The sequence below is a fragment of the Varanus komodoensis genome, unplaced genomic scaffold (genome assembly GCF_004798865.1).
Source record: "Varanus komodoensis strain SLA01 unplaced genomic scaffold, ASM479886v1 scaffold39, whole genome shotgun sequence".
In the NCBI taxonomy this organism is placed as follows: Eukaryota; Metazoa; Chordata; class Lepidosauria; order Squamata; family Varanidae; genus Varanus; species Varanus komodoensis.
In genome coordinates, this window is record NW_025335922.1 from 3,071,703 (window position 1) to 3,133,115 (window position 61,413).

The following is a 61,413-nucleotide window of genomic DNA, read 5'->3' on the forward strand; positions in this document are numbered from 1 at the left end:
AAATTCCTGCATCATTTCCATTGCTGATCAAAACTGGGCCGATTCAGTCTTCCCTGGTGTATGAGCCATGGAGGCCCAGCTGCTTGCCTTGTTTTTCTCTTTGATTCTCTTCTGTAGCGTCTCGAATTTGGCTCCACAGAGTTGGGCAACTGGGACAGTGAGAAACTGCCAAGCCTGGTCCCCTTTTACTCCCTCAGCGTTTGACACGTAAGTGTGTCCATCAGCATAAAGAACTTCCAATATGGTAGGCACCAGGCTTCTATTACTGTGAAGTGTTATGGAATGCTTTCAGCACCTCCTGGCAGTCTATTAAGGGAGATTTCAGTGACAGTTGTCAGTAATGGCTCATCTTCCTTGTGTCAAAATGACTTGGATGCAAGTCCATTGGCCATTACCCTCTCTCACATTGTCTTGCACGGTCATATTTAATTTGCTCTCCAGTGCCACTGTCAAAAGGCGCTTCCAGCTTTCATCACATCCTGGGTGCCTTTTCACATTGACAGTGCTTCAAATGGCTTCCGAGATGAATCTCATTTCAATATTTTCTCACTGGCTCCCTTTGAATGCTGTATCTTTATCTTCCCTGGTATTTACAATGCCTATTACTTCCCCACCATCTGTGAAAGCAATTAAAGTGATGCTTGTTGTTTTAAGGGTTTCCCAGGTGTAGCCTTGGTGCAATTCTATTTAGAAATGCTTGGCTTTGTAGATATCATCTCCTGCTGAAGCATAGCAGTCAGTGCATTAAGGCCAGGCATGATCTAAAGCACACTCATTTCGGGGGTGGGTTCAACTGGCCCTTGAGACAGGTCAAGAGTCAACCGAACGAGGTGTCTGCTGAGGCACGATCACTATTGCAAGGAGGAGGCAAGGCCTCCGTTGGTCACAAGAGGAGTGTCCGTCTGTGTTGCCAAGAGGCAGCGGCTCTTTTCAGGATTCAAAATGCAATAAAAGGCTCGAATAGATAAAGGAAAGGTTTTATTAAGCAAAAGCTAATTAACAAAGCAGAAGATTAAAGCTGACTACTGCAATGGAATGACTGCAGTGAGCAACCACAGAGCAAGTTCATGAGCCTGCACTCCTTTAGCTGCGGAGATGAATAGTGCCCACTAGCCCTGGCACGCAGCACTTTCCGGAGCAGTCTCCGTCAAGGCTCCAGACTGGGAGGGTCCCTGGGAATCATACACTGTCCATTCATCCTCCCTGCTTATAGTCCAATGACTTGGAGGATGTTTGGTAGTCTCCCAGCATAGCTAACTCCCATCTCAGCTACTCTGCTAACAAGTCGCCTCACCCTGAGATCTTGCCAGAGGCTTATTTGAGCATTGAGCTGTACAGTCTTAAAAAGATAATTGATCCTGAGCACTAATAGGAAGAGAAGCTTAGCTAACCACTAGGCACAATAGAAGGAGGTCTAGGCATGAGAAGGAACTATCTGTTCACTACTAACTCCTTGAATTAATCATGGTGTCCCTCATTTCCACTACACCTTCAGCAGCTTCAGCTACTAAAACACCTTTTTTGTAAATGTACAATCTCATGTACAATATTCAGCATCTAATTAAAGAACTGGGGAGGATGTAGGACTTTGACAAGCTGCAGACAATCAAAATGAATCATACTGGACAGTTGGTATAAGTCAGCTACTCAGATCCTGTGAAATATATCACTTCAGATTAAAGATTGGCTTATTGCAAATTTTGACAAATTCTCCAGTCTAACCTAGGTTCACCCCCTTTTTAAAAAAGGTTGCAAGAAGTTCATAAGCACTTTTGTGCATATCTCCCCTAACAGGCACACAGTATGCAAGTAATGTTCCCAATATAATGTGTTTTTAAATGTTCTTTTTGTAGACTTTTGTATGCCCTTCTGATTAGAGAAGTCCACTGCAGAATGTGGAGAAGTGCCAATTTGAAAGATACATGAATTTTGGTTGAGGAGTTCATATTAAACTGTGAACATATGTTTCTCCCTCCCTTACACCTTATGAGAAAGTTGCCCTCTCAAGACATCCTACTCTGTGAGGGCAAGCGAGCTCTTAATGTTCTGATCTTTGTAGTCTTAAGGAACTTTCTCTTAACACATTTTCACACATTAAAATCAATGAGCCTTCTTCTCTTTAAAGCCAGACTTTACTACTGTAATTGAAAGTCTCAAACAAGTTTTGAAAGCCTGTGTTCTGACTGCCAGAAATTCTGCAGGCATTTTGGCATCACTGGACACAAGCTTTCTAATCCAAAAAGCTTTGCGTATGGATAGATCTTCTGGAAATATTTCCCACCACTGGTGCCTGCTCAGGACAAGGTTTTAAGAAGCTGAGGAACAGTTGGAGGAAGGGTTCAGTGGGGTTTCCTTTCACATTTTTTTCTTAGACCATTTCAAAGTGATTTATTTTTCAGCCCCAAATGTGATGTTCTTTCCTTCGAGGTTACCTAAGCTGCAAATCTCAGCTGCACCTCTGCTAATGTGAGTACATATATATATAAACATTTCAGCAATGACTGGTCCCCAAGGTCCTCTGACAACTGGACAAATAAAGCATTGCCTGAGCATATTTTGCCTTTGTTCTGCAAAAGATGCAGTAAGGCAAAGAAGGGAAAAATATAACAAGGCAAAGGAAAAGGACACAGCAGTACCTACAGTCTGAGTCTTGATGTGAGAATCATATTGGTAGAAAAAAAGGGGATAAAGGGAATACTTTGCCTGAAAAACAAACATGGTATATCTATTAGAGAAATAGAATGACAACCTTATTCACTGTTGTTTTTTCCTTTCATTTCACAGATCTCATGTGTTTCTTTTTGACAAAACCTTTGCTGTAACACCTCAGACCTGGGAAAATATTAGGCCCATTTAGGTCCACTAGACGGCCCCAACCCTTCCTTTGAATGTACCCATTTTCTTCTGACCACCAATTCTGAGGTGGTTTCTCAGCTTTTGTGTTGTTTTCTCTCCCACGCCCATTCTAAAAGCCTCTCCTAAAACTTTGTTCCTGGAAGCAAGAGTTTTGTCTTTTTATTTAGGGCACAATCCGTTTGTGATGATCGAAAGGTCCCAGACTTGGAGGCTTACCCACATCCTCCTTGTCCGTGCATCTTTCATCTTTGCAGGCTTTTTTGCCTGTTTACTAAAGCATCTCAGAGGGGAAGAAAAAGAGGCTGGAAAGACCCCAGCATAGTGTCTTCAGTCTCCTCTTCAGCCGGACCACCAAAACACTGTCTGACCTTGGAGAGGCCTCTGTCTACACACTGGATGCAATGGAGAGCAGGGATGGAAAGTGGATTCCCCCTCCAAGTTTGGAGTGTGGTCTCCCACCTCAGATTTGAGAAACTGAAGTATTGTTTTCATCCGCAGATGCTCTCTAGGGACCGCAGAATTATCACTTCTATAGTGATTCAATGTGTATCTGCCCTTCCACCAAGAAAAGCAGCACTCAGGATGACTTCCAATCATACACAGAACTCAGTTAAAATAATAATAGAACACATTCATTGAAACACAATTAAAACCTGTAGCAGAAGAAAAGCAACTAACTTAGTTGCTTACATGCCAAAGGCCTGCTTGAATGCAAAGGTCTCTGCCTGGTGGTGGAAGGGCAGCCAAGGGGAGGGGGCAGTGTAGCCTTTTGTTGTCTGTCCTGCTACTGAAAGTAGCACCAGCAACAAACATGGTGGCAGCGTGGTCTCCCTTTTGCATCTTTCACCGTGCCCCATACCTAGTATCATTCAAGGGTACTGGGATTTGCATGTTTCTTCTTTGAATTTCATTTCAATCGCATTGGATGAGGATGTTTCAGAAAAAAGGGGGAGATTTTTGTGGGGTGGCAAAGAGCTACCTATGCAACCCAATCGAATGGCATTAACCCATGAAATTGGACAGAGGTTCAGAGAGAGACTGAACTTGTCTTTGTAGGAATCTGTAGCTCTTTCCTGATTCATGGGGAAGAAGAACAGGTGGGTTCCGAGCAAATCCAACGTGACCCATGGGGAGGTTCTCTGTCTGCACCATATAAGCTTGCCGTGTAGACATGCCCTGTGAATGAACTGCTTCAGGAATCCACAAATGACTGTTGTGTGACTTAAGTGCTGGACGGACTCATCCGTCAGATTCAGGAGGACTATAAATCCAGCTGCAGCACAGATCCATAGCAACAACTCTCTCAAAATCCACAGCAGTGATGCACTCCATAAAGCAAACATTTCAGCAAATCCTCCCTGACCCTAAATAGATTATGTGGAAGTAAATTCACTTGATATCAATGGGGCTGACTTCTACATAATCTTGTTTAGGGTTGGACTGTAAAAAGGAGAGGTAGAGCAGACTGTACTTAATGCGCAATTTGGTTGGGGGTAAACATTTCGGGAGCAGAACAGACTCTTCCTAAGGGTGCCATAGAGAGAGATAATTGCCAACAGTTTCATTACTTGTATGTGCAATGCTTGCATATTGCCTTGTGGATGCAAGAGAGACTGACAACATTAGCCAGAGCTGGGCTACTGCAGGGAGGCATCCTGAAAGCTCTCTCTTTCCTGCCTCCTGCTCTGCCCCTTTCATCTCACTAAATGCAGCCCACTTGCATCAGAACTTCTTCCCCTATTCCTGGTCTGCTAATGCTCTCTTTGATCTTATCCTGCAACACTCCTGGCTATTAAAAACCCAGCACTGTACAAAAGCAGAGATCATGAAGACTTATTTGGCACTGCTGGAATCCATCCTTCCAAGCAACTGGAGGCCAATTCTAAACATAGCCACTAAACAATCCATTTAATAGTCCTATGTCCCAGAGCCTTATTGGGTGGCCAAGTATGTCCTACCAAGATCTAAAAGCAGTAGCGACAAAAGCTTGCATGATACTCATTCTAACTTCACAAGTTTATTTTCTTTTAATCCTTGCCCTCCATTTCCCTAAGTAATATTTTCCTTCCTCTTTAAAATGCCTAACAAGACGAACTCTTCCCCCACAGTTATCTTTCCTTCCCCGAACCAATATTCTTTCCTTTTTTGCTTTTCCAGCTCATACTTAGCCTTTTGACCTTTTCCCATAAATCAGTTTACATTGATCCGTTTATATTACTTGCTGTTCACCTCTTTTAATTACTGCCATGCCAAAAAAGAACGTTGTACTCCAGGTGTGGCAGTAGAAGCCATAAAAATAGATTTCAACTTCCGTATTGCATAATGTCCATGGTAGTTCAGTGTACACTGTATTACTTTGTCCCAGAATAAGTCAGTTTGCAAAAACTCTTGTACCTTCACTAAAATTCCTCTCTGTCTTCTAGAAAACGTTCTCTCTTTTCTAGTCTTGTAATCTAGTGAACACTCCACTGCTGCAGCTTCATGCCCTGCTCTTCCCACTCACAGATGCTGAATGCATTCACTGAAACTATGAAGCTATGTACGCGTCCCAAAGCCCCAGGGCTGGAAGCCTGTTCTTCTCCTGTCTGCCAGATATTTTAGATCACAGCTTCTAGCATTTGTGATCATTTTGAGTGGGACTGAGGAGAGTCAAAATCTGAAACTTCTGGAGCATCAAGAGTTTGGGAAAGCTACTCCATACATTCAGTAGCCATTTGTGTGTGGTGGATGGAACAAGTGAAAACCGTTGGAATGTAAAGGAAATCAGCTACTGAAGTTAGAATATCTTGCAACCTTTAAAACTTACCTCTGTTTTCTTGGAAGGATGGATTATAGGCCTGCCAATGCTAGATTTGCTGAAGCTCTGTAACCATATCTCCTGGCACATTTTAAAACTGCAAAATGGACAGTAAACTGGGGACTCTAGTTTTGGCTGGCAACTACTTCTTCCACCTGCTGTACTACCCTCCACAGTGAAATTATCTTGGGAGATGCTATTAGTCTTGCAATGCAAAAGAACAAGAGCAAGAACAGCTGCTGATGCCGCCTGTGTTTTCTCTCTTGCAGACCTGTTTCTGGTGCCAGAGGTGGGTAGAAGGAATTTGGATTGGGCAAAGGGCCAAAGAACATTTTCCTGAGAGCAGCTTGGCTGGTTCAGAGCAGAGACCTTCCTAGCGACTTCAGGGTCAAATGGGATCTTAGGAAATCCTAATTCTGGTGTCATCTGTATGCCCAAGATTGGTGCCAAATGTGGCTTCCTTTTGCAGCACATGCTAGAGCCCTGATGTTTGCTCCAGCTTGCTTTCTATATGACTGCAAACATGGATATATTATTTAGTTCCTGGCAGTAAGGATGGGCGAGAATTATGTTACAGTTCAGTTATTGATAAGAATTTACCCCCAAATTGTAAAGTTCTCTAGAACAAAAGAAACTTGAGGTTAAAATGAAAGATTGTGGGAGAAACTGAAACTGAGAGATTTGCCCATTCAGGGCCAGAATTTTGAGTCATCAAGCAATCTGGTGCAGAAACGGTTGCATTAACCTGTCTGAGCACATTGTCAATGCAACTTCTATCATCCACATGCCAGCAGGACCATTGGCCTTACTAGCTGAGAATGGTGGGAGCTGTAATCCAAGTCTGGGTTTGGGAAGCCTGTCCAATTCTCTTTGTGTTTGGGAGCAGAGATAATCCAACCCAATCCAAACAGCAGAGACCTGACAAAGAAGATGAAATACCCCCTCCCAAGGCAAACCCCCCCCCCCCCCAACTCATCATGCACAGCAATCATTGGTAACAATTCTATCCTCCAGTTTAGAGACTCCCACAAGTTAATGGTCCACAGCCTCCATTTTGTAGTATTCCCAGCCATCTAAGTGGCTCTTGAGGGGGTGGAGAGGTTGCTTAGAGAGGCAGTTGACAAATGTGCCTTGCACAACATATGTAAATGGCAACTATTTTTCCATTCTCTCTTCCCCCTCCCTGCTTCCTCTGAGTGCAAAGGGCCTATAAAACAATTAGAGCTTAAAATTGGACTCCTGGCAGAGAGTGAGAAAGGGAGTTTATGCCTTGTTAAGTGTAATCAGCTTGGTGATAAGGGGGCCGATTTCAGCTGTGTCTGATATAATTACATCATAAACTCCACACTATAACCAGGGCAGGCAGAGGTGAAAAGGTAAGGAGAGAGTAAGTAATTGGTTGCCCTTCAAGAGATGTGGCAAAGATAACTTACCAAAGAAAGTTTTCTTAATGGAAAGGAAAGGGGGGTTGCTGGGGGAGCACCCACATGTTTTGTGTGTGTGTGTTGTTGTTGTTGTTGTTGTTGTTGTTGTTGTTGTTGTTGTTTTTTAATGGAGGCTTCTTGGGTAAGGTGCAGGGCTGGATTTCAATTTAACTGTTAAACTGGGTGTGCTGTAATAAGGACCGGTGCAAGTAAAAAAATCCCACTAATAGCATGATTATAAGTCTGGGTCCAGTTCAGAAGGCTAGTATTAACATTCAAAACCCTAAATGGCTTTGGGTGAGGTTATCTGAAGCAACACCTGGACCATAAGTTCATCTCCAGGCGTCCTTCTCCAGGAACTGCCTCCAAAAGAAGTAAGGAGGTTGACTACTGAAGGGCCTTTTTGGTTGTGACACCCAAGCTATGGAATGAGCTCCCCAAAGAGGTGTGCCTGGCACCTACTCTATTCTTTTTGCTGCCAGGTGAAAACTTTTTTATTTGCTCAGTATTTTAATAGCTAGCCTTTTAACTTTTATGATAAAATATTGCATTTTATCCTGTACCACTGTTATACCTCTGTGCTGATCTGGTTGCAATTGCTGTGGTTTTATTGTTTTATGTCTTTCTTGTTTTTGCTATTTTAAACTTTTGTTAACCACCCAGAGAACTTTGGCTACTGGGCAGGATCAACATGAAATAAATAAATAAATAAATAAATAAATAAATAAATAAATAAATAAATGGGACCTGTAATGGGATGTTGTAATGTATCTTTACCTCCTGAGAGGACCAGCTCTTGTTTAGGGAACTGATCTTTAAAGGCACAATCCTATGTGTGTTTGCATAGTACTATTCTAGTACTTTTTCCTGTCTAAACATACATAGAATTGAACCCTAAAAGACTCCTTTTCATTTCCCCGTTCTGTCATCTCCTCCTTCTCCTCAACTGACAGCACTCTGTGGTTGCTAACTATACAACCTCCTTGAGGGCTACTGCATGTTCCCGCTCTCCCTGGCTGTTTGTTCCACTGGCAGATGTCCAGGTCAGAGCCTGTTCCAGATGCCAGTGGTCTTATGTCACCAATGGGACCCCACTTGTGCACCATTTGGGTGCCCCAGCAGTACCACTAGTTTTCCAGCCAGCATCTCCTCTTTCTTTTTTGTTTTTCGCACCTGGGGGAAGTGACTCCTCCTCTTCACCTGGCTGCCTTCACAGGCAAAAGCAAATGCTGATGTCTTTTTGGTACATAATTTTAAAGAAAACTTTTTAAAACTGAAATGTTGGGTAGCAGCAATCTGAAGTGATGACTGCATTCACATAACATGGCAAGCAACCATGTGTGGTTACCATGGTTCCTTTTTTAAAACCATGATCTACCTTATGGACAATCAGTGGTTTCTACTTTATCATGGTTTCTATCCTACCCACTCAGTCTTTCCTCTCTTGGCACATATCCTGTCAGTCCTGCCTATGTCACCTGTCTCTTCTTCATTGGTCTACACACAGAGGCTCTTGGAGTGATCACTCTTTCCAGAGGACTCTGTAGTAGTTGGATACAGCGGAAACCATTATCCTTGGTTCGCACAGCATGGCAAGCCATGGTGGCACAGAGAAACCCTAGAACAATGCATTGTTTCTTAGCATGGTTCCTAGGACCAAACTTACCACTGTGAAATACAATGACTGGGTTCAGACAACATGACAGACCAACTATGGTAAACCCCCCCCCCACCATGGCTTGTTGTGTAATTTGAACTCAGCCAATAAGGAACTGCCTTTGAGGGGGAATGCAGCCAATGTGGGCACAGAAGTGACATAAGGACCAGCTGGCTGCCCCAGTACCTCCTTCTTCCAGCTAGATGGGTCAGGAGGAAAAGGAAGGAAAGAAGAGGAACTGCTGCTGGCCTCCAACACTGCCACTGCGAGTGCCACTGTGGAGGGCAGCAGCTGTGGCAGGTTTAGGGGCAGGAGTGGCCCTTCTGATCCTCTGGGCCCTTGGCATCACCTGCTGCTGTTCACCCTCGATGCCAGGCCTGTTCTGCTTCCCCAGAGAATGCTGATTTTTCTGCTTCTTGCTTCTTAGTGTCTCCAGCTTGGCTACATTTTGTTTCTCCATTTCAGCTGCAACCTGTTGACCCTCGCTTCTTGAGTGTGCTGCTAGAGGAAATGATATGAGAGTGCCTCTTTGAAAAAGATGAGCATCTCGGTGTCTTCTAAAATTCCCCACAGCTCCAAAAACGTATCTCAAATGCTTCCTTGTAGCGTGACAGTGCGGCACGGTGCCAGCTGTGTAGCAGTGGCTAATAGTCCAGATGGCTGTGTGCTTCCTCCAGGACTGGGATCTGCATGCCCATGGGCACCACTTCCTGGGCAGGAGGAGGCTATTGCACTCATGCCCTGCTTGTGGGATCCTGTGGGCAGATGGTTGGCCACCTCATGAACAGAATGTGGGACCAGATGCTGCTTTGATTCAGCAGGGCTCTATTTATTTCTTAGATGCAGAAATGCACTTGCCAATAGCTTACACAGTATATAGATCATGTCTGTCTGTCTGTCTGTCTGTCTGTCGGTCATTATATTACATTTCTATACTGCCCATAGCTGAAACTCTCTGGGCAATTTCCTCATTCTTTCCTTCATTCTTCTTGCAGGAAGAATTTCTTCAACATCTTTGTGTGATGAAATCAAGTTGCCTCAACTTGGAATGCAAAGAATAGCTCACAACCACATCTGAAGGTAAAGCAAGCAGAAAGACCATTCCAACTTCTCCGTACCCCTACATACATGATATATGTGAGAGGAAGGAGGCCTGTGCCAGGCACCGCTCCCCCTCAAGTTCTGCTAAAGTAGGCTTCACACCTGTTCCTTATTTAGCATGCAAATATGATATTACTAAATAATGAACCATCCCTGGAAACAATGAACAGGTGGCAAGCCTATTTTTAATGCATGGATACAAGTGTGGGTGTGCACAGCCACTCTGGGTGCAGTTCAGTGAAACTGGTCATGTTCTTTCCTTGCAAGCATATCTTGTGTAAGCATGGAGGGAAAAAATAAGTGAACGGGGCTCTTGGTTTGACCACAGGAGTAACCTTGCTTGCAGGCCTTTGTCTGGACTCCTACCAGGCAGCTGTAGATAGCTATGTTTCATCAACAAACCTCTGTGTGGAGTCCGCATCAGAAGTCAAGTTTCAGCAGGGAGCATAGGGGAGAAATCGCCTCATGGTGACTTCTTATCAGATGTTTTTATGAAATCACAGACTTGGTTTCCTGGGAGATGTTTAAAGTACAACTCTGAAATGTACTGAGATTTGGGGAAAGTATCACTGAAATGTACATGAACATATAATTTATCTCAGTTCCTAATTCGCTATTGGATTTGCAGGTGATGGGAATTTTAAGAGCACTGCTGGCTGTAGTACATGAATTCCAGCTTTTCTCCAAAACAATTTGTAAAATGGCTGCTGGTGATGATTGCCGGGAGTGCACTACCTTCAAGCACCATCTGTGCGTCTGATGCGGTCTGAGGGCTTGTTTTGTTTTTTGCATTGTAGCTGCAATTGCTTTTGTAATGCCATTACCGAGGCAGCTGGAAGGTATGGCTCGGGAGGTGGCAGGCGAAAAAGCCGCCTTTGACTAAAGGGCATAGGCTGCGTCGCCTGCTAATGTGGTTTTATGCAGCCTTCCCCAGACTGGTGTCCCCCAAATGTTTGGACTGAGAGTCCCATCATTCCCAGCATGATGAGAGTTGCTCTCATCTGAAGGGCATGCAGAAGGGGGCCAGTTTACGGGTCAGGAAACTAAGCAAGAGAAACCTGGTGGTTGCAGGGAAGGAGGGGAAGCAGCAGCAGCAAAAAGATTTAATTCCTGAACTGGTGTGTGAAAGCAACAAAAAGGAGAAGCAGTGGCACACATTCAGGATCAATATATATGCCATCAACTCTTGGCAGAAAACAAGTGTCTGTGCACTTGAGATAAGTTCCTTGCTAAGATGAAGCACTATCACGGCAGCAACAAAGAGGGGAGCGAAGATTGGAGGAGAAACTAACAAATGTCGGAAAATAATTTGTCTGGAGTGTTGCTTTATAAGATCCTAGAGCAGGCCATGAATGTCCGGCCATTGTTGCTGTGAGGATTACATCGCATTCAGACAGAATGCATTAATAGAGTTTTATGTCTTTAAGGACAGGATGGGACCAGACCGTCTAGGAAGGTCCATGCAAAGTCACTGCACGCACGTGCTCTGAAAGAAGGAGCAAAAAGCAGTCAGGAGCTGCACAAGCTGACCTGTCCTGATGCGCTGGTCACTGTCACCCATGAATTCCTTCTCCAGCATTCATGCATTTTGATGGCATGAGCTCTTCACATGTGTGCAAAGCTTGTCCACCTAAAGATGGTCCCTTTCAGGACTATCCTTCTCAAAGAGGTTCATTTATGATTCACAGTTACATACAGTTCCCTCGTACAGCTCTGAACACAGGCCCGCTAGGATCAATATAGACCTTACCTTGATTGCTGGGTTACGGACAGCAATCTGGAACCAGGAATTTGTTTGTTTATTTCATGTTTATACTGCCCAGTAGCTGAGGCTCTCTGGGCAGTTAAAAAAATTAAAATTACACAAAAGTTAGGAAGGCACACACAACTTAAAAGAACGAAATCTTAATAGTCCATTGCTATGATCCAGTCTAGAAGCATAGCAGTGGTGCAGAATGAAACAGAATATACAACAACAAAGTTATAACCCTGGGAAAATAAAAAGGTCTTCACCTGGTGTGGAAATGAATACAAAGTGGGTGACAGGCGTACCTCTTTGCTGAGCTCATTCCAAATCAGACTCAGGACTGGAGCGCAACGCACAATGAGACAGGCCAGATTGCAGTAGGCCCTGTTGCGCTTGCAAAATGCTCCAGTGACAATTTTGCTGACCATTTCAAACTGGTACCCCCACACATTAGGAAACCTTCCCCCATTTGTTTCCCACCCCCACCCCCCCTCCCAACTATGGTATCAATGGAGGGTTTTTTCCCCTTTTGTTAGCTGCGCCCATACCTTGTGCTTTAGAAAGTAAGTCGTGTTTGTAGGTTAATCTCCTCTTGGTGTTTGGTGGTCTTGATCCAAATCGGGGTCACAAGGGCTTACATGAGAGAAGGCTAATCCTCAGCTACATGCTGAAAGATTGGTGTGATGTGTCCTGTGTGTGTGCGTATGTTTGAAACGCCCCTTTCTTTTTTCTTCCCTCTGTTTCGGTCTTCCTTCCCGTATGCCTGGCAGGGAGCAGACAGATGGCTCTTGCCAGATGTCTGAACTGGTAGTTTGCAGAAGCCTTTTGAAATTAAGCTGAAGGAGGCAGGTTGCCCACCACTGATCCAAATTGTAAAGATATTCACTGCTGCGCTACATAACCTGTTCCGTTCCCAGCTGGAAGTTTTCCTCGTGTCATCAAGGAGACCCTTTCCACTGAACTCATGCACCAGACTGTCTCATCCCTAGTTGACTCGAGCAGCACAGCTTATTATTCCCAGCCCATCAAGGCAGACTGGAGAAATGGCTACATGCATTTCTAGAGTAGTGGAAAGTGTACAAGCTGCTGGAATAAGGAGTGCATTGAAAATGATGCGGTGATTAGTAGAAGCCAACCTGGACTTACCAAGAATAAATCCTGCCAGACTAATCTGTTCTCATTTTTTTTGATCAGGTAGCCTTCCATGTGGATTGGAAGTTAAAAGTGGGCAAGATGGAACAACTATCAGAGGGGATCCACAGCTGGCTGCAGACTCAAAGAGTGCTCATCAATGGCATCTGCTCAAACCGGGAAGAGGTAATGAGTGGGGTTCAGTCCTGGACCCCAGTGCTCTTCAACATTTGTATGAATTGGGAGTGCTTATCAGATTTGCAGATGACACAAAATTGGGTGGAATAGCTAATATACTGGAAAACAGAAACAAATTTCAGAGTGATCTTGATATGTTGGAGATCAATGTAAAAATGTTGCCTGAAAGCAAGAATGAAATTTAATGGGGACAAATGGCAAGTTCTGTAGGAAAAAGAAACCAAATACATGGTTACAAGATGGGGGACACTTGGCTCAACAATACTGCAAGTGAAAGGATCTTGGAATTGTTGCAGACTGCAAGCGGAATAGGAATCAACAGTAGGAGAAATCCTTTAAGCAGCAATAACTTGCAGTGAGGAAACAAGCTGAAAAAAAGTTAGGATGGATGTGAAATTGACAGGAAGTGAAGCTGACACATTTTTGCTGCCACTGCTACCCCCGGGAACAATTCTGTGCAGCTAGCAAAGTCTCTGATACTCTCAGCGACATTCTGACAGTTGGTGTTATAGTTACATAAAGATCCTTCATTTGGTGTTTTTGTATTATAGATGCCAAAGCTGCCTTGACACTGCTCTACCAAAAAGCTGAGATCTTGGCTGGGGATGATGGGAATTGTAGGGCAATGTGTCCTAGTGGTGCTGGGAAAACTAGCTGGGGAAAACTAAAGGCTAGTAACTGCATTATATTTCTTGGGTGAGGAAAAGAAAAACTGTATAACACTCATCTTTTTTCCAATGTGGCCCCAATAGCATTTTGGTGTGAATTGCTTTTTGTGTCCCTTTGCTCACCCACCTTAATTCTACCTGCATGAAGAGACCTCCTCCTCCTCCTCCTCCATCATCATCATCTCAAAAACAGCCCTAGGAAATTTCAGTGCCCATGATAATTAAATGGAGGAAGTAATGGCAGTGTAAAGCTAGGATAGAATGGCTATTCCAATCAAATGGTGGGGATTAATTAATTAACATCACTTTAATGACTATGACATTCCCCCATGGCAGAATAACTGAGAGATCAGTTTCCTAAAGATGGTAAAATGGGTGTATGCCAGCAGTCAAACAGATGAGAAATTATGTTGTTAATAGCCTGAAAAGATGTTATACTGGAATGATAATGACACTTGCTTTTTAAACATGACACATATCTATTTGTATCTTCACTCTTACACTGAAAACTTTGGCAGAAAGTCTGTTGCAATTTTATCTGAGATGTGTTATCCTTTTCATCACATGTGAGTTGTGCAAAATCATGCCTATCTAAAGTTTTCTAATCCAAATGTCAGTCCCCATGCTCTGCATGTGGGTGGAAAGAGGAAAAGCTTGCCACATTTTAATCTCATCCTTGTTGCTCTGTGTTTAGCAGCAGCTGGGTCAGCAGCACTTTAATTAGCAGGTGATCCTGTCTCTGCAGACTAGGAAGTGCTTTCCCCAGTGATTTCTGCACAGGATGTTGTTGCTAAAGATGCATGTGTAAGCCAGGTCAGTTGGGTTTATTATTCCTGGCCATGGGACAGCAGAGGGAGAGGTGGTAAAATCTATGTATCCTGTATCCTGTATCAAATCACAGTTTCTTGAACTCTCTTGTGCTCAGGACAATCAGTGAAAATCTGAAAAGAGTTTTGGTTTAAATAAATCCCCGAATCGCAGGTCTTCCTGGTCACATGTTGCTGGTTGGAGCACTTAACTGTAAATTAGGGCAGGCAACTGGTGTCTTAAGGGCAGGACATTTAGCTTTCTCCTCCATGGCCTGCGTGGAAGCTGACCTCAAGCCCAACGATGACTCTTGGGATGTGCTCCTCAGGACGGCCACTTCTTTCCTCTGGTTCCTCTGGGTGAATAAAGGGTGAGTTTCACGGTGCTGATCCAAGACTTTTAGGTACCCGAGACTGCAAACAAACAGCAAAATATCTAAACAGCAACACCATCCCAAGGTGGAGGCAATGTATAATTCAGTGATCGATCAATTGCTGGCTGTTAATGCCACTACCAACTATGAAACTGGCTCACTTCCCCTGTTTAACAGTAGGAGCGGTGTACATTTTGGTTTCACAGATGCCTTCAGGTTTTGTGTAGCTCTTTGATGCCCTTGTTCTGCAACAGGCCATAGTTGCAGCTTCATGGGACACTTTTCAAGGGCTTTGAAAGTTGAGGAATGTCTCTGTGCCTTAGTGGAATTCAGGAAGAGGATGTGGCTGATCTTCCTCCCAGTTCCTTTGGGGTCATGTGATGAATAGTCCCCTGAGTGCTGCTGCTAATCTTCTGTGTCTCTACCATCTCCCACTGAGCTGGATGATGGGACACAACAGTCATGCATATGCATTGCCTCAGGGGAATTGACCTTACTCAGTAAACTGGGTCAGCATGGTACATATGGATATGCTGTTGAGGAGCTCCCTCCATGCCTCTCATCCAAGGGGCTCTGTAATGGAGAAAACAGAACAGGTAGACCCCATGATATCTCAATGCATGCATGCCTTTGAAGAGGGGAGTCATAAAGGTCGGACATGTTTGTCCACAGAGGGCCATTCCTTAGAATATTCCAATGGGTTTCCTGCCAACCCACTGGCTCTTCACTTGGAATTTAGATGTTGGACTCAAGCTTCCATTTGCCCCAGCCAGCATGACCCTTACTCAGGGGTGACTGGAGTTGAAGTCCAACAACATCTGGAGAACCATGGGTTTCTTATTGCTGCCGTAGACTATCATATGGGCACAGAATATTTGTTGTTCTTCATATTAAAGCACAAAAGAGTTGAAAGTGGAACAAGAGCCTAAAAGGGGAAGGCATGAGTGCCCATGCTGATATCCTGCTGGAGTTATCACAAGGTTTCAAACAAGAACAGCAACCACCTAACCTTTATACTATGTTCACCATGAAGAGCAGCAAGTAACAGGGCCACAGCAAATGTTCCTCATGGTCAGTGATGGCTGCTTGTTGGTGAGTTAACAGGAACAACACTGTATAGTCACTTTCTCAGCCTTGCTGTAAAAATGGTTTCAAATCCCCAATAATCAAAGGCACTAATACCTGCGATGGCACTCCTGCCTTTGAAAACCAGTATTGGCAGCACAGTGGTCTTACTGATTCCTTTTTTCAAGTCTGTAGGCAGCGAAATAAATACTGTCGATGCCTGCCTCTGTCCCTTGTGGGCAAGCTGCACCTAGAATGGGCACACTTTTCATACGGCCTGCTTGATCTGGCCACCAGCACATCAGAGGGCACTGGCCTGGGAGGTCCACCCAGAAGGCAAGGAACCCAAGGCTAGAGAAGCAGAGATGGCAGACTGAGTAGAAAGACAGGTGTGCATGGAGGTGGACCTATTCTAGCCTTCTCCAGCCTGGTCCCTTCAGGATAGGAGGGGACATTGGAAGCTGCCTTATCATCAGTCAGACCACCAGTTCATCTAAGCTAGTGTTGTGGACACTGACTGACAGGGTTGCCTCTCCAAGGTTTCAGGCTGGAGTTTTTCCAGCCCTACCTGGGGATATCAAGGGACTGAACTGGAGACCTTCTGCATGCAAAGAAAGAGATATACTACTGCAATTCCCATCATGCCAGAAAACATGACCATTGGCAGGACTGGCTGGAAATGGGAAGAGCTTCAGTTCAACACAACTGAGGAGTACTAGGTTGGTGAAGGCTATCCTAGACATTGTTGGAATATAGAAGAGCTGATTAAATTAAATATGTCTTAAAATGCACATTTTCACTGACTTTTTAAAAGTTGAGGATGGAACTGGAAACAAGATAGGCAGGTGAGCAAGTCACAGGTGAGCACAAGCAAAAACAACATGGACTGGGAAGAGACTGAACTATCCATCCCTAGGTCGGGCATTGTGTTGTGAATGAAGACCACGCCTGATTTGTGAGCAAATGTAAGTCTAGGGTAGGGGTCTGTGATTGGCCTGCAGCTACCCAGTGAACTTCATGGCTCAGTGGGGACTAGAACCTAGACCTCCCAGACTTCCACTCTAATTACCATGCCATACTATTGAGAGAAATCTAGAGCAGCCTTTCCTACCATTGGGTTGCCAATTGTAGGCTGGTCTCATCAACCCTGAGCTGTGACCAAACTACCTATGAGTGACTGGCCTTATAATTCAACAAAATCTCCAGGGATGCAAGGTTGGAAAAGGGGAATGATAGGAAGCAATGTCCCTAAATATGCACTCATGATTCTGAAGTCTTGCATCCTTTCAGTGCTTCTAAAAGAAGGTTTGTTTTCAGTCAGATCTAATCTTTAATTCATTCAGCTTCCTGGAGTTCTGGATCTCCCTGAATCTTGAGACTAATTTGAGACTGTTGTTCCCACTTTGGGATACTAGAGCTTTTTGCTCTTTAGTTACCATTTGCCTGAGACGTTTCAAGTCATATTCCTACCTGGTGATAAAAGTCTAATTGCTCTGAGACATTGTGAGTTCCACCCACATATTGACAGTGTGCCCTAAGAGCACTACTCAAGAATAGTTTACATTTCGTTTATCTTATCTACCAATGATCTTGTGTCTCACTGTATTTTTAAATAACATATGTTGAATGCACATGTAGTAAAATGCAATGGGAGAATGTACAGTCAGGGGATTATAAAGCAGTAAAAGTTGTAAATTGATTTAGCAGGGTTCTGATGAAGGTGAAAGGAGTAATGCCTAAGGTCAGCCTCAGAATCCATTTTCCAAGAGCCATCCTGTCTAAATTGCAAGTTCAGAAGAATTTTTTTTACAAGAAAAATGAGATAGCCTGGTATGATTTTGATGGCTGGAATGTGTTTAGACTGGGCAGAAATGATGAGCAGTGCAGAAACAGCTACTCAGGGAAGGCTTTTTCAAAATTGCATTATTTTGAATGTTATTTTACCCCTATAGCAGGGTTAGGGGTGTGCACTGGGGCAGGGTTAGGGTTAGAAGAACCAGGTGTCCTGGCATGATTTTGACGGTTGGAATGTGCTTAGAATGGGCAGAAATGATGATCAGTGCAGAAACAGCTACTCAAGGAAGGCTTTTTCAAAATCATACTATTTTCAATGGAACATTTGCCCTATATTAGTGTTAGGGGAATGCACTGGGGTAGGGTTAGGGTTAGAAAAATGAGGTGTCCTGGCATGATTTTGATGGTTGGAATGTGCTTAGAATGGGCAGAAATGATGAGCAGTGCTGAAACAGCTACTCAAGGAAGGCTTTTTCAAATTGCCCTCTCTTCAATGGAACTTTTGCCCTTTATTAGGCTTAGGGGAGTGCACTGGGGTAGGGTTAGGGTTAGAAAAACGAGGTGTCCTGGCATGATTTTGATGGTTAGAATGTGTTTGAATGGGCAGAAATGATGAGCAGTGCAGAAACAGCTACTCAAGGAAGGGTTTTTCAAATCGCCCTCTTTTCAATGGAACGATTGCCCTATATTAGGGATAGGGGAGTGCACCAGGGTAGGGTTAGGGTTGCAAAAGTGACATGTCCTGGTATGATTTCAATGGTTCAAATGTGTTTAGAATGGGCAGAAATGATGAGCAGTGCAGAAAGAGCCACTCAAGGAAGGGCTTTTCAATATTGCATTATTTTCAATGGTATTTTACTCCTCTATTAGGGTTAGGGGTGTGTACCAGGGTAGGGTTAGGGCAGTGGTGGCGAACCTATGGCATGTGTGCCACAGCGGGTACACAGAGCCCTCTCTTTCTTCATGTGAGCCATGTCAGCCCAGCATCGCCCCAGCAGCCGAGCATCGGGTAACAGCGCACACACATTCCATGTGCATGCTTGGAACGGTGTAGCGCCGCCATGCAATGACGTCACGAGCCGCGACTCATTAGCCGTGACTCATCCAAGCTTTCGCATGGCCCATCAATGTACTGCCAAGGATATTTATATATATTTGCTTGGATTGACTGTGAGTTGTTTTTTCTAAACTAAAACGTCAGTTTTCAGGTTTTGTTGCCTTGTTGACATGTTGCAATAAATAAGTGGGTTTTGGGTTGCAGTTTGGGCACTTGGTCTCTAAAAGGTTCGCCATCACTTCTCTAGAGACTGGGACACCAGTTCTGGACTCCAGTTTTTGAGTACACCCTTTTTCCCACCCCTCAAAGCCTGCGCCACCCTTTCTACACCACCTGCAGTTCTGTGATCACAACAGTAACCTCAGAGCCAGTACTTTCAGCCACTGTAGGAACATGTAGGGGATGTACAAGGCTTTCCCGTCTTATCAGAAATCCTGGTGGTACCTCTGGCTCCTCTCCCCATAGACTGGTATAAATCAGTCATCCAAGCATTCACGAGGGTGGGAGAAGGGCTGAGGTCATCCTACCTCTGCTTTTTCCACCCCTGACTGGATGCTCACAGTCCTCCAGAAATGGATGTTGCCATTACCTGTTTTATCTTTCACTGTCATCACTCCAGAATCTCCACACTGGAATATGATGCAGTATATAAATCTTGAAAATAAGAAGAAACAAATAAAGGTAGTTGAAAAAACCAGGGATGCCCAGTCAGCGCTTGCTGAAATTCTCCAAATGTGACTTCAAAGCTTGGTTTAGTTCTTCCATTCGAACATGCAGGCTTTCTGTCTGGTTCATTCAGATGGGAAAAGCACACATTTCTGGGTGCATTTGCCAAGAGTATGCCATTTTTGTTCATTAACTAAAGTGCAAAAATGTGAATGCTATAAAGCATGCATTTTTACAGTGTTCATTATTTTTTAAAAGGGCACATTTTAATACAAACAACATTCAGGAATTTGTGAACTTTTTTTTTTAGAACTTAGTGCTCCTGCTGGCATTTGGGATTGTCCATGAGGCATTTTTAAGGGGTTTGTGAATTGAATTGAAATTCTGAAAATTGTGACTAGGGATGGACAAATCTGTTTCTAGTCCATCTGCGCACACCCCCCCCCCAACTTCTATTCTGCCTTTCCATTGCTGTGTCAATCCTTTTCTTTAAAAAAACCCCTTCTAAAATGCATATTGAAATATGTATTTTAATCCACATTAAATGAGGCTTATTATGTTTAAACTGCCAAAAACTGCAACATAATTTTTGGATAAGTGCAGAAAGTGGTAAATTACTATGTTCTGATCTGCACATTGATATAAGAAATGTAGATTAGGAACTGTAGTGCTGTCAAGAAGAGAAGCTAGAGACTTCTAAGAAGAAAATGCTCAACCTTGCCACCAGACTGCAATTAGAATAGCACAAGCACAATCCTTTGGCCTCCTGACCCCATCTCAGAATCCATAGGATTTTCAGAGTCTGAGCATCAAGGTTCTTTGACTTTGAGTAATGAACATTCAAGACTGAACATTCAAGACTTGAACATTTAAGACTCCACCTTTTCCCTTCACAGCCAGCATGGAAAGATCAGCAGCCCCTGAAGGTTCCAACTACCCTTTGGAGACGGGGAAAAAGGGGTAGGCTGAGGAACAGGGAGGTATTAGGTGGCTGGAGCAGTGGAGTTGCACTGATTCTAGCTGCTGTCCCAGCCTTCTTCCTCTTTCCTTGAGCACCATCTAGACTTCAGAAAATAGTCATCTAGATAAAATTCAGGGCATAAGAACATCAATGCCATCATGCCTCATGCCTTGCACAGGATGCTCATAAGCCTCCAAGTGTGAAGGCTTATGACCGTCTGTCATAGCACCAAGGATAGGCAACGTGTGACCCTCCAGATGTTTTGGCCTGCAGCTCCCATCTGATGTGTGTTCCTTCCTTTCAGTCTTTTTCTTCTGAAGATCAGTTTTGTAATTCTGCAAACCTTGGAATTCCCACCTTTCTCTTGTTTCTCAGTTGGCTTGTTTTGGCAATTCTGTTGGCACTCACTGGCTGAATGTGCTATTAGAAGGTGAGATAAAACTGGTTTAAATCTGAAGTCCATATATCCCCCAAGGGACCTTTGGCTCCAGTAAAACTTGGTAAACAGGAACAGCCCAATGCATGGTGGTAAAATGTATTTTCTCACCACCCCCAGGGTATAGTTTGATGAATCTGTCAGCCTTGCTAGGCAGAGAATTTAATGAAGCAAGACACTCTTCTTGCCCTATTGCAAGGCATGAGGTTGCTTCAAACAATTAAACTCTAATGGCACGATCCCTTGCAAGTTCAGGGAAAAAAGGCCTTGTTCTGTCTAAATTTGCACAGCATTGTGGCCGCTGCTTCACATTGGCCTCCCATGTCCTAAGAGGATCTAAGAACGGGCTGCTTTACTGCATTTTATCAACACTGGCTGTTTTGTATAGCTTTATTACTTCTCTTCAACATTTAGGGTGGATGCTAACATATGAATAAAATATTTCTTTGCAAGTAAAGTTTAATTAGGCTCAAGCCAGAGTGCACATAATAACTTTGTTCTGCTTTTGAGAAGCTAACTAAACAGAAGTGTGATGCTGTTCACATCTATTGAGAAGTAGGTCCCTTTAAGTTTGGTGGGACTTGCTCCCACGTAACTGGTTCTAGGACTGGAGCCTTAAAGGACCACTGGGGCCATTGGGAACAAATACTAGGAACATTTGATCAGGATTAGTCAAATCTGTCCATTCCAGCTTTTCTCAGTTTATTATTTTTCCAATCTCAAATCAAATTTATCCTGAATTTGAATAATCTTTCCAATCTTAAATTCAGTTTAAACTGAGATTTTCCACAAACATTTTACTGCACATTTGTCCTCATACATGCATACATGCATTTTAGTTGGGATATTGGAGAAATCTGCAGTGGATTTAAAGAAGCACAGATTTCTGCAAATCTGACCTGTAGATTCTGGAAAGGCTGTGTTTTTCCAAATCACATGTATCCTGTGGACTTGTGGAACAGAGTTTTTTCTTTTTTTCCAGGGGGAAGTGTTCATTAATGTGCATTAATGAAAATTATTTACAAATACTGTAAGCAAGTAAAAAAATAAATGCTAATTTCTATTAAAGAATATGCATTAGAACATTTGCACAAGTGCATGTTAGTGCTAATACGTACTTGCACTAGCACAGAATTGTGAATTAGCACATGTAGATGTAAATTGTGATGAAAATAATCTCATTTTGTCAATGAAAATGAAATAAAATGAAAGACATTGGACAATTTGCAAAGCACATGCAGAACTGATTTAACAAAATCTGTACATCTCTACTTTTTGCATGTTTTGCCAATGATTGATATATACTTTGTAAGTGATTTTCACAATATAATGTATCTTAGCAAATATATCTATATTGTGTGCTCTTTCCTGTAACACATGGATTTCTTTGCAAAAAGAAAAAGTGCTAGTTTCAAAGGATGCGTTTGGGGTTTTTTGTTCAAATATGTAAAATCAGGTAAGTTGGTATTAAAATGTGAACTGACAATTTTCTCCCAAGGGAAATAAGAATCTGGCACAGTGCTGGTAACACTGAGGGCTCTCCCTGTGTCTCATTTCTACAATGCTACAAGAATCCAATAAATTCACCCTGCCTCTTTCCTAATGAAGCAAAAAACACTATCCAAGAAACATTGCTTCATTATTATTAATACTATATCAGGCTTGCTATGAAATAGTATTATATTTCATTGAGAATATAAATGCTAATTGGTTTTAAAATTATTGCACCTTCAAAACTAATGAAAGTGTTTTTTGCTGCAAAAGATGACTGGCAAACTCTATTAATATTTGTTAAGATTATATTAAGAACACCCATTAAACAGGATGCAAAATGCAAGGTAATGCTCAATGTGTGAGCATAAAGATGGATATAACTAAGCAAGGATAATTGTGTGCATGAGCTTCATGTCAATTCGAGTAATGCCTTCTTGCCCATGTCCAAGCCAAGGACCCCTGGGAGGATGAGGAAGGCCCTCTGCAAAGCTCCTCCATTTGCTGCCCTGCTATGACAAATTCTGCAGCAGAAAAGGACCCGTGAGGCTCTTCAGAAAACCCACTTGCAAGCAGCCACAGCCCAAATGGCTTAGTCTGAAGGGTCATCCCACAACCTGGAGATCAACTGTGTGGCAGCAGTAGAGGTCATTTCCAGGGCCACCTCTCCCGGAATGCCTCACCAGGAAGGATTCTTTGTGGTAAATGGGGCACTTGGGCAGTGGCTGGGGGGCAGTAGGAAAAAAGTGGGTGGTGAGGAGAAAAAAGAGGAGGGAGTAGGAGAAGTGGGAGGGAGGAGGAGGAGGAAAGAAAAATGCAGGTAAATTAGAAATGGTCCAGGGGAGGTCAACAAAAAAGGTCCAGGGTTTGGAAACACTGCCCTGTGAGGAGAGACTGAGAGAACTGGGCATGTTCAGCCTTGAGAAGAGAAGAGTGAGCGGGGATATATCCTCTATAAGTACCTCAAAGGATGTCACAAAGAGGAAGGCCAAGATCTCTTCTTGCTGATGCCAGAGTGCAGGACACAGAATAATCAGTTCAAGTTGCAACAACCCAGATTCAGGCTGGACATCAGGAAAAGCAATACGACAGTGGAACCAGCTGCCCAGAGAGGTGGTGGGCTCTCCCGCACTGGGGACTTTCAAAAAGAAACTGGGCAGCCACCTGAGTGGGATGGTGTAATGTGTTGTCCTGCTACAGCAGGGGGTTGGACTCAATGGCCTTCATGGCCCTTTCCAACTCTACTGTTCCATGATTCTGTGAGGAGGTGGCGCTGGCAGTGGCCAGGGGGACACACGGGGAGGGTCAACCACAAAGAGGCAATGGTGGCATTGGCCAAGCGGTGTGTGCCTAGGAGTGGGACAGTCCCTGGCTCACTGCAGGCTGGTTCATCATCAGGTTCTGCAGCGGCACAGGAGAGGAGGGGCAGGAGCAAGCTTCAAACCCATCTGAAGCCCCTTCAAGGTTGCTTAGTGATGTTTCTTCCACTGAGTGAGAGAGTCAGTTTGCTTTGGAAGAGAAACAAGGGTTTCCAGGAGGGGAGAGGGAGCAGGACGCCATCCTCGACCCAGGAAGGAGGTGTCAGGAGAGATGAGCTGCTCTCCCCATCTCGCTTTTCAATGGCAAGAATCCCCCTGAGGGCCAGCTTTGGTAAAAGCCTATTTAGAGTTAGGCTGGTCTGTCAATGGCGGAGTTACAATAAAAGAGCTGCATTTCAGAGGATTGTCTTGAGGTTTGGGAACCCAGGGAAAGGACTAGTTCATGGCAGGAGGCTGCTGCTGCTGGTGGTGGCAGCTGCCAGTCCAGGGAGAGGCAAGCGGGATGGGTTGTAGCAGCAGCTACCACCAGGGGATCAGGGCAAAAGAGAAGAGAAGCCATGCCAGGTGCCAAAATGCCACTCTGTGTAGAGTGGGAAAATAGTTCAGGATGGTCCTGGGTGGATAGAACCAGGAAATAATTGTCCTGGTCTGCTGACAAATCTACTGATAAATTAAACTGAAATCTTTCCTTTTTGATCAGGCAAGCAAAATCTGCTGTGTGCTGTATTGTTGATACCCATTATATGATATGTGCCCAGGGAAACTCTGGCCCGTTGGCCACAACTAGCTTCTCATCAGTCCCATCAGCTTCTTCCTGAAGTCCCGATCCCGGTTGATCAACAGCTGTATGCCAAATTCATCTCAGGGTACAATCCGGTGTAGATGCTGTAAGCACTGAAATGGAGAGGTCTGAAGGCATCCTATGTCGTGTGAAAGGAGCAGAGACAATCCCAGGATGTCTGTTTCCAGGTGGAAACAAAGGTTTCATGGACACGTCCTTTTAAAGCACGAATCCTTGATACACCTCCAGTCAGCCATTCTCATGGTAGAGATGAGGCAGAGGTACTCGTACTCCCCTCTTCTGACTTGCATCTTCCTACCTATACCAGTAGAAGGTGACATGGCAATGATTTCAGAGATGCTGTCTAAACTCAAGAAGTATTTTGTCATTACGTTTCCGACATTTCATAATCCTTAGATTTATAATGTTATTGTTGCTATGTGTTGTCAAGTCATCTCGAACTTATGACACCCCTCTGACTGAGTGCTCTCCAAAATGTCCTGCCTTTGACGCCCCCGTTTAGCGCTTGTAAAGTCAGGGTGATGGATTCCTCTAGTACTCACATGTTTCCTCTCATGCTTGTCCTCATCTTGTGAAATGATCTGAGCCAAGGGGAAATCTGTGCACGCTCGTGGAATGAAGCCTGCACAACTGGAGACCTTCTTCTGCATCAGGTGCAGCAGTGCAAAGGCTGTTGTGGCCAGCATGGAAGGGAGATGCTGCTTGCACGGCAGTCGCATGGGGCCCCGTTCTGGCCAAGCTTCTTCCACATCAGGTGTAGCAGCTCAAATGGCTGCTGCATCTGCTGCAGAGGATGGATGCGGCCAGCGGCCACGTGGCCTGCCTTTTGCGCTTTCCCTGTGCGTTCTGCGTGGTTGGTTTTTGCAATTGCACTATGCGGTAGCCTGTCTGTGGGCTTTTTAACTTTCCCCCTTTCCTTTAATTTCCTTAAAGGTAATACCTTTCTAGAAAGACCAGGAAATGAGGCTCTTGCTGCATACTTCTTGGAATTCTTCCTGAAAACAACGTTGCATGATTAATTATTCCTGAGGGGAAAAGATGATGGTTCACATGACTAAAAAATAGCACACATTTAAATTTAAGAAGAACTTGCAGCTGAATTTAAACCTCTGGATTTGCAATTTGGGATCAAATTATGCTACTAGAGAAACAGCACAATATGAAAACCTGAGATGAATCTCCTTTTTTGAGGGTAGTGGGACATAATTGCATCTACATTAAACCCACAGAAAGAAAAAGAAGAATACCAATATAGGCAACAAGGAAAAGCTTTCAGGAAGCAGATTTGACCCACTTTTATGAAAGAATAACAAGTCCAAATGTATGCTTGTATTTGGACTCTTTCTGAATTGGGACTATTGCACATGAATAAGCACAGTTCATGTGCAATTGGGGGCTTTGCACATGCAAGGTTTGCCCTTTCTATTAATTGTGCACCAATTCCTGTTCACAATGGGAGTATCCAGCAGCATGTTGACATTTTCTACTGTAAAATAAAAAGAGGGATCGCTACTCCACACTTAAATTGAACGCATGGGGCCTTTCCCCATGGCAGTCAGGAAGGATGTTGAAAAACATATTTCTGAAATACAGTGCTCAGGAGACTGTCAACAATATCCTAAGGCTTGGTGTTGCTAAAGGCGTAATTGTGAAATGAGGGCAAAGAAGATATTTTGAAGGCACAATTCTATGCTTGGTAAGACAGGAAAACTCTCAGCATTGCTGGGCAGCCCTCAAACAAGCCACCCTGTGGGGATCAGTTTGGGTTTGCATTGTATGTCAACCTACTGTGGCCATGATGCATTGTGATGTCATGCAAATCCGCTCTCTGAAAGCATGAGCTGGATAAACTAGAATGCAGTCCGATCACCACACAGCAGATGCTCATAAGTTTTTGAAATCAAATAATTTTTACCATCCAGTGCAAGGCACAGGGCACAGTGGTGGCTGTCTCTGCTGCCCCATTTTATCTAAATGGCTGTCTCAGCTGTCTAGATTTAGCACCAGTCACAGGGAGAAAAAATGTCTGGGACAACTGCAATCAACACAACTTTACAGCCTCAGCACCTTCCCTTCTCCACCTCTGATATGACCTCTTTTCCTCCTCCAAGGCCCAGTTTTGACCTCAGGAGGAAGCAGTCAGTATGGTTCTTACTGCACTGGCTGCAAGGATGGGGCAGTGTGGAGCAGGGTCTTGGCCTTCAGAGTCCAAGCACTGAGGTCAGAAAAATCCTATGGCTTCTCAGACAATGTCAGGAGGCCATAGAATTTCACCTTTAGACTTTCTTTTCCTTCCTTCCTTCCTTCCTTCCTTCCTTCCTTCCTTCCTTCCTTCCTGCATTGCTTTTAAGTGAGTATATCTGTTGTTTTGCACCCTGCTATTAGCCAAGGTCAGAGATTTTTAGTGCTTTTATAAACCTTTGCAGCCACACGTTAACCACAGCCATGGTGGTTATTGTTGGTGTTATTGTTGATGTTTTATATTCCTCTGTGCACTGATGTAGCTTGTTGATTTTTCTCTGGTATTGTGGTCTTAGCAGGGCTGTCAAGGTAATTTAGTAATTTATTAGATGTTGAGCTGCTCTTTGAATGGTTTTCTCTCCTTGCATAGTCACATTTATAGCATTTGTAAAATCTGCTGTGATTTTAGGGCATTTATAAAATGCTGTGACTTTATGGCATTGAGAAAAGGGCTGTGGTTTTAAATAAAGCCAGGCTCAATGGAATTCATTGGGCAGCACTTCCTAGATATCACATAAACAAAATCTTTTGAGCATATTGGAAAAGTCTTTTGAAAGGATGGAAATTACAGTGATTTATACGAGGGTGAAATCGGTCAGGGCATGCTATACGAGCCTCACTGAATGAGAGGCTGGTCTTGTGAGGCTCCCATTCATTTTACTAGGACTTTCAGGACACTTGGCTCCTGCTCCAAGGCTGGTTGTTTTGACCTTAGCAGTGCAGAGTTCAAACTAATATTACTTTAAACCTGGATCTAGCAGCTATATCAGATTTTCATCCTACTCTAGAGCAGATACTTGAGCCTTAATCTGGCTCTTATCCCTCTCATGTATGCCTCATGCTAGGGTCTTTTTATTCAGCTTTACTGGGTATGGAAAATAGTAATATTTTCCTGGGAATGCTTGTTAGGTAAAGCTCATTTTCTGTAGGTATCATAAACTCTGGGATTCTAATTTGTAGTGCAAGGGAATTCAAGAGAGGGATTGCAATGATACTGAAGGCCCTATTCCAAAATATCATGGACTGGAACTCCGAATCCTGGTCACCATGAAGAGGGCATCTTCTGATAATCACAACAACAGGATAGGCAAGTAAGACCTCAGGAGATCTCTTAAGTGTCTTCACCCAGACTTTGCAAGCAAGTAGCAAAAACCTAAACTTATCCCCCTGCCAGATAGGCATATATGAAACATGATCTTGTCAGATTTTGTGAGGTTAAAGCTCCACTTAAAACTTTGGGGGAAAGGGTGTGAAAGGGTCTCATTGTATCATATGTGAAAGGACCTGAACGTATCTGCTCCCTGATTGCCCTTGCCCTGGTTGCACAACCTCCTAGTCACTCAGGTGTAGCCCCAGGGAATGTCCTCTCATTTCACCCTCCTGGACCTCTTATTCTTTCATTGGTAGCCATTCACATTCAGTGCTAGGTCCACAGATGACTTACCTCCTCTTTGCAGGTCACAAAGCTTCCATCAGGTGCTCATTAGCTTCCTTTCCTGTCCTTGTCATTTGGCTCAATGTGTTTCAGGCCGCACACAGGAAACAAATATAGCACAACAAAACGCCTAAGCATCTCTTCAAGGTGCTTCTTCTGACTTCAGCAAAGGAAGTTACCAAGTTCTAGGGTTTCCGCAGGCAAAGACTTTGCAGTTCTGGGTCAAGGGAGCACTTAGCACATGTCATGCTCTACCTGGATTAGTCTCAGCTGGGCTTGCTTCTACAGGATTAACTCTGTGTAAGGGAAGTGGAGAAGTATGCCTTCCGGCAAGGCGTTCTTCTTTTAACTCTGCTACCGGAACTCAACAACACATGCTGTTGCATGTAAGGGATCCACTACTGATGCAGGCATATTTTTTATCTGATCATGCACAGATTTAGTGTTGACAGAAACATCACCGCCAAAATCGATTTGTGTTAGGATGACAGTGGTTCCCTAATAGGACTGCCGAGGCCTCTCCTCCACCTCTGGTGTATCTGGTTAGAAAACTGCACAGCTAGTGCTTGGCACTGACAACCCAGCCCTTCTGCTGAAGGATGGCCTTCCCTGGCTGAAACAGAAGGTTTTCATTTCAGGTGGCTATTTCCATATCACCAAGGAATCATTGCCAAAAGAGAGGGCATAAGAAATTTCAGATGTGTGTCAAATCGGCATATGGACATTTGCATAGATCAAGGCTCATTTAGAGAAAAAAAAAATCCTTCTGTATGTGTTCTCCCAGGGCCATGCAGTGCTAGTTCTTGGATGCAACATCCCAGCTCCCTCTGTTCTCATACCTTGCCACATTGAATGGCAAGCTCTGCAGGGGAGTACTCCTTGCACCCACTGGGACGAAAGTAGAGCCTTCAGTGCAATCAGGAATCCTATCTTATTGGGATTGCTGCTTGTATGAAGAATTCTACTCACATTGAGGAAGAGGCAAGTGGAACCGCTGTGTTCAAGGATGGGGAATGGAGAGTTCACAGAAGATTCACATGCTCAGGAGAATGCACAGAAAGGCCTAGAATGCCCACAGTTACAACTGAGATACAGTATATCTCCTGACAGTGGGCAAGACTGCAACCAGGTGACCTGTGTACCTGCTCAGTTGCTGTTCAGGTGCTCACTAATTCTCACTGGGCATTGCTTGATCTCCCTTCTTTTGTTTCTTGAACTTCACACCAAACTTGGATCATGCAGTCCTTCAAATAAGGACACATTCAAACAAAGGATTATCTACTGGAACATAAGACACATAGTTATCCTATCCCTATCTAGGCTTTTTTTTTTTTTTAAATAGTCTTCCTTTCCCCCACTCCGTGTTTATTTTTTAAATAAGATTCCTGGATGAATGTGAGATTTGTTCAGTTAAACTCTCTCTGTGGAACTATCAGCCTGAGGAAGGAGGGAGAAGGGCAGCAGCACAGACTCAAGACTAAATTAAATCGGAGTTGAACAGCCACTGACTGCTTTGATCTGGCTTGGGTTTATCTTTTAACCAAGCAGTCCTAGCCTGTTTTATTTCGTGTCCCTTTATACCACCAGCAGCTGTTTTGCAGGCATGACAAAACTATACATGTAGCAACAAAACGGACACACAACGAACTGGTTATTTATTATTATGAGGAGAAGTGAGTCCTGCAAGAAATCGTTGCAGTGAATCCACAATTCCTATTGAATGTGTTCCAGATTAGGGCTTTAGCCAGCTGTTTCATAGTTCTATTCAGGCGTTAATGATCAGGGAGAGTTTAGAAGGTGCAAGAGAAAAATAACATGTCCCCCACCCCTTTCTCACCTTTAGAAGGGCTTTCCCTACTGGCCTAGAAGGAAAGGGAGCAATGGCTGTCCAACTCTTCCTCCTTGAGTTACTGGGAGTGGCTGCAGGTCACAACAGACCATCAATCTGCAATAAATTTAGACCCAGGACCCACCTAATGTGCATTTGGAGACCACTTCTTAACTTATACCATATATTCACGCCATGGTGGTGCTGCAGCCAAGAGCCATGATAGGTTGGGTTGCCATGCTCCAGCGGACAACACAGGACTAGATGGACAGACTCTCTTGCCTGATCCAAGCCAGCTTGTTGTTTGTGTTCCTCTAGTGCCAGAGGTACGTGTTGGGACAGGCAGGGGTCGAGATTGCCAACAGCATGTAAGCTCCTTCACAACTTCCATCAGGGCCAGTTTTTGTGGTAATTGTGGATGCGAGCAAGTACTCATGAACCAGATTTTTTCAGATGATATGTTTTTTTTTTTCTTAACCACAATATAAAACGAATTGTTGCTGCACACCAGAGAATTCCCACTCCTTGCCCTCTCTTCAGTGATTTCATGAAATCAGCTCTCATTGTGCTAAAGCCAGTCTCATTCTTTGGAAAGCCTTGCCTCATGGTGAGAAGTCACCCACTTGGGGGCATCTGTTGATCGCTGGCCAGACACCTTGGCCACTGGGTCATATAGCAATGAAATTCATTTGCTGGCCTCTAGGTTGAGGCACAGTGCGGGGTTCCATTTGAAAGCAGCCAAAGCAACCAAGGGAAGTAAAACAAATTGGACTCCAGCCCACACCCTTGGTACCAACACTCACACCCTGAGGGACCACATTGTCTTTTCAGTAAATGAGACCAGAGGGAGTGGATCAGAATGGACAATCAGTGACCAGACAAGACAACGGTTGTGACAGTCCCAAATGATGTTTTTGAGAGTAGAGAAAAATACAGCAAGACGGGACTCTGTTTCCTGAAAAGAAAGATGCAGGACTGTTCCGTTGCCTCTGCTTATTGTACTGGGAGCCATTAAAACAGGCAGGCCATTTCAGCTTCTGAAAGTTTTTAAACCCTTTGAAGAATAACAAAGATTTAGGCTTAGGGGGATGGAAGTAGCAGTGCTTGTATTTAATGAATGAATGAAGCTGACACTGATGACATGGCAAAGGCACCGGGAACAATGATGCGGAACGAAAGGATTGCAGGCTAGGCACAACAGAGATGCCGTGCCGAAGATGAAGATGCCGTGCCGAAGGGCCCTGCCCAATCAGCTGGCTTTGATTCTTTTAATAGATCATGGTGTAGTTGGAAAGATCACAAAACCAACTACTTTCAAATGCTATTCTGGAGGACCTTTCCCAAACTTCCTAGCCGGCATTTCATTGCTGTTGTTGCTATTCCATGGGGAGGCATTTTCTCCTTGAAATTTTTATGAAAACAAGAATCAGAGCAATAAATTCTTTGCAACTTTTTGGATGTGGAAGATTTTATTGGAGCTGATAAAAAATCTATTTGAGTTTCCCTTTAAAGTGTTTAATCTAAAATCCCCCGAAGATTCAACTCCAGGCTCCTATTTGATTGTATAAATGAAAAGAGCCAGCACATTGCTGCACTTCCCACACTTTCAGAATTAAAGTAACTCATGACGAGTTGGACTGAAAACTGCTGAAATCTCTTTCTGCCCCTTGTGCTTGGGAAGGGTTCAAGCAGGCAGTCTTCTATGTTCTTGGTGACTTTTGGAGATGAATCCGCAAGCTGGAGGCAAAGATATTTGAGCAAACAAACCTCAAGTATATGCAACCCTTTTCAAATGCATTTTGCATTCATATGGCTGTTCTCCTGCCTGGACATGAAGGGTTTTGGGAGGGGATGTTGCTGCTAGTGAGTTTGGGAAATGTGGAGCATAGATGCCACCAGCAATTGGATATATACTAAGCTGATGTTAGCCCTGGGGAAAGAGCTTAGTTCAGGCTGAGCTTATTTCATCCAGCCTCCAGCTCACCATATTTGGTGTCACTGAAGGATTAGCTGGGCACCTTTTGGGGCCAAGAAGGATTTTGATTTTTTTTAAGCTTGGCAACATTTTGGCCTAGTTTGCTTTTTCAGAAAAATCTCATGACTACTGATGGAACAGGAATATGTAGAGATGTTGGTGAGTTAATTAGATGTATTTTGGCTTGGGTTCCTTAATATGAAGTGCTAGGGAAAAGGAAATGCTGTTAAATAGCGTCAACATAGAGTATGCATTTAATTCAATTTACTTGAAGTACGTCTCACTATATTGTGGAAGACTGACCATGTGACTGTCTGCTGTGCAGGTGGTGTTGATGGACAACTTCAAGGCCCTTGCTTTAAGTTTAACCAGGGTGCTTGACACAAAGGGAGTAAGAGTAAAAAAGATTTATTTTGCAAAATAAAGGTCCCCTGCACCTCCCGATTGCAGAGAGACCTGCTCAAACTTTTCACATCATATATACACCTTCCCATACAAAGGATGTCACGGAAGCCTTTTGCAGAGTCAGTGCCGGTCTGTGTAAACCAGAGGACTGATTATACTTGGCCACTGGCCAAGCTGATTGGGGCTGTTCCACACCCTCTGGTGAGGAGAGTGCTGAATTATTCTCACCTCTGATTCAGCAGCCTGACTTGGCACTAGACAGCTTCCTGTGTTCCTACAAAAGTTCTCAGTCATTCTTAATCAGTGCATGCTGAACAGTGCGTATGAATCCACATAGTTTTCTTTCCGTGCTTTTCCACCAGGAGGACTTCCCCCGAGATTACTGCTTCTTTTTCTCAGCATTAAACAAAAAATAATCTCCCAACGCAACAAAAAGTCCTTCCCCTCATAAATGCTTTAATCATTTAAAGAAACCCCTTAACACAAAAAGCCAATATTTCATCCAATACAACTCTCTGTCTCTCCACCATCTGTTACATGAATCTATAAGCCATTATTTCAGGTTTAAAACACAATAAAGCAAAAACCCTCATCCCTCACTTTACTAGAAATAAGGTTATTCAAAATCTATATTGGGTGTTTCCATCCCTTCCCTGGAATGTACTTTTTATTTTATGAAGCACTCTTGGCACCACATATACTGCATGAATACTCCAGTGGGAATTAGATCAGCCATGTTGATCAATGGCCTAGCAGCTCTTTCTCCTGCAGGGGACAGTAGTAGACATGGTCCTACCAGCACATTGGCCAATAAAATCCCATCACTTCAGACCACTTCAGGTCACAGTGTCATCCATCACTTTTAGGGCTCTGGCTTCTCAACAGGCAGTGCAATAGCCAGTTGGTTTAGTCGTCCACTTCCCCAAGTCTTGGAAAATTATATTGCTTCGAACGGAGTCAAACACAGTTACAGAGTTGGCCAGCCCTACCATTAGGCAGAGGGGCTTGATTGTTCCACGCAGCAGATCTTTGGGTAGGATGGCTATTCCTCCTGAAGTCCACAGCTGCTCTCTTCTGTTGGAGGACAGAGCTGTGTATGCCACACAACCTGTTCTGGTCTTCCTAAACTATCCCACTGTGACAGTCATGGTGAATAACATTAACCCATCACTAGTGCTGAAAAAAGTTGTAATTTCCAGTCCATGGAGAGGGGGGCCTGATCTGGTCCTTTTCCTCAGGTATCAAAATATTTTGGACTAGTCCTGAATGGAGGGTCTATTGTTTGTTGCTTGTTTCCCAAATGGAAGATGCAGTGCCCTCGTACGATTGCTCCCCATCTAGTCCAAGAAGCACTCATCCTTCAGAGTCAGCCAGAAGTAGCCTTGTCTTCAACAGGATTTCCCCACTGTAGTTACTGTTATTGTATCTGCCGCTCACCCATCCTTCAAAGAAGTTCCAGGTGATGTATGTGATTCCTGAGCCTTCTTCCTGTCAGCGACCCTGCAAAGCTTTTTAGGCTGAGAGACAGTGATGAGCTTAAGCATGCCTGGTGGGTTTCATGATTGCTTGAGGAATCTGAATCTAGATAGAGCCACATGCTGTCATCCTGATACTCCATCACCCATGATGCACTTGCTCAGTGGCAATGCAACAGTCTCTTTTAAAAGCTGTGGCATCCCCTCGGGCTTTCATTGTTGCATCCTCTCCTTCTGCTATGTGGGATTGGCACTGATATGCCTCCAAGCTGTTTTCAGGGGTAGAGGTGGGAAGCTATATGGAGGGAGGCAGTCGAAGAGCAGGTAAGGCTTTGAGAGCATCACAGGGCCCATGTGCAAGGGGACACAGGGCACCATGTGTGGCAGCCAGGAGGATGTCACATGCCCTTGGATTGGTGAGAAGGGCCATGTAAGGATACCAACATGAGAAAGGCTGCTGGGCATCAGGACAGGACTCTGCCATAGGATGAGAGGGAGAAGGAGAGAGAGATCTTAGAAATTCTTATGCAGGCCCTTAGCTCACTGCAATTTATGACTAACACAGGACTTGCCTTATCAATTTCCCTCAGTGTTTAGCAATAAAAAAGCAACAAAGTTTCAGAGAGTGCCTCTAAATGGAGTCCTTAAAATATAGTGACAGGCAATCAGTAGGGGAGAAAAGAAACCCTTTAGTTCTGATGATTGCAAAGCTTCTGGGAGGTTGAGGGGCAGAAATCTTGTTTGCCAACCAAATAACTCTTTCAATTCCAGACTTTACAGAATAATAAAACACAATGTAAATTCAAGTTTCAGACAAGGTTGGGATAAGAATAGAAAAGAGATGCATAACTAATTCATTTTGGTTCATTTGCACCTTCCAAGCCAAACATGAACCTGCAATATGATTCTTACTCCTGCCCCTGTATTTGGTAGCATGCATACATTTCAAAACGTGCTTGGAAAATGGGTAATTTTTTTAAGCAATGGGCACAAATAGTCTTTAATCAATACGACAATATTTCAAAGATGCCCACAGTTGATGTGCATATTATTCATAAAATCACACATGGATTTTCATGCAGACAACAACAACAACAACAAGAAGAAGCTTGCAATCTGATATGGACTCAAGTTGGAAGAAGCTTCAAGGTGCCATTTGGAGAACTTTGGGGAGCCTGATTTTGCTGATTTACACATCCCTTGATAACAGTTGTGCAGAGATGCTCTTTCAAGGCTGCTAAGGTTCTAGTCCTGGTTTACAAACACATCTCAGGCCACAATTTCAGCTTCTGATATGCATCATCAACCATGGTTTGGACTGGTGCAACATTTAACAGTAGATCATTGTGCAGGAAAAAGAGGGGATATTGCTCCAGAGAGGTGAGGGTAGAGGACCAGGGAAAGGTGAGTGTTCCTGAAGTATAGCCACAGTTAAATCAGCAATATTGGCCCTGAATCGAGGAAGGAGGCCGGTGCCCTCCAAGTGTATTGGCTGGGTCATTCTGGGAGTTATAGCCCAAAACATCTGGATGAGCCCACTTTAATAGACAAGAATGTGCTCTTGGCTCATGGCCAGTCCAGTTGGACTAGATTTAAGCCAGGGATGGGGTACAGAACCCTTTTCCGTTCAAGGGCTAAATTCCCTTTGGGAAAAAAAAAATTCCTGGGGGTGGACAGGTTTCAGCAGGGAGCAGGAATGAAGGCAAAGTAGGGCTGGGCCAAAGGCAAAAAGAAGAGGGCCCCAATACACCCAGTGCTGCCATATTTCAGTTTGAAAGGAGAAGCATTTCAACCTTTCAGAATGGGCAGGCAGAGGACTGCACAAAACCAGGAAAACACCAAATAATCAGTTGTTGTGAAAAAGTGGGTGGGACCGGGGAAGGGCTGTGTGGCCTTCTGAGGACTATCCTGGGACACCAAGGGGGTCAAATTTGTTTTCTGGCCCCAGGGTTCTGCTTTAATGCCCCACACTGCATTACACCTTGAAAAATGTGTCATGTAGTGCTCCATCCAAAACCATTGCTCAGAAACATTTTAGGGCTAACATTTTAGGGCTCATTTGCCTACAGAAAAGGCATTTGTTCTTCATTAGCACATATACCAAAGGTTTCACTTGAAAACATTTCTGCCTTTATTGCTGGGCAGCAATACTCACTCCTACAGCTGCCTTTTGGGCAGGCAGCAAATCAACTTCTGTTAAATGCTGAAGGCCCCCTGAATTACCAAATCGTTCATGTTTCCTCCACTTTGCCCGCTGATTCTGGAACCAGATCTAGGTGACAGAAAAGAAGGGAAATGGAGTATCAGATGATGATGATGATGCATCTACAAGCAAGTTTTGCAAGACCAAGCAATTGGAACAGGTGGGGAATACAAATGACGTTGTTCTCACACGGTTCCCCTTAGATTATTCCCTAGATGGAAGCTCGGGTAGTTGTTGCAACAGCCCCTGCCCTCTGCAGTAGATCTCCTTAAAGCCAGAATCATGGGGTCTCCTTTAGAGCACAATGCTTACCCGTCTGAAGGGGGCTTTGCCTGGTGTGCATGTGCTGCATGATTGGCAACGAGGGGGCTTTTTCTGGGGCTCTAGAAGCTCACAAAAAACTCTCTGGGCAAAGGGGCAACACCAGGTTGTATCTTCTGGTGCCACTGGTATCTTCAGGGCATTCAGGGAATGGGGGTGGCTTTGGATGCACTAGGACATTACCTCACTCATCTTCCGGATAGCTCCTTGTTGACCAGTGTCATGTCATCCCCCAGTTAGGTAGGTTTTAGTGGGAGGGAAATTAATAATAATGAAGACATTTGTCCTTCATTTTCTGCTCAGAAGACCTCCTTTCCCCTGCCCTCTCTTGCTATTTATTTATTTCCACTGCCTCCTAGGTTTTCCCTTCTTACTGGTTCATAAACCAATTACCTATTTTGCCTTATGGTTTTCCTACTATCCCAACCCATCCCTAACACCTGAACTTCCCCACCTGAAACAGAAGCGTTCCCTATGGCTCACCTTCTCTCATTTGACAAAGGTTTCTCCCTTTTCCTTCTCTTCTTACTTTCATTGCTGTCTGTTTGTTCCTGTCAGAGATGCTGATAGGTTATCCTCTACCTCTTTGCACCCTCCTGCTCCCCATCAGCAACCTTGCCCAAATCTAAAAGCAGCTTCAGCTTTGGTGGTCCTTGTTTTTCTCCTCCTCCCCACCCAATGCCTGCATTTGCTTGATCACCTGTCCCACCCTGGTTTTTCTGCATTCAAATCTCCTTGAGAGCCAAAATCAGTTCCCAGAAAATGTGTTTTTATTCTCCCTCCTCTTTCATGTCCTCCATAGTCAGCCATGCACACACCATGGCCACATACATTCATAGGCTTATATTTATCTCCATGGTATTTGGGGCTTGCATTTGCTTCTCCCTTTAAGGGTTAGTTTCCATCTAAATGTTAGAGACTGTTTTACCGTTCTTCCTTTTTTATGCATCTCACGGAATCTAGCTGTACTACTGATTTTTAAAGGCTTGTTATCTTTTAACCTTCTCAGTGTTGATGCCTTTTGGATATATAATGCCAATTCTGCTATGTGTGATTAAAATTCATGTTAATTCTTCTTTAATAAACAAACAGAAAAAAGCTTTTCGAAGCCTTATCTGTGGTCTCTCATTCCATTCCTTTTTGCTCTGCTAAGTTTTCCTTGGTGCCCAGCGCATAGAAGCTGTCATGTATGTGCTTGGTTTACATATACATCATGTGCTTCCACCCATGTAATCGGATACAAAAATTGTAACAGGCCTGCCTGCTCTGCAGTGATATACTCAGGGTAGGCATGTATGGAGTTTGTTAGATCCAGTCCCTCTATTTTGCAGTTGGTCAGGCATCTTTTCCCCATCATATGCTCACTGACCAATTTTTTGAGGGGTTTTTTTCATTTGCAATGTGCATTAACACAAGTGCAGATTTTAAAATATATGACACTGCACAAATGCTCCCGAAAGAGGAAAATCGATTTATTGATTGATCAAAGTCCTCTAGTTCACAGCATCCACCTAAATTGGAAAAAGGTGGCCTCCTGCAGACTCCTCAGGTCAAATTTGTAGAAACTCTAATTGATTTTAATCCATTGCAAATTTTCCTGACATGCCTCACTCAAGGGCACAACTAATTCCTCAACCACTGACTTTCCAGTCTTGTTTCTCGAGCGCACCCTGTGGAGTGTGGTGTGTGAGTGTGCGTGTGTGTGTGGAGCAGGGAGTGTGCAATGAAGTTGTCCCTCTGCATTGCTTAAACAAGCACACCTCTCTTCTAGGGCAAGTGCGGGAGGTGGAGCTAGGAGAAGAGAGGGTCAGAAGGAAGAAACACACCCTCACCTTGCCTAAGCAATGTTATTTCTGATTGGCTGGGGAGAAGAAAAAATGGCACAGAAAAGAAAACAACCATAACATAGTGCAAAAAGGGTGCATTTATGGTTAGAAACAGAGTGAGTCAGAAGGGTCCTCCCAGGCCATCTAGTCTGACCCCCGTCTTCAGCCGGCTCTGCTCATGGCATGCCTACCATGTGCATGTCCAGCCTAGAAAATCACACCACTCCAGCTGGGACCCAAACCCACAATCCCTGGCTTAGGAGGCCAATGCCTTATCCATTAGGCCACTGGTTGCAGGAGGTCATTTCATACACTGAAAAATATACCTCCACATTTGACACTGTCAGATATACTTTCTGTAGCACCTGATTGCTGACTTGCAAGGGCTTTTAGTAAATGCTATATTAAATGTATTTACCCAAATAAAGCATTCCTATTTTCAATTTTGATTCTGAATGATGAATTTTGAGGTCAGAAAATCTAAATTTTGGATCCTGAAATTCTGGAAAACAACATTGGTGGAATTTAAGTTCAGCAATGCAGCCATCCTGTGCTTACCTTGCACATGAAAACCCACACAGATTTTCTTGAGAAAATTTGATTGTCAGTAAGTTCAAAATGAGTATTCCCACTGTATGTGTGTGTACTGCTATGCACATAATCTTCACCACTGATGTTGGATATTAGCCCACAGTTTTTTTTTCTCCTGTGCAGATGCTTGTGTAAGAAACAATTCATAGCTGAAATGGTCCTAACTGGATTTACTGCTTAAAACAAGGCTGAGACATTTCATCTGATCTAAGAAATTATGGTTCCGTTGCCCCAGAGATGTTCTTCCCTCTCATTTTTCTTCAGGTAGAGTCTGTGAAGATTAGGATTGCTTTGGCAACCTTATATGAACCAGCTTGAGTTTGCCCATCTCTACCTGGAAGTAGAAAAGTTTGGCGTAACCTCTTCAAAACATTTATTTTTTTCTTAAATCAAGCATGTGAGTTTCTAACTAAATAAACCTCCTCACTCCAAGACAAAGAGTTCAATTACAAATGCATGGCACTAGCAATTGGTTATGTTGAAATCAATTTTTGTCATAGTACAAAAATTCAGTACAAGTAGGGATCTCCCTGCTACATCATTTATTTATTTGTTTATCTTTTGCCCAAAAGCTGAAGCTCTGTGGGTGGTTTACATCATAAGTGGTGAGTATCTAGTTTGTTGACATGATTGCATACAACTATCATCAGAATCTTTAATAACTCAAGAGCCACCATTACTTTCTAGAGACGGCAAGGGAAATATATGACCCTGTGAAGCATGCTGTAATCTGGCACGTATGAAGTTGCTAGTCTTTGCCAGCTTCTGGGCAGTGACAACTGAGCAACTAACATTTGTCTGGGCATGTCCTACATCAGAAGGAAGCAGAATTTACCTGGACCCTGGCTTCTGGAAGGTTGATCTTTGCTGCCAGCTGATTGCGCGTGTTGACGTCTGGGTAGTGTGTGACTTGGAAGATGCTCTCTAGTTCCTGCAGCTGCTCTGCTGTGAATGTAGTCCTGATACGGCGCTTTCCTTTCTTCTCATCTGTAGAAAGAAGAGAAAACATGCTTTGAGAGATCATGTCTGCAGGGCAGGGAAGCATCTGAAGTGACGCTTGTCTGCACATGAACTGCTGCTCGCATATATTACTACTTGGGGCCCTTAGAAGATTTGGAGTCCTGATGCCTGAGCAACTGTGCATGTGTCGACGTAGCTGCCCTTGATAAATGCATATGCTTAATACACGGATGTTGTGGGTGGAGTTGTGGAGTGTTGTGTGAGAGAGAGAGAGAGTGGGAGGTGATACTTTTATGTCTCAAGCATACTGTTCAATAGAAGCTGTAATACCTTTAGCTCTGAGTCATGGTAGGGCTTGACAGCTTCAGGCATGGTTCTGCTGTAGCATCTGCCTGTCCAATGAATGTTTGAAAACAACCCTAGCAATTGGGGTTGCCTAGTGAATGCTAATGATGGCTAGCATAACATTCTGGAAAAGTGCCAGGCTGGGAGGCCATCAGGCTGAGAAGCAGACGAGCCATCAAGCTGGTCAGTAGGTTGATAGAGAGCCTGAGACCTTTGGAGGGCTGGTACCTGCCCTGCGTCCCAGAGAAATGGTGCTGGAATGGAGACAGAAAATCAGCAGTTCCCTCTTGTGGTAAACTACTTTTGGCCTTTGCTAGAAGTTGGAAGTGCTCTATCCCCACGATCCAAATAAATAAATAAATTTAAAAGGCAGGTTGTGCATGTTTGCTGTCAGTGATGATGACAATCCTTCCCCAAACACCAAAACAGTTTTAAAATAGTTATTGTTAGGAAGAAATGTGAGCCTCAGGGTCAGGACATATACTGCTATTACAAGCTCATCTCAGAAGGAAGGGTCAGATTGAACGAATGAATGATGCTCATGTACCAGAGAGTTCCCTCTCGAACCCTTGTCTCTTTAACGAGCATATCAAAGTACACCTCATTAGACGCATCTCTCTTGGTAGCCTCAAGGAGTACATGTCAGTCAGACTGAGTCTGGCTGACACTGCTAAGGCAGTGATCAGAAGGCAGCAAAATTTCCTTTGCACATTAAAAGCAGAAGTCATGGAAATGGTGACCCCATTGAAACAAATAGTTTCGAAAGAAGGGACTGTTCATATGCATTGGCAAGGAGGCTCCTTTATGGGGGGACGATCCCTGTAGATCATGCTGTCCCTCTCCAGAGTATATGAAATGGGTAGCCAGGAGCTGATGGAGCTAAACCCAGAACTGCACAGATGTGCACGCTGGTGCCATGGACTTACAGCTACCAGGGCTGCCTTCTTGGAGGGGGCCTGTCAGGAAGCGCTTGTGCTCCTTAGCCTCTCTTCCCAACAAAGAGGGTCATGTCTTGCCAGTAGCAATTATTGTTGTTGTGGTTTGTCGCGAAGTTGTGTCCGACCCATTGCGTCCCCATGGACATCATTCCTCCAGGCCTTCCTGTCCTCCACCATCCCCCAGAGTCCACTCAAGCTCACGCCGACTGCTTCAGGGACTCCATCCAGCCACCTCATTCTCTGCCCTCCCCTTCTTCTTTTGCCATCTATTGTTCCCAACATTAGGCACTTCTCCAGGGAGTCCTTCCTTCTCACCAGCAGCCATGCAAGATGCCAAAAGCTGTCTTCTCCTGCCATGTCTATTGCTACTCTGGAGAACAGGAACTGTCCGAGACAAAGGTGGGTCCCCATTTGCCTGCTGTGGTCATTCTGCACAATCCAAGGCTCTGCCCTCAAAGTCTGATTGCAGTCCTGCAAACAGAAGTGCAGCTAGACCTGGATTAATGACCTAATGGGGTGGAGGAGGGGAGAATTTTAGCAGTTCAATTGTGAAACACGTTGCTAACCTTTTCCTTCCCCTGCCCTCATGTGCCATTCCATGCTTTATAATGGTGTCAACTTTCTAGATATGTTAGAACAACCATAAAACCTTTAGTTTCAGCCAAACCTATACATGTATGTAAGGCATATACTGAAGATCTGCAGTTCCATATTTTAAGAAGATGTAGATCATTTATTTATTTAAGACATTTGTATGCCATTCTTTGCAACAGCCTCAGGACGGCTTACATGAATAAAATTGCAACATACATAATGGTATACTATTATAAATAACATAAAAACATTCCACAGTATTCATGGTGCCATCAGAAAAAAAGCTAGCTTCTGCTGCTTTGCTTCTCTCATAACCTGCAACTCTTTAGGTGATCCGGAGTGTGAGTGTGTGTGTATCTGCCCAGCTGTGGAGCCCTGGATTTCCCCCCAAACTCTTGAACAGACTAATGCCTGGCTCCCTGACTTGGTTGGGGAATCCATTTGAGCCCAGCACAAGGGGCAGGGAGAGGCAGAGCTGATGGGAGTGCTTGGCTGAATGCGCTGGATGGCTGGGCAATGGCCCCTTGCATGTGTGCCACCAGATTGCGCCTCAGTTTGGGTGCCTCCAGGCCAACCAGCTGCTGAGGTGGCCGCAGAAGGACCAAGATGTGGGGAGTGGACCAAAAGGAGAACGTCATCCCTGTAGTGTACTCCTGGCTTGTCTCTAGTCTGGAAGCTGGCCAGGGAGTTGACTAGTTGCTCTGAGTGTACTAACAACAACAACAACAACAACAACAGGTATACATTTTGCAAAGCAGCCAACTGAATCTGTTATTGTGAAGCCCATATAATTAGGTGGCAACAGCTTTATTATAGACCCTGACATGATGTCTGTACAGATCAGGCTGTTCTGTGCCCCCCTCAGCTTATTGTTTGGAGAATGAATTGGCCCTTGAGAACAGAGCAGTTAAGCTCTATGTTCTCTCAGGTGGCCCATTGCAGTTCTAAAACAGCAGTGTTGATGTTAAAATAACTTCAAGTCTGTTGCTTCTTATGGTTGGCCTGTCAAAGTGTTTTCTAGTATGTGTGTTGCAGAACAACAACACAGAAGGTTCTTGTTTGTTTGTTTGTTTGTTTGTGCCAGTCCTGCTGAGAGCAGTTTTTCAAAGCTGAAACTCATCAAATTAAAAGAATGAAATAACCTGAGGTCAGCTGTGGGCCAGCGGAGACTTGAGTGGACGGGCTTTGATTTCAGCTTCATATGAAATTGCTGCTGATATAGTTACAGTGAGTTAATCAAGAACACGCTGGTAGGAAAGGGAGATGGTGCAGTTTGATTAAACTTAATCAGCTATTCTGTTTATGTTTCCCCACAACAAAAATAATAAAAAAGTTTAGATGGGTTGTGGGAAGTGGGGACAAAAGGTGGCAAGTCTTTGTTGTCATTCAGCCCTGCAAGGTGGAAGAATATTTGTAGCTCTGACTATTTTCAAGTGCCTTTGGGACCTCAACTTAAGCAACCCTGTAGTGAACAGTAGCACTCAAAATTGCAGTCTAATAAAGGGTGTGGGAGGAAGAGAGAAGGCAAGAAAACATTACACCTAATGCTGGATTTACAAATTTGGCAGGGTCCTCTGGGAAATAAGACTGCATTTCTTTCTTGAAATGTTTCCATATGCAAAGCCTGGGATGTTCAAAGTCATATATATCTGCAGGGAAGTCATTCAGAAGAAAAGCTAAAGTGATTTAGGAGTGTAGGTCCTTTTCCTTAAATGCAACCCTCAGATCTCTTGAAAAAGTCTCCTTCTATTCATTTAATGAAGAGCAACTTCATCTCACTGCTGGATTTTCAGTACTGTTGCCAGCTCTGGACTTAGAGACAATCCCTTGATCTTTAAGAACAGTGCAAAGAAACCATGCGATGGCAGCACCTCTTGCTCCAGATGGCTCCTTTCCTTTGCCTCTGGTCTTCGGTTGCAAATGTCCTCGTAAAGGCAGATTTGGCCAGAACACCAACCCCAGAACAAAAAAATCTCTCAGAACCTACTAGGGGAGCACTTCTCGGCTGCCAAAGGTCCCAGGTTTGATCCTGGTATCTCCAGGTAAGATTGCAAAACCCTGAAAGGCTGCTTGGCTCAGTGTGGAAGCTTCCTAGCAGTGGAAGCAGTGGAAATGCCATTCTAATGGGAAAGAGAGAGGTGGAATAGCATTTATGCTACTAGAGGTCCCCTCCACCTTTCTTGCACTGTTAGTGTCCTACAAACATCGGGGGAGGGTGGAATCTGGGTGTATCAGATCCATGGATCTACGGACTCTACAGCACTGACGTGTCCAGAAAGATTGTGATTCTTTCCCTCTGACTGGAATCATTGGGAAGGGAAAAACAAAACGACAAGCGTGGGTACAGATGCTCTTCCGTGGATCTTATGGATTGTACCACTGGATGGTATGTTGAATTGCTCTTCTGAGATTTTAAGTCCCCCCCGCACCCACACCCTATGCTTGTTGTGGTAGTTTGAATGGATTATGCGAGATCATAATGGGCTTTATCCTCTACCTGAATATGAATGTGTAGTTCTAGTGAAGAAGCTAATGTACTGCGAACCAAAGCCCAGATGCACTAACCATTTCTAAGGCCAGGCTGAACAAACAGGTCTCAGGCTGGTGCCAAAAGGATAGTAAAGCTGGTGCCAGCATCTCTCTGGGAAGGGTGTTCTAAAGTCAGGACACTACAACAGAGAAGGCCCTGTTTCACATTACTCGCTGATGTGCTTCCCCTGGGGTGGCATAATGAGGCAGGGCTCCCACACAAATATAAGAACATCAGCATTTTGGAACAAGCGAGGTTCTAAGTCATTCAGGATTGGGCAGGTCCACGCAGAAGAGCAACCAAAGCAGCTCCTTCAGGGTTGCTGCTCTACAATCTCTGGCAGCCTGCCCTGGGAGCATCCTGGCAGTTGCAATCTGTATCGCCTGGAACTTCCCTCTTTGAAGGCAGCCCCACATAAAGCACATTGCTGTAATCAAAAAGCAGGGCACCCAGAGCATGGGTCACTGTGGCTAAGCTATCACTGTCCAGGGACGGCTGCAGCTGGAACACCACTGTGCCTGGGCAAAGGTGCTCCAAGCCACTGACGCCATTTTGGTTTCTAGTGCCAAGACCAAATAAAACCACACATCAGCTTTTCAGGGGAATTGCAGCTCTGCCTACAACAGACCATGTACCAAATTCCTGGACCCAAGAATCACATCCACACTGGCCCTTCAACTTCAGCCTAGGTTCATGGGGCCCTCATCCAGCTCATTACTGCCCTGCATGGCTCAGATGCAGTATTTGCATGGCCTCAACTGACTCAAATGGCAATGGGAAATGCAGCGGAGTCATTAGATTACTGACCACTTCTCCCAGAAGCTTCATATAGACATTAAAAGCATGGTGGACAAGGGAACCGAGAATGGAATCCTGTAGGACGCTTTAGCACAACTGCCATGGTGTTAAGCTCAAGTCTCCCAATGCTGCTTTCTGAAAATGATCCTGCACATAGGAGTGGAGGCACCTTTTCACTGTGCCCTCAGCTCACAAGCTGATACAACAAGTTGGCATGGCTGATCATTGCTGAGAGGTCCAGCACAATTTCGCACTATGGAGTGTTCCTGTTTTAACCACCCACAGCCTATTCCAAGTACCTCCCCTGACCTTCCTTCCTCCTTCACAACAGACACACAGGCTTGGATCCAGGATCTGCCTTTGGCGGGGAGGAAGGGGCCTTCTATGAGTGGAATGGCTCTGCTTTCAGAAGGTCCCTCTGCCTGATTGTCTCCCATCCCCTGTCACACAACAGCTCACTCCATTCACCAGAGTCTCCTGATTCTGCACAGGAGTTTTAGGGGAATGGAGGGGATGCCACAGGAAGGCGGGAGCTAAGAATTCCACTTCCTGCAAGCCAAGTTGTTCTGTATTAACTGAGCATGCACAGTTCCTATCAGGCTGGCTTGGGGTGTTCTCTCCTCTTTGCCTATGCTTTTTTCCCCTTCTTCAATAGACCATGGAGTTCCACTGAATTTACTGATACCTGCCTCCTGTGGGTGGTGGTGATGGTACTGCATAAGTTGTTTTGGTTCCAAAAGGAGCAGCACTTGGAGAACTGCAATGGAGGAGTGGGATCTTGATGCTTAGGGCAGCCTTACTGGATCACAGTGGTGCTCCAGATCGTGGTGAAAAGGATCTCGGAGTGCTGGTTGACTGCAGGCTGAACCTGAGTCAGCAGTGTGATGTGGCAGTCAAGAGGGCAAACGCCACCCTTGGTTACATAGCCAGAAGCATGGCTTCTAGATCGAGAGAGGTATTACTGCCACTCTATACGGCTCTGGTGTGCTCACAGCTGGAGTATTGTGTTGAGTTCTGAGCCCCTCATTACAAGAGGTATAAAGCAAGGTTGGAATTGGTGCAGCGAAGGGCCACAAGGATGGTGGCCGGTTTGCAGGGTAAATTATAAGGAGAGACTGAGGAAGCTGGGTCTTTTCAGCCTTGAGAAGATGAGACTCAGAGGGTACCTGTTAATGACATTCAGGTTTGTGAGGGGGTGTCATGCAGAGGTGTGTCATGACCTTTTCTTCCCTTGCAGTGGAGGGCAGGACACGTTCCAATGGAGCAAAGCTCAGGGAACCAAGATTCAAGGTGGATGCCAGGCAGTACTTCTGGTTAGGACCCCAAGGGTATGAAATGGACTTCCATGGGAGGTGGTTGAAGCCCCATCAATGAGGGTGTTTAAAGATAGGCTGGTCATGTACATGGTAGGCATATCATGAGTGAAGCCGGCTGGAGCCAGGGGTCAGACTAGATGGCCTGGGAGTCTTTGTTTCTGTGTTTCTATGGTCATGAGTGTCTGAATGATAAGGCAAGTCTCTAGTCAAGGGCTGGCCCTCCCAGAGTGTGGGTCAGCCTGCTCATTTGAAATGAAAAACAGAGACGCAAGCCTGTTGGCCTGTCATGCTCCAGTGGAGCAAACCAAATTTGCTTGTGTACACAAGGAGACATGTCTACTCTGAAGCCCGCTTACCAATTTAAAAGAGCTTGTGGAGAGACTTGAAGTGGGAGTATGGTGCCATGGCTAATTTTTATTAGAGGAACTTCTCACCCTGTATTAAAAGTGACTCGTGTAGTCAGGAAGAATGCTTCTAATTGGGTACATACAAATTGCTCAGGGTAGAGCCTTCTGCAACTGAAGCATAGCATTTAGCATCCTGCTGCTATCTGTTGAGGCATTGCAGAAAGACAGCAGCAGGATGCTGGGCTGTTTAAAGGCTCCATTTCATTTTTCCCGGTTCAGAACTTTCAGACAAAATCTGCATTCACCCAGACACCAATCACAGTCGCTTAATTGTTGGAGAGGATGGCTGGAATGAAGGGAAAGTGGAAGAACTCAACACAGTGAACAGGAAAACTGAGACAGAAGGAACAATTCAAACAGAGGTTGAAAAGTACATTTCAACAAGGTTGGCAATAAAGATTGGGGTTACCTTTTTCTGAGGTGGGGGAGAATGTACCACCTCCTCATGAAAACTATGAGATGCTAACCATATTTTGGAGCTGTTTCTGATGTTGTGAAAGCAAATGCAGCATGGAAGCAAAGGTGGAGGCAGTGTGGAAGTTTAGAAGGCTAAAAGGAATTGAAGCCATTGCCAGCATGGATTTGGTAGTAATGGATACAATCCCACCAGATTTGCTTGTGGCAAAATTGTAGCAGCCTGATAAAGAGAGCTTTCATCTGTAGAAAGGATGAAGCAAGGCACTTTCTTAGCTGACTGCCAAGTCTTCACAAGCTGTGCTTTAAAGGCAGAGAATGTGGCTTTTTGGCAGGTTGGTGCTCTTCTCACACCTTTAGAAATTAACCATCATTAAGTGGTCCTATGGAAAGTCGGTATAGATTTGGAGCTCTGGGTAGAGATACACTTCACACACCGTGCTGTTAGGTGAAAGCAAGAGATGTTTTAAGCGTAGTTGCCTGCAGATGCAAGCATAAATGAGACATATACTTGCAAACACAAATAACAAACAGTGGCTTTCCCCCAAATTGGCGCTGTTCAGATGTTTGACTATGACTCCCAGTGGGCCTCAAGTAGCCATATAAAATGTGACCTGTGCATCTCAATTCCCAGGAAAGGCAGGAGAAAAGATATTACCCTGTATGGGCAACAGGGGTATGTGTGTGTGCAGCTGCCCTGCTTTGTAGCTTTGGCACACTGCAGTTTCGACTCTATCAGTGCATTTCAGGGCTGTGTATAGGTCTTTCCCCCATTTTCATCAGACCTTGGTTTCCATCATTGATGAAGGGAAAGAACTGATGCATCTAATGGTGGAGGGCACTGGCTTGAGGGACACTGGCATCTTAGATCGCTCCTCAGGATATTGAAATTGCTAGCACCCATTTAGTATACAGCTGATGGAAAAAGCTGGGTTTGCCTTTGCAAAATGAGACACAGTGCCTTTACTAGCCACACATGTTTTTACCAGTATACCATACTAGTAGCTCCTAAAGAACTTTGCAAACCAGGAGAGGCCAACAGTGTGCCTACGTTCTATGTTGAAAGACTACACCACGAGCAAAGTCCAAAGTCCCACAAATGCATGGATGGATGGCAGTCTCTGGTACATGGAGGGTATTCACCTGACCTGTGAAGATTTGGGCTCCTCTCACAGGGCCTGGCCACTCCTCCACCTGCCCATCTCCATCCCGAGGGAGGGTCCATCCATCCATACCAGGGGTCTTGGGAGGAGGGAGGAGAGGAATCCCCTTATTAGTTCCAATCTATGATCAGAAATATCAAGGCCATTCCCCCAAGGAAGCAACAGGTTTGCATTAATCGGTCACTTGTAGCAACTCCTATGAGCACTGGACAGGTATGCAAGGAAGATGAAGTGAAGTCAGATGGAATAGCTGTCCAGTGCTTGTAGGAGCTCTGCCAGGGATAAAATAATGTCAAGAGATGTGGGCCCATCTCGTTAATGTCATTCATTTCACAAAGGGAATATGGATGCCCAGAGCATTATGCTAATCAAATTGTGTAAAAAAGCTAGAAATGAATGAATGAATGAATGAATGAATGAATGAATGAATACATTTTGGTTGTTTAGCCAAATGACTTAGATCAGGACTTAGATCATGCTTTCTAACCATGTTCTGCATAGCCTTGTCTGCTGAATGCACACACACAAGGATGCATGCCCGCTTGTCTACAGATTTAGTAACTGTCAGAATAGAGGTTTACATGTGTACAAACTTGATTGTTACGAGCTGGAGCCAGGGGGTCAGACTTGATGGCCCAGGAGGCCCCTTCTGACTCGCTCTGTTTCTCTGTTGCTATGTTTCTATGCATACTGAATGTAGGATCAGGTGGATCTTTGGTGTGCTCCAGCCAAGGCTCTTCTGTGATTTGAGCTATGGAAAGTAGTTAGATTATAGGTTACTCTGGCAGTCCATTTACAAGCTGCTTGCTGCTATCTGTTATTACTTGTACCCAAAAAGTTCTATGCATCAAACAGGAGCTGTTGCCTTTTAACAGCTCTGTCTCAGTCAGGCTTCCTGCTTCTGTTTTGCTCCTGCAATATAATGTCATTACGTTTGTATACAAGACCTCTGCTCTCTACTGATAGATGATAAAACCTTTGTTAAAACAAAAGATAAAAGGCATGCCCCCAATTCTTAGTCAAAGAGTAACAGTGAAGGGGCAGAGATGGAGAGAGATCTCAGATCCTTAGACTGCAATCACAAGTTATTTGATTGGTTTGGGAAAAGCCAATAAAGGTCAAAAAGATGTTAGAGAGGAAATGGTCAATGGTGTTATTAATTTATACAACAGCCCCATAACCCAGGGTCTATCACTGGAAGCTGTACACAGCCCTGATAATAACTCTGCCTGGCAGACTTATAAAATGTGACCTGTGCATCTCAAATCAAAATTGAGAAGGGGGGCATTTATTCCAACCCTTTTGCAGATGTCCTGTTCTGTGGGTTTGGCACATTGCAGTTTAGTTTCTGTCAGCCAGTTTCAGGGCTATGCATAGGTCTTTCCCCTATTTTCATCAGACCTTGGTTTCCAAAAACGATGAAGGGCAAGAACTGATGCTATGCAATGGTGGTGAAAATAAAATTGGCTTTATGTGGTTCTGTACTTAAGCCTATAGTTATGTGGAGGCCCAAATTTTTCTCCATTATTATTTCTTCTTCCTCTTCTTCTGAACTATGCTGAAGAAGCCACATCAAGAAGACAGAAGGCCATCACAGCACCCATCTCACAGTTCCTAAATGGCTCCTAAAGAAAGTCTTTAGGCATAGCATTCCACAAATTTTATTCAGGTAAGAAAAGTTGATGGCTCATCCAAGGGGTTTGTCTGAAATGGTAATGGGGCAGGTCCCCTCTGTCCTCTCCCTGTAATTCAAGTACAGATTTGGACTTTAGGCAACCCATATAAATCCCCAAAAGATTACACAAGGCCAGTAACCTTTGTTCAAATTTTACTTTTGCACCTGAATGCAAATCTGAACACAATTGGATGCCACCCAATTTTGTTGACCTTTTGCAGCTTAGTCCAAGTCTGACTCCAAAATGAGGAGAAAAGGAAAGAATAATCAGAGATATTAAGTGCACTGGTGTTTCATTTGTTTCTGCAGAGGAGCTAATGCAGTCTTTTCCTTTTGACAGTCATTAGTGACCATAGCATTTTTGTTTTAATCACCCTTGTAAGCATGAATTTCATTACAGTGATGACAAGTGTCATGCCAACAGAGGATAAGAAACTGCCTTTTCAATTTTGTATCTCTTTTGGTCCAGCCCAATGCTCTATAAAATATGCATAAACATAAATAAACATATGCATATTTATTTATTTAGATTTTTTTCTAATGGTTGAGGCAAGAGGGGAAAGCATCCTATGCACAGCCACTTGCTGGAAAGCTGTCATTTTACTGATCTTGGATGGAGACAAATGCTGATGGAGAATTTCTCCACCCAGGATGCTGAGGCAGGAAGTATTAAGAATTAAGACATGAAACTGTTCTTTGATTACTAAGCTGTGACAGCTTTAAATATAAAGTAAGGGATCAGCAATGAGATAAGCATGTGAACTGCAGCTTTACATCATCATATTCACCTGTCACATGAAACAATGCCCAGGTGTACAATGTCCTGCTCCACTGGAAATGCCATCATCTGCTCTGGCTGATGGCTTAGATGAAGAGGCATAATATGAGACAGGTAAATAGATCAGGAGCAATGATAAGACCATGGCCAGTATCCTAAATCCCAGCCCAAGATTCGGAGTGATTTCCAGACTGCAGAGAGCTGGAGTACTAACACTATAGTCCAGCACTGACTAGGAGCAACTCTTCTATGTATTTTACCCTGAAGTCCACATTTTAGTATGATTTTGTGATGCTTTTTTAAAAAGTTGCTAATTGTACTGCAGAATTTGGAGAAATGTGTGGTGCAAAGGATGGCTGCATTCCAGAATAAATATTAGATGAAGAGTTGTGGACTGGATCAATTCACTTCACAATAGGACTGAACAAAATCCTTGAGCATGCCTATTCCTAACTTAATGATCATCCCCTTGCCAGGATCACTTAGAGGTTCCAGTTTATTCTAGCGTAATCACAACAAGCCACAACCCGCTGCATCAGACACTTCCAGCATTACCCCAAAAAGAGATGCTAATCACATTCACACCCGTGGCACATTCCACCTGTCAGTGTGAGACAGATGAAGCTTGCTGGAACAAGGAACAGAGACAGATCCTAGCATTCTTTTTCAGAGTTTGGCTTGGGGTAGTCAATTAAGGGGAGGGTGCTCTAGCTTGCCAGGAAGAAGGTGGGGTACACCCCCCTTCATATCAAGCATAACATAATGGGTGACACAAACACGCCATGAAATACGCTCATAGATTTGATGGTCAAATGGATGCAGTTCTTCTCCCTCCAAAAGGAGAAAAGTATGTGTGATAGGCCCACAACCTGTATTATGTTGGGCGTGTGGTGGAGAGGAAGGGTGTGCAGCTGTTCCCTTAGTGCCCAGTGTAGCATCTGTTTCGTAGAATATGTTCACAATTGGTGATCGAGTGTTTTGCGTGGTGTTCTTAATTTGATTGCTGAGTAAAATCGAGACTATTGATTGAAACTGCTTTCCTTCCACAACCATAAACAAAAGCCACCATCTTCTGGAAGAGTCTTCTGTGCCTTTAAGAGCTATATCACTGGAGAAATTCAACTGACCAAAATTTCCCCATCAAGGCTACAGGGATTTAGAAACTAGAACAAACTGCTTCCATTGTTTTTGTAGGGGAGGGATTTAATTTAAAGCCGTCCCCATAAATAAACCATTTATTTGTTTATTTATGTGATATTTAGTATTCAGTTGAAGATAAAGTTCCCAGAGCTGTTTACAATTAGAGACAAAACAAGGAAGATTAATCAAGATGCTAATGAAAAGAAATGCTTGTTCAAAGTCTCTTTGTCCTCCTCCAGGGATTTCTGCTACTTCAGGGATCTGCTTCAGTCTTCTGCAGAGTAAGATCTGCTCTCTTAACTCTTGATTATTAGAGCCCCTATACTTATCAAAGTATTGTTCCCTGCAGACCAATCACAATAAAATCTGGGGGCTTTCAGCTCTGAGCTGTAAGAAGAGAGAAATGGGCTATTGAAGGCACTGAAGTGCTTAAGCACCTGGACAATAGACCTAGCAGCTACACAGAGGTGACCTGGTCAAAGCCTTGCTTTCTATAGTGAGATGCACAGCTGAACATTAAACCGTCACTGACTTATTGTGGTACTGTGAATGAATGTCCTTCAGAATGTCCTGTCCTTCCAGCCTGTTCAGTGATTGTCAGCTCAAGGGGGCAACTTTCTTTATGGAACTGATCTGTCTCATATTTGTTCTTCCTCCTCCTCTTCTGCCTTCAGTGTTAAGTAGCATTATTGTCTCCTTGAGTGAGTCTTGTTTTCCTAGTTAAAATATAGCAGTTCTTTCTATGTTTGTATCTATATACATATGTGCATGAATACATATCAGTGTACGCTTTGCTTTGCTTTTCATGATGTACACAAGTAGCTACCCTAGAACCAGTTTTGAATAAGAACTTGTTCATTATTAGATATGGATATATTGAGCACTGCTGTTTGTTCAGCTGGGAGAGACTTGCAGCTAAGAATGGTTTGCCCAGCTTACTAAATGAACTACATGCAGTTCGAGAACAGGAAATCAACCATTATTTCCATGCAGTGAAAAGCTTTGGCTCTTGAATTTCTGCCTCTAGTGCTTCAGCAAGAGGGGTGTTAGGAAAAATGGCAGTGCCTCCTTGGGCCAAGCTGCAGAAACACTGCAAGCTTCCTATTCAGCTCTGTCATATGAATACGAAACCTTCAGAGCTCCAGTGATATGCCCCAACATGCTTCAGCCCATCCAATCTGACATCATTAAGATAAAATTATCTTCAGCAATTTTCTAGCCACTTCTTTTCCATGAAGTTTTAAAACATAAATAAGAAAACATCACCTTCGGCTGCGGTTCTTAGAATAGGCTCTTTAGGGCAATGGGGAATGCAGAGCAGTGAAACACAAAATAGTGGAATTATGGGGACAGGAGGGCCTTGGAACCAGGTTGACATTTGCTTTGGTAAATGTAGCATTTGATTTCCAGAAATGGTGACATTTTAGCTTAGCCCAAGCTGAGAGAAATGTTACTAAGCAGCTGAGAAATGGTTTTGAGGTTTGCTTCGAATTGCCCTGGCTTCAGCATTTCCAGCGAGATGCATGGGAAAAATGTTGATAGAATGGCAGGTCTCACTTCCAGAAACAGTACTTCAAAGTGGAGAACTAGGAAGTATAGCCAAATGCAAAATCTGAAGCTGTAGGTAGCATTCAGTATAGAAAATGAGCAATCATTTGTTATTGGAATACTACACACAACAGCAAGACACATATCCATATAGAAATCTAAGGAATACTTCATATACTCTTTAGATTTTTAGGAATACATTCAGTATCTTTGAAGAACATAATGCTATGAAACTGACAACGATGTATTGTATGGGCACATATGACAGTGAGTTGTCTTTGGCTGCAGCTTAATATATACATGGTGGTACCAGAGATGCCAAATAATAAGCAGGCCCCAGTTAATATCTGGAAGGCTTGGCCTGATGGATCACAAATGGTCCAGGTTGACTAGAAAGCTGTGTGCGTGTTGAGCATAGCTAGTGACCTCCTTCAGGACTGGCTAATATACTGGTCTTTAATGGAAAGGTCACGATCCATGACTGATCAATGTTGACTGGAAGCAAAGGCAACTTCCCACAACTAGGCTTCTTCCCTCAGCATGGACCAGCCACTCTTTGTCTCATCCCTCAGGGACCAAATTCGGGAAGGGGAATGGAAGCTGGCTCCCAGAGATGCAGCCTGCAACCCTGTCACCATGAGAGACAGAGATCAAGTTAAATGGCAGGCAATGCTTGGGGATATTTGTGGAAACCTAAATATAGGGTTATTCAGAGGCCCAGCTCTGACCAGCAAACCTGGAATGTCTCTCTCTGCCCTTGCAGCTGGTATGGAAAGAGCTGCACTGGCTGCAAGTCTCCTGAGGCCACCAGAACAACTTCAGGGGGGAGCACTGTAGGTGGGGTGGGGCAGGGAGGGGATGGGGCAGGTTCTACCAGTGCCCATAGCATCTTGGCAGTGCCTTGGCCTCCTTTTCTTGCACTCCAGAGCAAGCACTTTCCTTGCACCTCACACTCTGGAGCAAAATTGGCCACTTAAGTGTTTTGCAGGGTGGGAGAAACACAGAGATGCTCCTTTCACCCTCCATAAGATGCCCATAATCCTCTGGGTTTGGAGTGTGACAGGCTACCTCATGCTTAGAAATAGCTGGAATAAGCTATTGTCTTATGCTTTAATGATTAGTTCAGGCAAAAGTACTATGCATTTCATACTAACTTAAACTTTTCCTTTAAGAATGCTCATTGTGACAGAAGCAGACACTCAACTGTCTTCATCTTGTGGCTTGAAGATGCTTCAGACTATTCTTGAACAGCTGACATTTTTACTCAGCTGATGGAATTCCCTGGCTTGTGCTTGTTTTCCTTAAGCAAGTAGCATTTTGCAGCTTCTTTAGCCAGAGGGACAGACCTTACCTCTGCTAATACAGTGGAGAAAGGGCCTGTTGACAGGCCCTTTCTCCACTGTATTCAACATCTATGTCAGGGTTTCTACAGTGGCTGCATGCAGCAATCCTGAGTTTAAGTCCCAGGCCCTACCTGGGATCTTTGCTGTGGAAAGCATGCGTTCTATCACTGAGCAATGCCCATAACCCAAAGTTGGGATGTAATTAGTATGTCACATAAGTACCAGTAAGTTTGTTGTGTTTATCACATGATGCCTGCAGATGTTCATGTAAGACAGGGATGGGCTGACTTCAGCCTTGCAGGATCTTGTTCAGTTGCAAAGTTGTGTCCGACTCTTCACAACCCCATGGACAACATTCCTCCAGGTTCTCCTGTCCTCCACCATCCCACAAAGGACCCCCAAGCCTGCACCCACCTCTCCAGTGACCTCATCCAGCCACCTCAGCCTCTGCCGTCCCCTTCTCCTCTTGCCCTCAATTGTTCCTAACATCAGGGTCTTTTCCAATGAGTCCATCCTTCTCATTAGGTGGCCAAAGTATTTGAGCTTCAGCTTCAGTATCTGACTTTATAAAGAGCAGTCTGGGTTGATTTCCTTTAGGATTGACTGATTTGATCTCTTTGCAGTCCAAGGGACTCTCAGGAGTCTTCTCCAGCATCACAATTCAAAAGCATCGGTTCTTCAGCACTCAGCCTCCCTTATAGTCCCACTCTCACAGCCATACATTACAACTGGGAAAAACATAGCTTTGATTGCAGGATCTACTTGGTGTTTTATTACAACTTCAAGGCCGACCAACTGAATTCAGAATTCTTAACTGCAGGGGGTAAAAAATCTGTATCCACAGCAACATCTTTCTCCTCCTATTTTATTCTAGCACAGATGTGGAGGGGCTGACCTGGATTAGGAGCCTAGCATGGGAGCTTTTGAGAATCCCTTGTGCCTACTGTAAAGTAAAAATGAAACAAATGAGTGAACAAACATAATGCCACTTCTAGTTATGAATTCAAGGAAAAGCCTGTTTTGGTACCCTGTTTTCAAAAATTCTATGTCCAAGGGTTGATTCTGAGTACCAGAACCAAATCAAGCTCAACATCCATCCACACACAAATCCTTTCCCTAGCATACTAAGCCATCCTCCCCTAACCTGTTGTCCTCCAGACACCTTGGACCAATTCCCAGCAACCTCAGCCAGTGTGCACAATGGTCAGGGAAGATGGATATTGTAGTCCACAGCATGTAGAAGGTACCCATTTGGGAAAAGCTGCACTAAGCTTTCTTCATCACAACAGCATAATTTGGGGGTGGGCAAGTCTGTGTGTGTGTGTGTTTGAGAGAGAGGGAGGGAGGGAGGGAGGGAGGGAATATTTTTCCTGCTTTTGTTGAGTGATTGGAAATCATATTCCTTGTCTAGCAAATGGAGGAAATTTTGATCTAGCAGTAGATCAAGATCCACTTTTAGTCCCCATGTGTGGTGTAGGGTGGGTGCATGCGTATGCAGGAGGATTGCAGTGATGGTGCCTCTTTTGAGTGCCCGCCTCCCCATATTGCTTGGAATAAGCTCAAAGTGGCTTGCATAGGACTGGTTGTATTCATACACCTCAAAAAATGGAGCAGACCAACATGCAGCTCCTGCCTGTCTGTATAGGCCACTTTGTTCGTGTTCCAACCATGTGAAGCTTGGGTAAATGGAGGGTACAAGATGCACGATCCCTTATTCTTTCTACATTGAGGGAAGAACATTTGCTCGGGCTTGTCAAGACAGCCGTTACGGGATGTCTCAAGGCCGACCTTCTGTATCACCTCCTGGGAGCTGCAGACATGACATTTCAGTTCATTCATTCAACTATGAATCGCTGAGGGACTCATTATGCAAACTCATGGAGCCAAACCTGAAGTGACTGAGAGCCTCACTGATAGTATCCAAACTAAAATTCCATTTTTTCACCCTTTAGGAGAATCCACTTCAGAAGGAGACAAGATTGAACAGAAAAGGGTTGTCCATTATATGTATACATGTGCTCAAACCTTTCCCCATTTTCATTCCAAAATGCACTCTTTGAAACTCTTTCTAAGCACACGTTTGTGAAGGTTGAAGGCAGATTTGGGGCCTCACTAGAGGGTGTGGGGACCTGTTAGGATAAGTAGTTTGGAAAGAAATGGCTTGATGGGGAAAGTATTATACCTCCGTATTGTTTTGCTGCTCAAAATGGACCATTCTCAAATTTCACTGGGAGCTGAACTTACTCGTAAGTGGTAAGTTATTATCACCCTGTTCATGCAGCCATCAGAGTTGCATGTGGAAGTGTGGCAGTGGACCTTCCAAGTGGCAGTGTTCATCATCATCATCATCATCATCATCATCATCATCATCATCATAGTTTCTAATCCACCCTATTAGCCACATGGATCCCTGGGTGGGTTGCAATAATGAAAATGCAGAATAAAATACAGTATAAAAATAGAAATTACAATTAAAATGTGCAGAACTGATAACATGCCCTACAGTTAAAATGCTACTTAAAACAAATTAGTAATTAAAACACTGTTGGAATAAAAAGGTCTTCACCTGGCACCTAAAAGAATATAGGGAAGGCATCAGGCGAACCTCTCCAGGGAGCTTGTTCCAGAGTAAGGGTGCCACTGCAGAAAAGACCGTTCTTTGTGTTGCCACCCTCCTTATTTTCTGAGGAGGGGCTCCTTCAGAAAGGCCTCAGAAGCAGATCTAAGGTGCTGGGTAGGTTCATATGGGAAGAGGCGCTCCTTTGGATACCCACGTCAGATTTGTACCCACAAATGGAACTCTTGCAAAAACACAGTGTCCCTGTTCATGCAGACGTGCCTTTTTACTATTCACGCAATGGATACAGTACAAAAACAGGTACTCAAAATACTATTATTAGTATCCTATTGTATTTCTTCCTCTTGCAAGGAACACAAGGTGGCTTACAAGGTTCTCCTCCTCTCCATTTTATCCTCACAACAACAACAACACTATGAGGCAGCTTAGGCTGAGAGTCTGTGACTGACCCAAGATATATGCAGCAGAATGCTGTATCTCAAGAAAATATGCTATATTGTTTCATGTATGATTTGAGAAATGAAAAAATGTGTGTAAAACATATTTATGTATTTGATTTACTTTCTACTTTTCCACTAAGAAAGTGGGACTCTTATGTCCCCTTACAAAGAGTTTTTGTTGTTTTGTTGGATGTGGACTAATCAGACTATCTCTCTGGATGTGGATTTATGCAAGAAATCAGGAAATCCTTGATGCTAAGTTACATCTTTTTTTAAAAAGATGCCATAACTTTAATTTGACCAAAGGAAATCCAGGATAGAATAGATATGATAACTCTTGCAAACTTGCCTTATAAAAGGTTTTGTGTGCATGTTGTGTGAGTGAAAGGTTCAAGGCCTCTTCTGTGTACTTTTTTTAGAATAATGGATTGAGAAAGTATCATTGTATTTGCATGAGAAAAAACTGTACTGTGAAACTTCTGTCCACTGTACTTCTTTAAAGGTGTCCATTTAAAAAAATAAAGGAAGCTAGTCGGGTCAGCTTATTTTAGTTCTTTGCTGCATGGATAATGCATTTTAATTCCACCTCTACACATCCTGTCCAAAGCAATCCATGTTGCTCTTGTAAGACTTAAATCCCTTATCCACTTACCTGGGAGTAAGTCCAACTGAACTTAGCAGCATTTATTTTTGTGCAGACACCTATAGGACTACGTGGTAAATAAAGTAATTTTAAATGCTGAGATAAGAAGATCACAACAAAATGCTGATCTAATACATTGCAGCTAGTGGTCATCTTAAAAAGTCTGAAGTCATAAGTAATCAAGGGCACAGGCAATGCTACTTACTCTTAGACATTTCCAAGAGTGCTTCCGATCTGAGGAGTTCATCAGACTCAGCTTGGCTGCTGCAAATCATTCTATTATGCAGGCTGGTCTCTGTGGATGGTTTTTTTAAGATCTCTTCAACTGAGAAAGGCAAAATGGGCTTCTCCTGGTTGCCATGTTGCTTCAAGATGCTCATCTTTATTCCATGATTAGGGTAGAATCTCAGAGTCAAATGTTTGTATTGTGGTAAGCCAAATATACTCCGTATATTCCACAGTGTTTCTGCAGTGCATTGTATGCAGGGAGAAAACAAGTAGATCTTTGATTTCCTCTCCTCGTTGACATCTCCTTAGATTCGTTTAAAAGATGGAAGGAAGCATGAAGCCCACGTTCTTTTTCTGATCCCTGAAATCCAGTTTTGATAAAGTCTTGAACTGTAAGCAAGCATATGACTATCAAATAGAAATACCATGCACAGCTCTATTCATTCCAAAAGAATATATCTCCTACACCACTGCAGTCTAGTATTTTAAGGATCTTCATACATCCACTCTAGTTATGAGCCTGAGAGAAATTCTTTGTACATCCAAGATCTTGCTAGAAAGGCCCAATAAAGAATGGCTTGATATGAAAAGGGAAAAAGATTACTTTCCTTTGTTGTCTTTCCTGAGAAATCTGCATAAAGGCACAAACATTTTCTAGTCTGGGCCAAGAGGAACTATAGGTTTTGAGAAAAAAATATGTATGCTTATTATGGCTGCTTGGAAATTATTTGAAAATCTTCAGAATAAATGAAGAAGATTTTTGGAATCACTGCTATCCTTTCTGCAACTATTTGAAGATTTCATCTTCACTATGTTTTAGAACTTTGTGAAAAGTTCCCAAATTGCTGCCCTACATCCAGTCCTTGACAAAATGGAAATGATAATCAGAAAAAGAAACTAGGAAGATTTTTCTGTTTTTTTCAGTTCCCTTTTCCTTAACAGAACAGATCTGGTTGAGAAATATTCCAAAGGTTAGATCTTTTGCTCCATGTCAGCTCCACCAGGAACAACATTGGGGCAGTTATCTTTTTCGCCTTCTCCTTTTAATCTCTCTTGTCACTTCCTTTAAACCTAATAACTAGTGCATTATAAAAAGTACCTTAAAAAATCTCCTAATATTTGTCTTCTGTTTTGAATGTTACCTTCCTGACTGTGGATTTTGGCTTCTTCTCTCACGTTGCTGCCTTTTGGTACCTTTATTCTGCAATTGTACAGACAGACCATTCCTTATTTGTCCAATTACCTTACAATTGTTGAGCTGATATACCATCATATGATCCTTTGTAAAGCATAGGCTAAAATTACTGTGTAACCAGGTGGCAATAAAACATACCCGATAAGGTGAAAGATTGGTGGAGCGCTGCTCCGAAAGGAGAGATGGTAGAGACAAAGCATCCTACAATCAGGCATATCAGGGTGTTTGTAATGATCAAACAGTACAGTCCTGTGCATGTTTACTCAGAAGTAATTCTTATTGTGTGCTGCTGAGCTTTTGCGCAGATAAGATGTACATTGTGTGCAGTTCCACCCTATACTTTATGTATTTATTTATTTCATTTCTCTACTGCCCCATAGCCAAAGCTCTCTGGGTTGATTTTACAACGTACATAAAACAATGCAATAAAATGCCATAAAATGCCATAAAGTTTTACTAAAGGAGCATTAGTTAGTTAAAAATAGCCAAACGCATGTAGTGAAGAATGACCCTGTGCAAGAAAAATGCCTGGGGTGGGTAATCCCTTCAAGCCCCTGGCTAACCAAGTACATCTTAAAAGCCTCAGCATAAAGGTTGTCGTAACATGAAGCCAAAAAGATGATGAGTTGGGTGCCAGGTGGGCTACAGTGTGGAGGTCATTTCATAGATGTGGGGCCCATCTGCCTTGTTGCCACCCTCCATGCCTCTCCTGGAGTACTCAAGAGAGGGCCCCGGATGTTGAAGCCTTCAGAAAGGCCCCCAGAGTATACATGTTTACTTATAGCATGGTAAACATTCCATTCTTCTCCTGTCTGAACTGTGGGTTTTGCCCTACTGATAAGAGCTGAGCAGGATTTTGGGGAGATTGGAGCTTCCCGTATTGGAGGCTGCAAACTGAAGGTATAGAATTGCCCTTTTAGCAGCCCTGATTCAGTTTCACACATCATATCTAGCAGATCTGATTTTGACTTGCTCATTTCAGTTCCTCTTGAAGACTTGCTGCTGAATGTGTGAACTCACTCTATTATTACTGTGTTTCAGATGATGATACAAAAGATTTGTCTCTCTGTGGAATTTAACCTGTAATGGCCCATTCACCCAACATACAAGACCCCACATGATACTGCCGCATCTGCTGATGCGCATGGACATGCAAACCAGCCCAGAAAGAGTACATGCACAATTCTACAAAGTGCAAAACTATTGCTTGCTATTGTTTTTGCTATGTGACTAGATATGAGATAGGGAGACCCAAGGGATTACTGAGTGCGGAGGTGTAACTTGTATGAGGGACTGGGGTGCTATTTGTTGTTGAAGGACAGGGTAGAGTATTTTGTGGTGGTTCATCAAAGTGGAGGTTCTTCAAGGGACCTCTCAGAGCTTCTCCTGCTAGGCAAGCTACCAAAGCAATGCCATTTCTGCACAGCTGAGAGGATGCTCCCTGTTTAGTGGTAATGTGCACCTACGACATCAGGAAAGCTGTAGGTACCAGCAGGCAAATATTCCCAACGGAGAAAGAGGATTGATTTGCGACAGATAGCCCTTTTTGCTGAGACACTGTTCTACAGCATGCTGGTCGTCATTGACTGTGGCCTTACTGGGAATCAGTGGCATCAGCAGGGAAGCAGAGCTGGCATCTAGAGTAGGCTTGGTTGGGCATCTGCCAAGAGCCCGCATCCCAGCAGGAGCCCACTAATAAGATGTCACTGGACTTGCTTCTTTCTTTGCTG

At 43.8% G+C, this 61,413-nt stretch overlaps 1 protein-coding gene across 1 annotated transcript; it reads right to left on the reverse strand.

Moving 5' to 3' along the window:
- Positions 1-33,946: 33,946 nt before the first annotated feature.
- Positions 33,947-59,712, reverse strand: ISX (intestine specific homeobox). The gene is made up of 5 exons (XM_044441063.1): positions 59,631-59,712; positions 58,466-58,726; positions 39,486-39,637; positions 35,865-35,981; positions 33,947-34,186 (listed from the first exon to the last, which is right to left on the reverse strand). The coding sequence occupies exons 1-5, from the start codon at positions 59,710-59,712 to the stop codon at positions 33,947-33,949; spliced, it is 852 nt and encodes a 283-aa protein (XP_044296998.1).
- Between the last annotated feature and the right edge of the window lie 1,701 nt (positions 59,713-61,413).

What these genes read in the sequence shown, in the direction of transcription:
- ISX (XM_044441063.1), bottom strand. Translation starts at nt 59,712, where the DNA reads ATGGTCTGTCTGTACAATTGCAGAATAAAGGTACCAAAAGGCAGCAAC. An exon ending in CAAAATCCACAGTCAGGAAG is followed by an intron (nt 58,727 to 59,630) that starts GTAACATTCAAA and finishes AATGCACTGCAG; the next exon opens with AAACACTGTGGAATATACGG. An exon ending in ACTCTTGGAAATGTCTAAGA is followed by an intron (nt 39,638 to 58,465) that starts GTAAGTAGCATT and finishes TTCTTTCTACAG; the next exon opens with ATGAGAAGAAAGGAAAGCGC.